Genomic DNA, 72,089 nt, shown 5'->3' with positions numbered 1-72,089 from the left:
CACTTCCTGCAGGACATACAGCAGCTGATAAGTACTGGAAGACAAGATTTTTATTAGAAGTAAATTACAAATCTCTGGCACTAGTTGATTTAAAAGAAAAAATCTTTGGTGAACATCTTTTTTTTTTTTATTGCAGTACCCCTCTAAAACTCCCCCAGATTTACATGTAGGCTGCAGCATCACATGCACAATGTAAAGCACATAATGGCAGCACTTCAGGAACAGTGGCACTAGAAATGTGGTGAGTGTAATCTCTTGGAGGGTGTTTTGCCAGTCCCGGTCTGTACATTAGTTTTGGGAAACTATTGGGAAACCCCTTTAACTATTGGGAAACCCCTTTAAATACAAGTGTGGATATAACAGGGAAGAGAAGGATCCATCTTTTCTATATGTTTCCACTACATCACAAGCCACGTGTGAATCCAAACTAAAAGCAGAGAGCCCCTTTAAGAGTACAAATGGGAAAGGAGCAGCCGAATAGCAACAGTCAATGATGGAGTAGGAGCAGCAATGAATGTGCATCTTGTGTATCCTGTGGTTTCCGAATGTTTCCAGGGGAAGCCAAGGGGAGAGAAGGCAGCAATTCAGAGAGACAAAGTATGAATTTCCATCACAGAGAACCACTGACGGGTTTACTTACTGTGACCAAAGCGGAGACAGAAGAGGAGAAGGAGGAGGATGAAAAAAGTTGTATCCAGTTCTCTTTCAAGAAATTGTAGAGACGCATCATTTAGATGCTAATGACTGAAAAATTGGTACTGATATGGCTGGCTTCACACTGCCCGAAAATCTGGGAAAACCGCCAGTGGCCAGATGTTAGCTGGAGAAAATGGAGGTTTATGATCTGCCTGAGATACATGGAGGGAGATTTATCAACCATGGTGTAAAATTAAACTGGTTTAGTTGCCCCTAGCAACCAATCAGATTCCACCTTTCATTTTCCAAAGAGTCTGTGAGGAATGAATGGTGGAATCTGGTTGGTTGCTAGGGGCAACTGAGCCAGTTTCACTTTACACCATGTTTGATAAATCTCCCACTTGATGTCCTTTCGGGGGTGTTGTCTTTCTCTCCTCCTTGGTGTTTATGAGGCTCTTTGGCAGTTTTTCCAAAATACAACATGCTGAGGGTTTGGCGGTTTTTCTCCCATAGACTTCAACGGGATTGTTCTGTTCCTCTCAAAAACGCCATTGCTGTGTGTATGGTGTTTTTTTTTCCTGGTGTTTTTGACCTTTATGGTCCAGCAAAAATGCAAAAGCATTAAATAAAAATGCCATGCTCTGCATTAGGCTCCGTTCCCACTGAGCAAAGGTAGCGGAATTCCGCGACGGAATTGTCCGCCGCGGAATGCCGTTAGCCTCCCGCTCATAATGGGACTCTATGGGAGGCGCGCGCTCCTGCCCTGTCCGCGCTGAAGAATGAACATGTTCATTCTTCAGCGCGTACAGAGCAGCAGCGCGCGCCTCCCATAGACTCCCATTATGAGCGGGAGGCTAACGGCATTCCGCGGCGGACAATTCCGTCGCGGAATTCCGCTAGCTTTGCTCAGTGGGAACGGGGCCTTAGCGTCTTTTCTGGTGTCTTTTTGGAGACCAAAAAATCACCACAAAAAAAAAAAAAAATTGTGGGGGCATCCTAAGAGTTTGTTGTCATGCAGCGGATTGGCTGCAGAAATTTCTACAATTGTAAACCAGCTTGATTAATCTTATTTGGCTTCTTTTCTAGGCACATGGATTTTTGCAAGCCTCATTTAAACAGAGAAGTCAGATAATAGTGTCAAAGTCTCCGGTGTGTGAACATAACCTTAGAGGAAAGTCATCAGTGATCTGACAGCTGCAATTTATATTCCAAACTGCTGACACTGTTAAATCAGCTGTTATACTGCTTGTATATGCATGTAATACACTAATGGGAACCCAGTGTTTATTCTTATGCTGCGTTTACACGGAACGATAATTTGCCCGATTGTACGATTAACGATTTCGAAGTAACAATCTTTTTTTTAGAACGATCAGCGTTTAGACAGAACGATATATCGTACGGAAAATTAGTTTTGCAATCGTTTTGCGATTGCTTAAGCCTATCTCGCACATAGGTAAAATCGGTGAACGACTGTTTACACGGAACGATCTGCGAATATTTTGCGAACGGCGAACGACGATTTAAGAACATGTTCAAAGATCAAAATTTTTCGCTCGTCATTTGAGTGTTCGCTGCGTTTACACGTACACTTATCGTTCGAATTCGAAAGTTATCCCGCAAATTCGAACGATAATTGTTCCGTGTAAAGGCAGCATTAGTTTATTTGATTAGATTTAAAGCAAGTGTACCATTAAGAGTACTAAAAAAATTGGTTTCACTACCTAGTCGGTGCCGGCACGGTGATCCCAGTGTCGTGGTTCTGTTTTAAAAAAAACAGGCAACACAGGCAAGATAAAGTAAAAAAAAATAATAATAATTCACTACTCTTAATAGTACATTTGCTTAAAATATGTAAAAAATTTAATAGGCAGTATATATAATGGGGGAGATTTATCAAACATGGTGTAAAGTGAAACTGGCTCAGTTGCCCCTAGAAACCAATCAGATTCCACCTTTCATTTCTCACAGGCTTTTTGGAAAATGGAAAGTGGAATCTGATTGGTTGTTAGGGGCAACTGAGCCAGTTTCACTTTACACCATGTTTGATAAATCTCCCCCTATATAGTCTTTTTTAGAATGTTGTATTTATTTATTTATTCTATATAAAATCTTTCCTGAACTTTGCCGTATGGGAGACACACACTTCCTTACTAGGCCCTATGTGGTATACTGTGTTTTTGAGTCACACACAGAAACTGTATGGGGCATATATGTATCATTCTTTTTGTGTCATCATTTTGTCGAAAAAGGTGTTTTTTAACTGGAGATTTTTGCAAAGCACGTGAAAAGGGCAAGTGCAAAAAATATTGCACAAATGGTACATATGCCCCTATATGTTCCACTCAGCTACCCTGTAAAAAAAAAAGCTAGAGGGTAATCTGGCATCCGTGAATCAGTGAGAAACATGGATGTGATGTTGACTTCATTATAACTAGCACTGGACAATTTTAACAGATCTGTGAAAAACACGGAGCAGGATGCAAGTACAGGTTTCTTTTTTTTTTTTTTTTTTTATTTAGAGCAAAGGCAGGGAAATACAACAGCACCTCGGTGCAGAAGTGCATTTAAAGGAACCTGCACCCACACAGAACGATTAGCAAAAATGTCTGAGAGGCAATGTGGAGCCTCCACAGAATGGGTCGAGCATCCCCTAGTCCGGGTCTCCTAGGAGGCCAGCGTACTCGGGCGTGTCTTTGAACTCCATCCAAGCCATCCACGTTTGAGTGAATCTCTTGTTGGAATCTGTCAAGGAGGATGTAAGGTCCTCCATCAGCATCAGATTATTCACCTTGGTAATCCAAACACCGGACACCGGAGGGGGTGTAGCTTTTTTCCAAAAGAGGGGAATGCAAGCGCGAGCGGCCATCACCAGGAAGCGGAGGAGGGATTTTTTGTATTTCTGGGTCGAGATATCACAGTGGTGCAGGAGGAACAATGCCGGTGTAAGCTCAGAGGAAAGGTTGGTGACACGTCTAATCATGTTACAAACCACGTCCCAGAAGGGCCGCATGACCAGAATATGTGTAGGTGCGTGCCATCTTCCTGGCCGCACCGCCAACACACAAGGTCCACATGCGGCCAGATGGCATGAAGATGGCAAGAAGGTAGGAACCCTATACCATCTAGTGAGGATCTTGTATCCAGCTTCCTGGAACCCAGAATTCATGGACGACTTGTGGACCAGGAGAAGGATCTTATCCCTTTGGGGAGTGGTGAGAGTCAAATTCAGATCGGATTGCCATTTTAGTAGGAACTCAGGGGGTTTCTGATCTGGAGGAGAAATCAAGAGTGAGTATGTCAGGGAGAGCGAATGGCGCAGCATATCCTTGTCCAAGCACATCACTTCGAACGGCGTCCTAGAAGAGCCAAAGGAGGACAGCATCGGAAGCGAGAGGAGGAAATGACGGATCTGCTGTACACGCCATGATCCCAGTGGCATTGGATCTCTAATGTCACCCAAAGCCTCAGAGGATATCCAGTCATCTCGGGACAAAAAGTCCTGCACTCGAGTCCTACCATGCTTAGACCAGGCTCTAAAAACAGGGTCCTCTATCTCTGAGGGGAAGGACGGGTTCCCCAAAATGGGGAAACAGGGCGAGTGAGAGAGCAGCAGGTGTTGTCTACTGGTTGGGGAGGAGCAGGCGAGTAGTGTGGGACCAATTGTCGGGTGAGTTTTTAGAGAAGGGACAATGGAGGGGTGGATCCATGGCAAACAGGCGAGGGGGGCGCCAGCGAAGGACTGTTCTAGTGAAGCCCATGGCTTAAAAGCTGCATGCCTGCACCAGTCCACCACTCGAGTGAGCAGCGCGGCCTGGTGGTACAAACGGATATCCGGCAGGCCCAGCCTGCCTCGAGATTTCGGGCGGCACAGTAGAGACCTCTTCAAACGGGGGGCTTTGTTATTCCACACAAATTTAATTTGGAGGGACACCATAGCTTTAAAGAAGGAAAGCGGGATGGACGTCGGAACACATTGGAATCTATAGAGGAGCTTGGGGAGGACATTCATTTTCAGGATGGCACAACGTCCAAACCAGGAGAAATAGCCCCTGGACCACTCGGCACAACTAGACTGAATTTTAGATAGAAGAGGGGGGAAATTTAGCTCGTAGAGTTTCCTCAAATCGGAAGGGAAAAGTATACCTAAGTATTTAAGGGCGCCCGAGGACCACCTGAAGCGGAAAGAGGACCGGAGCGTCGACACCACACATTCAGGAAGCCCCACGTTCATTGCTTCCGACTTTGCAAAATTTATCTTGAAGTTAGAGAGATGAGAGAAAGCATCCATCTCCTTAATCAGAGAGGGAAAAGAAATTGTGGGATTGGATTGAAAAGCAAATCATCGGCATACGCCGCAACTTTATGTGTGGTGTCGCGCACCGTGACCCCTCCCACATCAGCATTGGAGCATATTCTACAAAGGAACGGTTCCAAGGTCAGCACGAAAATGAGAGGCGACAGGGGGCAACCCTGCCTAGTACCGTTACGAATCCTGAAGTCCTCCGAGAGAAGGCCGTTCACCCTGACCTTAGCGGAGGGCGTATGATACAGGGCAAGAATCCAGTTCAGAAAGCCACGTCCCAAACCGATGTAGGAAAGAGTCTCCGACATGAATGACCAGTTGACGCGGTCAAACGCTTTCTCAGCGTCAGTAGAGAGGACCATGAGTGGCAAATCTTGGGACTTGGCCTTGTGGAGTAGATTGATAGCCCTGATAGTGTTGTCCCTAGCTTCTCTCTGTGGCATGAAGCCCACCAGGTCAGGGTGAATTATCCCTCCAAGGAGGCCCACCAACCTTGTGGCCAAAATCTTGGCGAATAGTTTGAGGTCAACATTCAGGAGAGAGATCGGACGGTAGCTACAGCAAAGCGTGGCATCCTTCCCCTCCTTGGGAATGACCAAAATGTGTGCTCGTGTGGTATCTAATGGCAACTCCCCCCCCCGAGGACAGGGAATTATATGCCGCCAGGAAGTGTGGGGACAATTTACCAAGGAACATTTTGTAGTATCCGAGGGTAAACCCATCTGGGCCCGGTGCCTTGCCCGTCTGGGACTCCTTTACCGCTAGAGAGAGTTCTTCACTGGTAATTGGGGATTCCAAAGTTTCGGCCACCTCCGAATCAAGCCGTGGCATTCCCGAGCTGACCAGGTATCGTTGAATACGATCCCGGAAGCCAGCGCTGAGTGTGTCCAGGTTTGAGTCGTCAATATTGTACAGTGTGGCATAAAAATCTTTAAAAGCGTTTGCAATATCAGCAGGCATGTGGAGGGAGGTCTGTGCAGGGGATTTGATCATGGGTATATAGGACCTAGCCTGTTGCACCCTCAAGGCGCGCGCCAGCGCCCGCCCCGGCCTGTTGCTATGTTCGTAATAGTAACGTTTGCATTTCGATAGAGTGGCCTTAGCTTTATGTATCAGATGAGCTCTCAGCTCCTCTCTTGTGGCCAATAGGGCAGCGGTGGTATCGGGGTCCTGGGTTCTTTTATGGGTTACCTCTAGGTCTCTTAACTGGGTCATGAGGTGTTCGGTCTTCGCCGTCCTTTCCCTTTTTAGTCTCGCTCCATGCTTCACTAGCACGCCTCGCACCACGCACTTATGCGCCTCCCACAGTGTCAAGGGGGAGACCTCAGAAGAGGAATTCTCTTGGAAGTAATTATCCATTGTTGTCTGTATGTCCGCTCAGACCTGAGGGTCCTGTAAGAGGGACGCATTCAGTTTCCATTGCCACTGTGAGGTGCGCAAAGCAGGCAGGTCCAGGGTCAGTGTGACAAGGGCGTGGTCCGTGAAAGTTATACTATCAATAGAAGAGGAACGAGTCAGGGGCAAGTCTCTATGGCGTACAAGAAAAAAGTCAAGTCTAGAGTAGTGGTTATGGGCCGGGGAGAAAAAGGTATAATCTCTGTCAGTTGGATGGTAAAGACGCCATACATCCACTAAGCGGTGGTTATGTAGCGTCTGTCTAAACCGACGGATCATCGCGTGGCTAAGATGAGAGGAGCCACAAGATGTGTCCAGTGAGAGGTCTAGGGCCACATTGAAATCCCCTCCCACCAGGAGTGTCCCTTCCACAAAGTCGTCCATGGAGTCAAGCATAGCAGAAAGTGCCTGCGCCTGGCCCGTATTCGGCAAGTAGAGGGAAGCAAATGTAAACACGTGTGTGGCAATGCGGCCTTTAAGAAGCACCATCCTACCTGCATCGTCCGTCCTGGTGTCCATGTGTTCCCAGGGTAGGTGTTCAGGATACTCGACCCGCAGGATTTGGGGTTAGATGAAAAACTATGAAAATATGCATTAGAGATGGAGACAGGTTGAGACTCTGTTAGGTGTGTCTCCTGTAGGAAGACCACATGTAATTTCTGTTTGCGCAAAAGATTAACCAAGATAGAACGCTTGCCTGGGTCGTGCAGGCCCTTTACATTCAGAGAGCCCACCCGGAGGTCCAGCTGAGGTGGAGACATGTCGCCTAGTGGGGGGGAGGGGCAGGAGGGAAGGGGCAGGAGAGAATAGGAGGGTAGAGAGACAAGGAGAGGGGGGAGGTAAGTGGGGAAAAGAGGGAGGCGGGGGGAAGCAGGAGGGGGGGGGGGTATACGAGGTTCAGGAGATTAGATGCCCTGTATCCCCAGGCAATAAAGAAAGCCAAGGAGAGGGGCCAAGAATAGGAGACAAACACAGAAGAACTCCCAAGAGGGGGAGAGGAAGGATACAAGAAAGAACAGCAGGTAAGACCCTGAAAGATCCTAGCTGGAGACTACCTAAATCGAGGGCCCCAAGAAGGGAGAGAAAGGAGAAACGAAGAAAACCATGGGGAGAGCCGTATCCAGCGACCACCATAACTGGCGAATATTTCTCCGAAGAGGCATCGCACCCCCCGACAAACAAGGGGTAGGAGCGGGGCCTCCACGGGGCACAAAGCTTAGCGGGGAAAAAAGGGGAAAGAAAAACATAAAACAGGTATGAGCAAACATCTGACTAAACGTAGGAACATGTGAGAAGGCACTCAGGCATAAACATAACATGTGGTCAAATCACAACCAGACACCGGAGACCATGAAGACGAATAACCTCCGGAGGGAAGGTCTATCCAGCGGGCAATGAGAGGTTATGCTGTAACACATGGGGACAGCAACATGGGAAGGGAGGGTCACAACAAAGGGAGTCATTGTCCCCATGTAAGTTCCCATGTAACTGATGTCCAAACTGAGGACAGCAACTGGAGACAGAGCATAGGGGCAAGTATGAGGAGCATGGAGGAGTTCAGCCTTCAAGCCTCCTCAGGCAAGGGGGACGACAGATCCGGGCCTGCATTAACATCCGGCGGAGGGAGAAACTCATCCCGAAGTATAGGGGGGCTGAAGGTCTGCAACAACGTCTGTTCGGGGGTGCTTGGGGGCGGTCCAATGACAACCAGTCTGGGACCGATACAGCTGGGATCCCAAGGAAGGTGAACAGTTCCGGCAGCTCTTCCGGGCGGTGGAGTGGGAACGTGTCATTGTTTTTCCGGATAATGATATGGAATGGGTGGCCCCATCTATAAGAGGCTCCAGCCTCACGGATCGCCGCCAGCAAAGGTTGCATACTCGCATGGACAGCGTGCGGGAGGATACATCTGGAAATAAATGGACCACGGTGTCCTCAAAGCGTACATCTCCATGCTTTCTTGCGGCGTGCAGAATAGCCTCCTTGTCTGCATAATAATGTAGCCTGCAGAGAGTGTCTCTAGGTGTCCCATCAGCGGATTGTGCTCTGGCCACCCGATGGACGCGGTCTATCACATAAGTGGCATCGGCAGGGCGGTGGGTGACCTGATTGAAGATGGTAGAGACCCGGGTTAGAAGTTCATCCTGTGCGCCCCGCTCCGGGAGGCCCTTCAGGCGTACATTATTACGTCGCCCGGTTTACTTGGTCATCTACTAACAGGAACATGACCTATAGCTGGTTTCTAGTACGGGAGGAGTCGGCTTCCAGAGAGATAACTCTGGCGGATAGGGCAGAAATGGCGTCCTCCGCGGCCGAGGCGCGGGTAGTCAGAGACGTCACATCCTCCCTCACGGCCTCCAAGGCCTGTTGTTGGGCGGCTTCAATACGTTGTACCACCAGATCTAAGTCCTGTTTAGAAGGGAGGGCTTGTATAAGGCTGCGTAGCAGCTGCAACTCACTGTGCACAATGGCGGCGGGAGAGTCCTGCTGCACGTGGTCCGGGACAGCCATGGCCGGAGCGGTCGCCAGCGGGGAGAGGCTCCGTGGAGGCGAGTGTGACCCCGAGGCCCGACCTCAAGAGGATCGGGAGGCTGGTGCTCTGTCCAGGGCTCAGAAGAGGAGGCAGGGTATTGGTCAGCCGTCTCGCGCTGTGAGGAGGTGACCAGCGCCATGTTGTTGTACGGCGCGGTCTGGGGAGTCGCCGGAGCCGGCCTGAAAAAGCGATCAATACCGGGGGTAGAGGAGGCGGGTCTTGTCATCGGGCGATTCAGGGGATCAGCCGGGGTGCTCTGATGTTTGCGCATATCAGATGAGCAGCGTAGAACCCGCTTATAGAGGCTGTGGAACGGAGCTCCTGTGAAGAACGTCCTCACGGCTCCATGGTTAAGCCATGCCCCCCGCAAGTACAGGTTTCTACCACATCTGCTGAAAGTTTGTTCCAAGCACCTACTACTCTTCCAGTAAATTAATATTTCTCACGTTGCTTCTGATCTTTCCCCCAACTAACCTCTTACTGTGTCCTCTTGTTCTAGTGTTCAGTTTTTTCTTTTTATTGAAAACCTTATTTAGCAGCATGGTGGCTCAGTGGTTAGCACTGTAGGACAGGGACCAAATGGATGAACTAGGTAAAGTGCTGCGGAGTCAGTTGGCGCTATACAAATAAAAGCATTACTAATATTATTATTTAGTCCTTTAACATACTTTAAAGTGACTCTGTAAACACCCCCCCCCCCCCCCCCCCCCCAAACCACTTGTACCTTCGGATAGCTGCTTTTAATCCAAGATCTGTCCTGGGGTCCATTCGGCAGGTGATGCAGTTATTGTCCTAAAAAACTATTTTTAAACTGTCAGCCCTGTGCCAAACTGGCGTGGCCTATATTGTGTATGCACTAGGCTGGCACAACCTCTCCGTCCCTCCTCCCCACCCTCCTTATCATTAGGAATGCTCCAGGCAGATTGTCTCCTATTCATCAGCTGTGAGAACTCGGCACATGGGCTGGTGTGGGCGGGTGTTCACTGCAGAGAAATACGAAAAATCCTGCCAGTGGCATTCCCAATGATGAACGGGAACAACCAACATCTTTTGCTGCACTCCAGGCTTAAAGAATGTAATTTCACAAGCTGCGGATTTGCTGCAGATCTGCTTCACTGTGTGAATGTACCCTAAAGCAAAAAATGTTCAGCTATTAAACCCTGTTTAGTCTCACATCTTGTATTGCGCTTTGATGCAAAGAAAAAAAAAAGAGAGACCACTGCCATGTCCCAACTCAACCCTGCCTGATCCCCTTCAAATTTAACAGTGAAAATAGCTATTGGACGCTTGACCACTGCAATCAATATAACATGATTGAAAAAAAGAAATCTTATTTCCGTCTTTAAAATTTATTTTTTTATAACATCATAAAATGTTTATTCAAAGCTGTGAAGTCCTAACTCTCGTCATGGATTATACCAAGAAAATGTCAGGTGATGAGAAGTGGCCATTTAGGATGCACATTGATACGTGCAGTGCAAACACTCCTGTAATCCGTTGTCAGGTAAACACAGATCCACATCTAGTGACTGGACGCCATTCTTATCTATGGGGATTTGGAAAGTAATAAAATCCTTTAACTATATTGATATACTGCATGATGTCATTAACAAGCGAAACGGCTTTATGGCCGCTACGAAGTTCACATTGCAAAATCTCTTTACTCCAGCGCAATAACAACTCTAGATGTGTAGTGTTTGACAAAGGCAACTGACTGTCAGTCGGAGCCACTGCGGGGATCCTGGTGGTACGACTGCCCAGGTCCCATTCGCTTCATGTGCACTGGTCAGACTCTATGCACTGGAGGCCGGCCTGCTGCCCCCTAGTGCGACAATATCCCCTCCCCTTTGGACGTTGCCCTGTTGATTCTAACGGAGCTATGTCACACTGGAGGGGCACCGGACCTGCCTCCTGTGCAGCAGCCGGTCCGCTGCATGAGAAGAGAACTGTGCCAAGGACGGGAAGTGGGTGGCGTTTCGAAAAAAAGGACTGTCACCGAGATCCCCGCTCTGGTGCCAAATGTTTTTGTTCCAATAACAGGGCTACCTCTGGCTAGGGGCCATGGACAGTACAGGAAATCATCTGTGTTCCAGTGAAGGGGACTGAAGTGCAAGGATAGAGCTTATGCTGTTAATTGGGGGAAAATTAAGACTATGTTCACACAGACTAAAATAAAAACAAAAATATGACAATAAAATTGGTATAAAACACAGTCATAATTATGTGCTACAAGTCTATGGGGGAAAATGTCAGTCTGTGCACACAGTGCAATTAAAAAAAAAAAAAAAAAAAATATATATATATATATATATATATATATGTATTTTGACTTAACATAGCCTAAACCTTTTTTTTTTATCTATTACTAGAAAATCCCTTTAAAGAGACACTGTCGCAAAAGCTTTTTTTTTTTTTTTTTACAAAATCAACACTGGTTGTGATAACTGGCAGTTTTACAATTTATTTTCTAACCCTTTACTATGTTTAAATCAATGTAATACATATGGTCAAACTGCTCCCTCCATGTTAATATTTGGTCTTTTAAAAAAAAAAAAAACACAGGAAGTCCCAGTCCTTTGCGCGCTCATAGACACGTCTTGGCATTAGAGATGAGCGAATTTACAGTAAGGGCCCTATTCCACGGGACGATTATCGTTCGCATAATCGTTAACAATAAAGATCCAAACGACCGCTATTACGAAAGACCTGAAATCGTTCACCCATTTACATGGAAAGATAATCATTACTTATGATCGTTCTTGCGGTCGTCTTGCTGTCGCTATTGCATTCGTCACTACTACGAATTACTTCTTATTCAATGCGAACGATTTGCGAATGAGCAACGATAAAAATAGGTCCAGGTCTTATTGAACGAGCAACCATTTCTCGTTCGGTCGTTAGTCGTTAACTGCTATTCAAACGAACAATTATCATTTAGATTCGAACGATTTAACGATAATCTGAACGATAATCGTCCAGTGGAATAGGGCCGGACCCCTCACAATCTCATACTTGTCCACTATCCTCTGAATAAGTTGGATACAGCCATAAGTCCTCCAGCCACCGAGAGTCCAATGCTGAGCACATGGGCTTGGAGGAACACAAACATTTGGTTGGCTCATCAGAGCCTTTTTAAAAATTAAAATTGGGCATTGGGCAACTACACCTCTTCACAAGGGTTAAGGTGACTCTGTGCCAACACTCTGCCTCCCCACCCCAAACCGCTTGTACCTTCGGATAGCTGCTTTTAATTCAAGATCTGTCCTGGGGTCTGTTCAGCACGTGATGCAGTTGTTGTCCTAAAAAACAACTTTTAAACTTGCAGCCCTGTGTCAAACTGCCGTGGCCTAGAGTGTCTGTGCATTAGGCTGGCACAACCTCTCTATCCCTCCTCCCCGCCCTCCTCATCATTAGGAATGCTCCAGGCAGGTATTCTCCTATTCATCAGCTGTGTCAGCACGTCACATGGGCTGGATCGTTAAGGCGCCTGTGCAGTGTTCACTGCAGAGGAATAGGAAAAATCCTGCCAGTGGCATTCCTAATGATGAAGAGGGTGGGGCGGAGGGACGAAGGGGGGGTGCAAAGTTAGAGCACAGATACTCTAGGCCACGCCAGTTTGACACAGGGCTGCAAGTTTAAAAGTTATTTTTTAGGACAATAACTGCATCACCTGCCGAACGGACCCCAGGACAGATCTTGGATTAAAAGCAGCTATCCAAAGGTACAAGTGGTTTTGGAGGGACAGATTGTGGGTACAGAGTCGCTTTAATATCCCCCAAACTGTTTAAATGTGGATCGAAAATTGGTGCACCCCATACTGTATATAAGTAGTTTAATTTGCTATGAAGCCACTGTCTTAGGGTAACAGTTCTTTTCTTTGTAGTATCTGCTGCAAAACTCTTTCGTTTAAATTTGTCTTATTGAATTGTGTCTTGTGTTTCTCACTTTTTTATTTAAACAGGAGATAGACTTTAAACACACAATTATTACTCAAGGAGTTTACAGGTTACAGTGACACAACTGCTTACCTATAACTATTCTCGTCGTACAGGCTACATGCCAAGAACTCTTAAGACATCTCCACATGTGGTTAGATTTGTTGCCAAAATTTCTCTGACTTGAAAATCTGTTCAAAAATGCTAAGTATTCAGCAGCATGAATTTCTGCAAGCCTCCTTCAGATTAATGGGGCAATTGCAGAAATTGATCCAGGAAATCTGCAATGTATAAATTAAGAGTCCCATGGTACACAACTATTTCTCAGGGGGCAGGGCCAGAGATGGACTGTTTGCCAGTAGTATACACACAGGTACTTTCTCCCTTACTTCTCTAGCCAATCACAGTACATTAGGCTAACAGGCCTGGCACTGTGATAGGCTGATGGTTTACACAGTACAGTACTAGATGGTATGTGGGTGGTAAAGTTGTTCTGGATGCACTGTATCTGCAAGGTGGCATGTGAGAAAAAAACAGCAAGAAAAGGATAACACTTCATAGGTGGTGAGACAAAAAAGAAATCCTACACTTACCCGAGGAACAGTGTGCATGTTCTTCAGTAGACGGACTAGCTCAGCTGGCAGGTAAACGCCCCAGGCATTCTTAGGCCTTCATAGTATATGGTAACCCCCACTTCCTGTAATTTGTCCTGATCCAGCTGTTACTAGAGACAAATGTCCCTTCACAACAGGCAGTGGACAGCAGATTGCAGGGAAGGGAGACTCCTAGTGGCCAAGACTTTAGAACTATTTTCTTAGGGTAAGAAGTCACATTTTCGTTAATGACATGATTTCAAAATGTGAGGAATCAAATTTCAAATAGAGGGACGTTATTCCCGAAGTAATAGCTGTTATTTAGGTCCTCATTTTGTACATTTCTTTTAAAAAATTCAAATTGTGACATTTTAGTGCAACTATCACTAGCTTAAAGTATTCTGTGTACCTGAACATGCTGGTTTTATGATCAATCACTAATGATAAAATACAGGCCAATACAATAGTATACTGTAGCGCAGGGGTAGGGAACCTTCGGCCAGCCAGCTGTTGCAAAACTACAATTTCCCATCAAAGATGAGCGCAGCTTTAGCCCAATCGTTCGGCATGGGAATACTGGTGGCAGAAGTTGGATGCAGCCCTATGGAGTCGGGAAAAACATGGATATAGCCTATGGCTGTATCCATGTTTTCTTGGACTCTCTATGGCTGCATCCAACTTCTTCAGCCACCAGTATTCAAATGCCGAATGATTGGGCTCAAGCATGTTCGAGTTTAGCTTATCTCTATTCCCCATACCTGTTCTAGGGGAACGGCAGACATAGTATTCAATCCCATAATAAAAGCTAATAAAAAACGGCTTGCCTTGCAGATTCTGCATGAAATTAACCATTAAACATACAATTATGTTCTTTCTGAATGAATCCAAACAAACCTTAAAATTACACATTGAAAAGTTTAAGGAAGATTTACATTTTTCTGTTCACTTTTTCACAGAGTCACTCGACACATCTGTTAAATTATAGTTTAATATTCCATAGCTGAACTGTAATAACTCAGATGAAAATTCACATTTCAAAAGTCCTGAGTAAAAAAAGGGGGAGGTGGGGGGTTGGTTTTACCATCTCGGAATACAAATTTAGCACAGGTCTTACCGTCCAAATGGAATAAATGTGCAAAGCAAATGGAACAGACACAGTACAGCAATGTACAAGTCTAAGTGTACTTGCGCACTACATGCAAAGGAGGCGGCCATGTTGTGGACAGAGCCAAATGTACAAAATCAATGTTAATGATATTTTCCTCCAACACGACTACACCCAGTGTGTGTAGGCAGCAAATGCAAGACTTGAAATACAAAAAATTCAAGCAATGGCTATATTTATATTGTTTTAAAGCTTATATTACAAGTGGAAATAAAAAATAAATAAGCATAAAAATTTGAAGGCCACTCAATAGTACATGCTGCAGACAGTCCAGCATTTTAGATCTGGAGATTTTGCCGTCTCCATGAATTTCTATACATGTATCGTCGATGTACCCTATGAATAAGTAAGCAATACCGTTACAACTACATCTACAAAAATATAATACCAAAATGACTTGTACAATACATATTGCTGCGTACCATTTAGTACCGGAGCTGCTTTCAGTCACGTGTATCAGCAAATCCTACACAATGAGAATATGTCAAGTCTAAAAAGAGTCAAGAGGGCCAGAAATACCTAAAGTTTAATTGTGTCTAGAAATGAACAGGCAGTAACATTGCTCTCATCAAGGCGACCAATAACTCCGCCGCCAAAGAATCCCAAAATATATTATACACACCGCCCTACCAACCCATGGCATCATGCACCAGGCTGTAGTAAGCTTCCCCCAACCTCAAGGCTGCCACCATAAAAGTGTAAAGGGCTTTACTGTAGCGCTGTATACCTATGGAGTTCATACAGAGATATAACCAATATTTTTCTGTTGGATTCTGGATAAATCTGAATGATTTCTAATAAAACATGCAAAAAAGAAGGGAATTTTATTAACATATAAAATTTGGTCCACCCACATATGTGCAAAAACTGGAGACTTTTTGCTTTGCTTAATGAAATTCACAAATAGGTCGGGCTTAGTGTGAAAGGGTGTGGGCTCTATGGACGCTCCATAAAGGGGTTATCCAGTGCTACAAAACACATGGCCACTTTTCCCCCTCTCTTGTCTCCAGTTCAGGTGTGATTTGCAATTAAGCTCCATTTACTTCAATGGAACGGAGTTTGAAACCCCACCCAATCTGGAGACAAGAGACGGGGAAAGTGGCCATGTTTTTGTAGCGCTGGATAACCCCTTTAATGTCAGAAACTGATGGAAACTATAGTGCAAAAACTACAGAATACAGCAGTTTTTCGGGCACGTAGGATAAAGTACACTTACTATACTTATTTAGAGACATAAGTCTCTTAAAGGGGTTATCCAGGATTGGAAAAACCACAGCTACTTTCTTTCATAAATATCTCCACCCTTGTCTTCAGGTTGTGTGTGGTTTCAGGTTGTGTGTGGTATTACAATTCAGATCCATTTTACTGCTAAAAACAAAAACTGAGGACAGGAGAGGCTATTTCTGGAACAAATCTGACTCTATTGTATGGATAGGGAACCTGCAGCCCTCCAGCTTTTGCACAAATACAATTTCCATCATGCCTGGACAGCCTATCCAGACATGATGGGAATTGTAGTTTAACAGCCGGACGGTTACAGGTTCCTGGTATAGAGGATTCTGGACACTCAGCAGTGTGCATGATGCCTTAACGCAACCCATTCAGGTAAACAACAACGATCTGTAAATCTAGCCCTTGACAAACATGGCTTTTACCCGCAACAAACCAAAACTCCAGTTGTGTCTATGGAACTCAAACTTTTAACAAAACACAACTAGTTTAAGAGCACTTTGTATGGGGGGTCTTCTGAATTGTTTGGACAGTAAAAATGGTCCTACGGTTATCAAACACTATCTACAAAACTAATAAGACTGATACAAGAAATGTATGTGAAAGAGCTACCCAAAACATTCAGAAATATGTATGTAAAAGTTCCCCACATTATATGCAGCTGACTAAATGTTTATAATGCAGTCAATCCCTTGGCAGAACAAATAGTCTACTCTCCAGGAGAGAAGCCTCTGCCTCTAAAACACAACTTTAAATAGGGAAGGTCCACCTTAACAAGTTTATATTGTCCCAGTGTATCTAAACTAAAAATGTAAGCAACTTTGCAAAAACAAAATCTATTATTTTGTTTGAAATTTATACACAGATCAATCTGTCGTCATGGTAACAGACTACAAACTAAGCGTAGTCAGCTGAACTTTCCTCCTATTTCTTGCTAATATACCAAATGTATGTTAAAAATAAGTATGGGGGAGATGGATATAACTGACAGCACTTTGTTTGTAGTCTGTTACTACGGAAACACCTAGGCATGCATTAAAGCTATATGCAAAGTTGCTTTATTTTTAGTTGAAATTCATTTAAACTATATTTAAAAAGTTGCAAAGATGGATTTTTTTTTCTCTCGACTGGCGATGTTATCCACAGATCTGTCAAGATTTCGTAGAACTCAAGCTGTATTTTAGGCGACATGATGCTGTAATAACAATACTATAAATGCAAAAAAAAAAAAAAAAAAAACAAAGATCAAAAACATACTTTTGCATTTTGCAAGTTTTCTTCATTTCATATGAAATAGCTATGTGCATTAATAAATAAATATGCCATGACATTTGTTCTTAAGAGCTGTGCAGGAAAAAGTGCATTGTATATGCCATGGCACACACAGAATGTGAAGGTCAAAAGGATGCTGCCAACATGGAGATCCTGGTGGGCATCCTTGCAAAAAGGAAAACCGCTTAAGGTTCATTTGGAAAGTTCTGGAGGAGCCCAAGTCTTTTTCCTTCAATAAAGAGAAAGTCATTGGAATCTTGGCAATAACAAAGGCTGCACGGCTTGAGTAGAGATCATACAATGTTAATCCCGCCCATAGAAAACAAGGTTCTTTTGCTGCAGAAAATGGAGCTACCACCGTTGAGTTGAGTCCCCTTCAGAGAGGTCTTTAGCTCCATTTCACAAGCCATGATAGCTGCATTGAGTTCTACTTGGGCCCGGTGGACAACATAGAACATAAGAGCTATGCTTATTATAATCTGTGGAGGAGGAGAGAAAGAATATAATATAAAAATTACTTTCGTAGTAGTGTTATATTCCTAGTGTTCATTTTATATGCAACCCCCCCAACCCAATTCACCCCCCTCACTCTCATATTCACAATCCTTGGGCTTGAGTGACGCCACTTAAAGCGAATCTACTTGATGGTACATTCGTTTTAAGTATTACCCATGTATAGAACGGCATTGGCGCAGGAAAGCCGGTTGGAGAAAAACCCCGCCCCTCTATGACGCGGCTCCTTTGATTCTAATGGAGCTGCGTCATAGAGGGTAGGGGGTTTTATCCCAACTGAGGACAGGCCCACCTCCAATGCTTGACCACCCCTTCACTAACCCCTTCTCCTTCCATTAAGTCAACCTGATCAGCACCCTTTTACCAGCTCTATGTAATGCTAAAATTATTTTATCATCACTCCGGTTTTAACCTAACAAATCCAGGCAAGTTCTTAACAAGTTCGTCACTGGCGGAAAAATTTTTTTGGCTAGGATGTGGAGGCGGGATATTAAAGTTGGGGACTTTGAGACCTGTAGGAGGACACTGGGGGAGCGCGAAGAGGTAAGCATAGCTTCCATGTTGTCTTCTATATACCTGCAACATTACACTTTTCTCTTGCCAGATAAGTTTCACACTGAGTAAATGTGACGGAATTCCACGCAAAGCCTACTTTCAGAATCCCGCCTGCCTCAGTGTGTCAATGCGATGCCTCACATGCACCTCTGCTCAAAGAATTGAAATGTCAATTCTTTGAGCAGAGAGCAGAGGCGCGGCGGGGGCTCCGCGTGAAATTCCACCATATTTACTCAGTGTGAACAGACCCGAACCCCTTTAAGCACTATATTAAACTAATTCAAGGATTATGAAAAATGAAATAAAAAAACATATCACACAGAGAAACAGTGGTCCACTCTATAAACTCACCATCACCTAAATATCATGTGGTCACTATAGTGGGGGGAACATTACCTGTAAGCTAAATATGAAGTATCCACTAACACTTTGTTCCGCAATGACATCCTCCATCGTACGTAACGTTGTTCCCAGGTAGGAGTTCAACAGTTGGGTTGGAAATAGTCCAACTGAAGATGCCGCAAGGTAGTTGGGTAGTGATAGATCTGTGATCTAGGGAGAAAGGAAAAATAATAGCATTGAAAAAAATATGAACAGTAAAATAAATAAAAAAAAATAAGAACTAGCACAGGGGCAACATACAGCAGGAGATCCATTAATACTGGGGGCCCAGCCAGTATCCATCCCTTGTGCAGCCAATGCTGCCCGGGTGATCGCTAGGTTGTCCGGGCAGCCCATAGCAGAGGTCTGCTGCCGCTGCTCCTATTCCACGGGCCATAGTCAGCAGATTGCTGCTATATGAGTCGTTTGTCTTTCAACTTGTTGAAGGGCAAACGACTGCAACGATCAGCCGCCAGCGTTCATGTTGACTGATCGTTGCCTTCTATTACATGGAACGATTATTGGCCGTAACATCGTCCGAAAACAGCCGATAATCGTTCCTTGTAATAGGGCCTTAAGGCTGGTCTGGTGTAGCGATGGCAAATGTTACTCCTTGAGTTATGTACACGTAGAAACAAACCAAAAAATAAATAATAAATAAATCAGAACATTTTGTCATATTGTGATGAGATGCTCTAGAACAGGAAACTGTGACACAAAGGGGAAGGGAGACATAAACCCACATTACAATGGCAGAACTATAGAGAGAGGTACAAGCTGCATCTGCCAGTGCCTGACCATCTAAGATTGTCAACTATGTTCCTGATAGATGTCAGGGCCCTATTACATGGAGCGATAATCGGGCCAATCAGGCAGATTATCTGTGTAATAGAGACAACAATCAGCCGATGATCGTGTGATCAGGTCCGGACCTAAAGTCATTGACTGCTGACCGTGCATTACTACGTGTAATGGGGATGCACGGCTGATGGCCAACAATTAAATAGACTGTTATACATCACCTCTTCATGCTAACGGTCTTCTCTGCTGTCCTGGCCAGTGATTGGCTGAGCTCTGAAGCTACAGTCACAGCACCGGGGAGGAAGAAGAGAACAGGTAAAGAGCAGGAGCGTGGAGAGGTGATGTATAACAGTTTAGGGCAAGGGCTGCATGGACACTGGACAACGATGTCAGTGCAGCCCTTGCTAAACGATAATTGAGCCGTGTAATAGCAGATCGGCACTCGTTTACATTATTGATCAGGCCGTCATCAGCCGGTCTAAGTGGACCCTTACTACAATGCAATTTGCTATACAAAATCTAGACTGTATGATACATCAGGTGATTCTGTAGACTGTCTCCTCTAAGTTTAGATATACTATTAGATTATTGTATACCACAAACATGCTCGAAAATAGTCTAGTCATATCAGGCAGTTCTCTACAGTCAATAGAGCTTGTTTCCAGCAATAAGGTGGAATAAATGCCAAAGCATAGAGTGAAGTATGCTGCAGTCCCCTTCTCCTCAATATATTTGAAAAGTGCTGGGGGTCTGCTACAATGAGCCAGGGCGAGAACACTCTGTATATCTAATCATCTATAGGGGTCTGAAAACTCAGTTCCTGACTGATAAAAAAAAAATCCCTCTTCATATTTCAAAAGGTTTTTTTTAATGACCGGGATACTTCAATTTTGGAGGTTTTTGTTGGTACTGTGAAATGTATGTTTCTGCCACTTTAAGCAGCGGTGTGCCTCTGTGGCCGCTCTGCCAGGTTGACATCTCAGCAGCCCCGTTGTGATGACTCTGGGATCCTGATGTAATGAGATGCTGGCACTGCTGTTTGTAGCCCCAACGCTTCCATCCAGCGGTCTGCAGCCGAAGACGCTGCAAAATGTAATTAAGGAGAAAACAAAACACACTGTGCCAGAAATCTACGAGGCGCTGCTGGTAACCGAGTCATTGAAATAATGAGAAGAAAACCACTCAGAGCAAACAGAACCTATTACAATGCATTACTATTATGTGACTTATTGTTCCATGCAGAACAAACAAACTAACCCACACTGTGAGATAGAAAATATCCCTCTATATTCTCCTGTCTAGAGACAGGGACTGGCCATACTCAGGACTTAAGTGTACCTGTCAAGGCGGCCCACTGCCGGATCAGCAGAGAGCTCCTCCTTTAAACCGGAAGTTTGGATCTCCAAGGCCGCAAACACACCATGAGAATATAATGCGCACAACCCCTATTGGATCAGAATGGGGGTAATTCGCATTGCAGTTTCATAGCGTTTTTGTCGTACAGCGGCCTCTTTCATACAGCTATAAGGGGGGAATCCACCGTTCGCCCCCGCTTAAATCTCTGCCTGACCCATAGACTCCATTCAATGCTTAGATGGATTCTGCCGTCCACCCAAGTCAATTCTTTGGGCAGACGGCGGAATCTGTCTGAGCATAGAATGGAGTCTATGGAATGGGCGGAGATTCAAGCGGGAGCGCACAGGGGCAAGTGGCGGAAGGAAAGTTCTCTGCGCGGATTCTGTAGTGTAAATACACCCTGGGGCTATCTATGTTCATACAGTGTACGAGACCGTCCGTTCCGTGACCCGGCAAGGACACGCAACGGTCGGTCTCTGAAAAAATCCTCCCGGTCGGATGATCTTTTGGCACGCCTGCATCAGAACTTTACACTGCACGCTATGGAGCGAGCGAGTGGCTGGATCCGCTCGCTCCACAGTGTGCACTGACATGGTTTTCTATCATGTCAGAAAACTGACATGCCAGTTGTTTGCAGCGTCGTTAGGGATCCCGGCCGGAGCGTATACTACGCGTATACGCTCCAGCAGGGATTCCATAGGCAGTAATGTAACATATGTTTTTGTATAAATCACGGCCGTGGTTTTACGAAAATATACGTTGTGTGAACATAGCCTAACAAAGGATTGGAACACTAAATAAGGGATCAGAATGGCAGGTGTAAGCTGGGGTTACACCTCTAGGGCTCACACCTATCAGACATTATGGTAAATACTGTGGCGATTCGCCTCCTACTGGCTTTAGTAGAAAATAAAAAAAATGTTAAATTTTTTTTAAACTTACACTGTAGAAAAAAGGTGTCATTAAAAAGTACAACTATCTCCACAAAAAAATTTTTTTAGAACCAAAAGGATGATAAATACAATAGGGCAAAAATTATAAGTTGCGTCCTTAAGGGTGAGTTCACACTTACAGGATCTGCAGCAGATTTGATGGCGCAGATTTAAAGCAAATCTGCAGCTTCAAATCTGCGCCATCAAATCTGCTGCAGCTCCTGTACATGTGAACGCACCCTAAAGGGTTAAAGCTTCTATGATAAACTTCTTTACAGAACAGCACCTGGAGTCAATGAGCTGATATGGATTATACTCGAGCACCATGAAATTGTGGGCACGAGATTATGTAACCCACTGATCAGTCCGTGACTGATCATATTATCCTCCATGTGAACACGTACGTTTACCATCTCCATGATGGTCGGAGTGTACCATCAACCCATTCATCATATGTTACTATTCATAACTACCCGCGCCTGGCGCCAATCAGGACCTGAAAGAAGCTGCCAAGGACAGTGGCTCACTGACTGGCATCTGCTGTGTTACACCGCCCGCAGAGAGCACGCTATACATGCCCAGATTCACTCTTCAGCTTTATTTTGTGAGCCGATCAATCAGGCATCATGGCAGTGACTTTTCTCAATTATATACTGAATTATTAAAGTATAATAGCATCATCCAAATCATGGCCGTTCCTGGATTATCAGAGAAACCTAACCACCATCTTGGATGATGAAAGAGTAGTAGATACTTGGAACAGGATATCAGCGCATGTTGATGGTAAACCCAAAGTGACTATAAACCTGCCTGGCATGAATTTACATCTATCCAAAGGGAGTTATTACACAAAAAGATTATCGTGTGAAAAATCCAATTATTTGAATTTAAGCCATAATCTTACTGTGGGTATGTAGGCAAAGATCAAACGACTAACGAAAATTCATTCGTGTGTCTTTAATCGCATCTTTTGTGCTGACCCTAAAATCATCGATAAGTTCACACAACCTTTTTTTAGCTCCATTTAAAATTACGTGCGTTGTTTTGAGGCTAAAATAATGGACGTTATTTAGCTGTCTGGCCTCCCCTTAGTGCAATGGTACATTATTCTAGTTTGGGGTTACTAATTGGCATTTGGATGTGTCTTAATTGAGAAGTCCATTGCATTTAATAGTAAAAACAGAGACAAAAGAAAGACTGTGTGAACTAATAAAAAACGTCCGCTGTTTGCAAAAGACATCCGAAAATAATGATCATGTTCATTATTTTGACGTCCACGGTAAAAACGTCCGTTATTCAATACATTATGTGCATTGCTCATTCATCTTTCCATTGACTTCAATGCATTGCAGTCAGTTAAATTGCGGCAAAAATGGACGTTATTTTAAATTGCAAAAGCGTCCGCCTTTTCTCTATTTTTGACGTTGTGTGAACATAGCCCTAATCGTGTACAAATCTTTCTGTGTGTGTACACATCGCTGTAGACGAATTGCGATCATAATTACGATGGTAACTAACATTGTTTCATGCATTATGGTGAATGATTTCAGGTCGTTCGCAGTCATTTATCGCTCACTGGAGAAAACGAAAAATTGCCTTGTCCAATAGGACCTTAAAATAAAGCTAATATTATGGTGCGTTTACACAGAGATTTATCTGACAGATTTATTAAGCCAAAGCCAGGAATGAATTTGAAAAGTCTTTTCTTTATGACCTGTTGTCTGTTTATAGTCTGTTCCTGGCTTTGGCTTCAAAGATCTGTCAGATAAATCTCTCTGTGTAAATGCACCGTAATGCTAAGTTTACATGGAGCGATTATCGGGCAAATTTTCGCGATAACAATCGAATTCAAACAATAATCGTACGTGTAAACGCGGCGAACGATCGATAAATCGTTCATTTTGATCTTTTAACATGTTCTTAAATCGTCGTTCGCAAAAAAATTGCCGATCGTTCCGTGTAAACAGTCGTTCACTGATTTTACCTATGTGTGAGATAGGCTTAAGCGATCACAAAACGATCCTAAAACTATTTTCTGTACGATATATCGTTCCATCTAAACACTGATCGTTATAAAAAAAAACGTTACTTCAAGATCGTTAATCGTACGATCGGGCCAATAATCGCCTCGTGTAAACTTAGCATTAGGGTAGACCCACTGGACAATGTGGTCTATGTCTGCCAAAAACTTAGTTTTCTGCACCAAAATACACATTACACCCCATTCCTCCTTGTTGTATCCATACAGCTCCTATGCATACCTATATACTTTCATGGTAACGTAAGACAAAAGCCTGCCCCTGCGGTCATACTGTCATTCACCTGTTTCTTACTTCTAGCTAATTTATCAAAGTCATGTCAGGAGGAGGTCTAGGACAGATGAAAGAGCACAGCTGCTGCCGGATCACACTACCTAGGGATCAGTCATCTTTTCTATGGGGACAGCTGCACAGGAGCTACAGACGCTGAACTATTTACAAAGTTAGGCTGTGTTCACACTGTGTGATTTTCTTGTGTTTTTAATTCTGATTGGCGGATGCCCTTCTCAAAAATTACACAGTGTGAACATAGGGTTTGTTTTAAGGGTACAAACACACACCGTATACGCAGCAGATCTGCAGCAGATTTGATGGTGTGTTCAGTTATTTAGATCTAATCTGCTGCGTATTTGTTGCGTATTTGCTGCGTATCGCAGCAGTAAATACGCTGCGTATACGGTGTGTGTGTTTATACCCTAAAAATGCATTGATAAAATATCGGTAACATAGACATACCCTTTAAGAACATAAGAACAGTGCTCATATTAATTGACTGATAATTTTTCCCTTGAAGGTGACAATAATGCGCAAAAACTTAAACTCCCAGCCGCTGCGGGAATACCAAGGAATATTATGAGTCGTAGTTGTACGTTAAAGGCTGCTATACATTATGTAGGGAATCATGGCTTACATCATAATGGCTGCTATACATTATGTAGGGAATCATGGCTTACATCATAAGGGCTGCTATACATTATGTAGGGAATCATCTATGATCCCTCCAGTGTTCACCGCTTACATCACCTTGAGGGAAGATTTTCCATTTTCACACACAGTCCATTACTAGTCAATAATTCACAATGCCATTACTAGAAGATACCGCCACGTGGCAGCTGTGCCGGGGACGCTGCAGTCAGGAGACAGCTGAATCCCAAAAAAGAAAAGAACAGAGGAGGATGGGGCAGCAGGTGAATCTACATCTACAGGAAACAATATGATGAGCTCCTCGTGTGTGCAGCAAGTTCAGACAAAAAGTGGCTTTGTCGACAATGACAACCGATAAAGACTGCAATAGTCCTCACTAACAGGAATGGAAAAAGCAAAAAGGTCCTTGTCTCCTTGTTTTATTTTAGCAAAGTTTAGAGAATGAGATGTACTATATTGGACGATAGGCAAACTATTACATCGAAATACTTTCTAGAGTACCCCTTTAAAAATTAGTATTTATCCACAGGATACTTGAACAATATGGATTTGACCACCGCAACCTTTACAGATCACAAAAACAGAGGTCAATGCCCCCCAAGTGATTGTAGGAGAAGCAGCATGCTTATCCGCTGTTCCATTCACTGTCTTTGTGCATCCAATCATAGCCAAGCGTTTTGCTGTGTTCTCTATAACGTAAGGGTAGGTTCACACTACGGAAACCAAGCAGAGAATTTCCAAAGGATTCCGTAACTCGTACCAGTTCACGGCCGCACGCCTCTCCGCCCGTGCCGTAGACACCATTCTATGCACGGGTGGATTCAGCATTCCGCCCAAAGAGTTGACATGCCAATCCTTTCAGCGGATAGCAGAATCGGGAGCCCATAGAATGGGGTCTATGGAGCCAGCGGAAAGGCGCATGGCCACGAATGGGTACCCGCTATGGAATCAGTTGGAAATTCTCCGCTCGGGTTCCGTAGTGTGAACCTACCCTAAGGGTACATTCACACTACGGAATTTCTGCAGAGACTTCAAGCGGACTCCGCCGGGCGGCCTCCGCTTGAAGTCAAGCCTGTTCCAAGTTCAAGCGTGTGCGCGTACCCTTTAAAAGCACAAAAAAAAAAAAAAAAAAACACAAACTGACTGGTGACCAGAGCCACTGTGATAAATCCAGAAACAGACAGTCCACATGCTGCACGTTTCCAGAATAGAGCCTGTCCTCTGTCTTATTATAATACCAGTAGTCATTACAGTTAGTGGTTATGGCATTTAACCATTTAGGTTATTTCGAAGCGCAAAAAATAAATAATTCAAGAAGCAAACACTGCTAGGCTACAGCTCCATCTGGTTTGTCCAGCCATAACAGTCCTTGGATCTATATACCGAGCACACGGCTACTACGGCCGGTCTCGTTTTACACAGCAATAACTGGATACACCTTGTTCTAATCTGAGCTTCAGTTCCGTCCTATCGCATAAAATTACATTTCAAACAGAGAAGAGGCGAGGAGACGGACACTGAGGAGATTGGCCTGGATCTTTTACTTGCTGCTAGACACCGGCTCATAAAATATACAATTTTATCAGTCTTGTCTGCTGAAGACGTCTTATCAGGCACCAGCTTCTATTCTGGGTCTTGAAGGAGGTTTTTTATATTGGGAAGTAAAATAAGAGTGTATTCCTTATAAGTAGAAATAATCTCGGCTTCCTTTCATGGCTGGGGCGCTCTTACATTCAGCACTCCCGGCGGCAAGAGGCAAAGCCAACCTGCAATTATTGTGTATAGAAAGTACTGATGGTTATGGCTAGCTCTGGCTATCCACTGATAGTCGTGGGTTGCAATTGGACTTGCCATTGTAATAGGGAATTCACACATGATTCCATGCTACGGAACGGAGTTCGGAGTTTCCAACATCATCATTCATGGTGCCGGGAGCTCCAAAACTTTAATTTTTGCAGTACTGTACAGACATGTGGTCATTATGAATGATGATGCCGGGAACTCTAAAGTCTGTTCAGTTACACATCATCCGTAATTACAGGCCGCGCACGGAATATGTGAATGCCCCTTAAAACTGCTGGTCCAGGTCCTACCTGCAACTATTAACAACACAAGCACTAGCCATGTCCGGTAGCACCTCAAGTATGAGCACACTTAAAGGGATTGTCTTATGAAAACCATGACTCCCTATATGTCCTATTAGGGCACAAGGATATGAAAAACAGGGGGTTCCCACACCCAACACCTCGCTCCATGAGCCAGAACAGAGTTGCTCTGTGGGGCTCCAGACATCTATTCACTGTATAGTCATTTATCTAAATCAAGGATGGGGAACCTTCAGCCCTCCAACTGTTGCAAAACTACAATTCCCATCATGCCTGGACAGCCAAAGCTTTAGCTTTGGCTGTCCAGGCATGATGGGAATTGTAGTTTTGCAACAGTTGGAGGCAGGGCTGTGGAGTCGGAGAGTCGGAGTGGGAGTTGGAGCTAGCTTTGGCTGAAGTCGGAGTCGGATTCGGAGTCTGAGCTAGCTTTGGCTGGAGTCGGAGTCTGAGCTTTAAAAAAAATGTAGAATTGAATTTTGATATGAATTTTATGAAGTTTTGCTCATGAATATATATTATGAGCAACATTCTAATAGGACACTGGTCCTATTCGATAAGGGTGGTGGGTCACTATTTGGCAGTTTGTTTCTGAGCTGGAAGAGTCCATTGTGTGGGGGGAGATCTGTGCTGTTCTCTTCCTGGACGCTGGATGTCTGTATATGAGCAGCAGTGTAATATGAAGATATCCTGTGTAATATAGAGGAGGAGGAGAAGACATAAGTAGTGTAGCTGTAACCTCTGTCCTCAGTGTGGTGTTTTTTCTCTGGGAGAAGATTGTGTGTTTTTCTTCAGTGTGCTATGGCTGCAGCAGGCTGTGTGTGTGCTATGACTACAGCAGGCTGTGTGTGTGTGCTATGGCTGCAGTAAGCTGTGTGTGTGTGTGTGTTCTATGGCTGCAGCAGGCTGTGTGGGTGTCATAGCTGCAGCAGGCTGTGTGGGTGTGAATATGCTTTGACTGCAGCAGGCTGTGTGTGTGCATGCTATTGCGCGCCCCCACAGTGACCTTTTATATCATTGTGTGACCTCTATATCACTATGTGTGACCCCCCTCTATATCACTATGGCTGACCTCTATATTACAGGTATCTGGCATTGTTAGTAGTGTTTTTTTAAGTATGGTGAATATTTAGTTAGAAACATAGAAGATTGTCAGCAGGAAAAGACCACCTGCTCCATCTAGTCTAGTTCTGAGTTGTTCAGGACATGGAGGCTGGAGACTGGCTGCATCCACTGCACACACAGGAGAAGCTGCTTTATATCTTTCCTTATTCCCTCAGAAGTCGCCCCAGGATCATGTAGGACATTAGGGAGAAGCTGCTGAGCCAGTGTGATAAATAACTCCCCTGGTATATGACTGGCCATTTATGAAGGAGCAGGAGTCGGAGTCAGAGTCGGTCCTGATAAAATTCAGGAGTCGGAGTTGGAGCTGCGGCTTACCGACTCCACGGCCCTGGTTGGAGGGCCGAAGGTTCCTCTTATCTAAATGGTAATACTAGAGCGGAGATGTCTGACTACCGCGCCCCCATTGTAAGAGAGGTGGTGGATGATAAGATGGCTTGTTTATAGTAACCGACCTTGTATTATTAATAGTAGAATGTGTACCAACCATTTTGTTGCTTTCACATGGTAGGCTAGACTGACCTCACATTGAGAAGATTATAACCCATATACAGGGTATGGTGGGACTAATCTCCTGCCAGTTGCACGCTTGGATATTATTCACGATGGCAAGGCTACCACAACACTGCCCGCTCAGGAGAGCTCACAATGCTTCAAGACATCCCCAGTGAGCTCTGTAACTTCTCACGTAACCAGAAAATTACTCCCACGACTCTTCAAAAGACTAGTGGAGAATGGGATTATGCACTTGGCTGTATGAAAGTGAATTTCTGGAAAAATTATGCAGTTTGAGTTAACCCCAATAGCTTCATGGATCGGATGTATACTCAAGTGCCATGGACAACCAGTTGATATTCTAAAAGCCAAAGCTCATAGCAACCAATAAGAATTATTGTACACAGTACCTTACGGGTGCCTTTTGTACAATATGTTGTCCTGGAATCTCAATCATAGGCACATGAGCTTTTTAAGACACCCCATGATTCGATTCAGGACTGGCTGAATTGTATTAGCGTCACCATATATTTTCAAGTCTTTTGCTCCCCATACATTACCCCCTGAGGCCGCTTGTTGGTTGGGGGAAACACGTAGGGGCTAATTATTGTCTTATGCACAAGTTATGTTGTTCCTGTATATACAGTGTTTGGAGAAACTGCTTACAGATAGGGGTAATATATACATTTCACAACCTTCGGATACCATTTTTTATTGTTAACTAATATAAATAGACAAAAGTTGCCACTAAGTCAATTTTTTTCTATTGTGTGTGATCAAATGTTATCTAGACAATTCTGTGGTCCTGCTAATATGAGTATAGGTTACTTTACTCATGTACTATTGGTTCTAAAGGGAAATTATTTAAAGTGTCACTGTCATATTTTTTATTTAAATTTTTTTTGCAGAAATCAATAGTTTATTAGGCAAATATGCTATTTTCTGCATTCAAAAAGACTTTCCACAGGTTCCCCCCCACCCCGCCTCCTCCTCAAAGGATTACACAGTGGGACCTGTGTGAAGCTGGTATTCAGAGGTCAGAGAGGTCAGTGGTGACATCAGAGGAGATAGCCCATGATGTAGCTGTAAATTAACTCTTTGTTGTCCTGTTTTGGTTCCTCATCTCCCTCCACCCCTCCCCTCTCCATAGAAAACAATGAAGACAGGAGGGAGAGCTTTAAAATGCTTTCTCTTAATAAAAATGCATTTTCCGGCTAATAAACCCAATTACAAAGTTTCTTAAAATCACCTGTACTACTGATGTTTGCAAAAAAATATTAAACGACAGTGACACCTAAAGAAAAATTTAACGTGCTGATATGTCCCTATAGCACATGTCCTATAGCACTCTGCACCGTTTCCACGCTATTAGAAGTCTAATCCCTATGCTAGTTGGGCGTTTTGGTGCACTGGAGACTGGACTATTCCCGTACAGAATATTTATTAGGAGGGGAGAGCTGACGAAGGACCAGTCAGTGCACTGGGGGTGGTAGCCCCGCCCCCAGTGCACCAAAAAACACCTAATTAGCATAGGGGTTAAACTCTTAATAGCACGGAAATGGCGCAGAGGATGGAGGTAAGAATAGGGACATAGCAGCAGCTTAGATTCTTCTATCCTGTTTATAGTTTTCCTTTAAGTGATTACAGTAAAAGGTTTAAACAACGTGATTCTCCCTTAGAATCCTGTACATACTGTATATATACACACAATAGGACATACCCCATATTATAATTCTTTACAAATTTGACAAAAAGAGACAACCCAATTCCTCTGTAAGAACTCGCTGCATACAGAGGTATAATAAGGGGCCTATACACCTCTGCCAAAGCCCTGTTACAGATCTGTACAAACCAGCAATACTACGGCCACGAGCAGGAACCCTAAGAGCGAGACACTTGTGCATAATGCTTCAATGAATGGCTCTCAGGAGGAGAAATTCATTAATCCACAGTACAGCGGCTGAAACTTAGAGCATCGGGAGAGCCGGGATATCACTGCAAGGAATCACAAACCTCCCTTTTATACGGCAGCATAACCTGGAGGCCGAGCACAATGCTAGCGTAACTGGAAAGATAAAAGTTCAGAAGAAAAAGTAATTACACAGCTATCCTGAAAACTGATATCTAGTAAAGCCCGGATTGTCGGGATTACAGAGCTAATGGAACTCGACTTCAGTGTAAGTCACCTCATAGTGGTAAGAAGATTACAGCTTACACTTTCAAAGATAAAAAGAAAGTCTTAATGCGGAGTGCTACCTTAAATGAAGCTATTTTATAGGGCAGGCTCGCTGCACTGAAGAATTATTGTATATATAGTAGAATCCCCCTTTACATTTCACCACTCCGCTGCATCTTTTATTCCTATATTCTAGCAGTACTACAGAAGCTGATGACTTCACTGAACCGCAGGCGGCGAACAGTGATTGAGGCGGTGATCGGTGTCAGTCTCTTGCCGATCAAATATTGATGGAGGACAATAAAAAGGTCCTAGAAATCTCTTTACGGGTACAAACCCACACACCGTATACACAGCAGATAAGCAACAAATACGCAGCAAATACGCAGCAGATTTGTTGGTACAGATTTCATGCTGTGTTCAGTTATTTAGATATAATCTGCTGCGTTTTTGCTGCGTATTTGCTGCGTGTTTGCTGCATGTTTGCTGCGTATCGCAGCAGTAAATACGCTGCTTATACGGTGTGTGGGTTTATACCCTAAAAGAGTTTTATTAGATTAACAGAGGTGCTTTCTTTCAGAAATAGCACCACTCTTGTCCACAGGCTGTGTTTGATATAGCATCTTATGTGGTTGTAATCATAGCTCATCACTAAATGGTAACACATAGTTTATTGTTTCACAATGGATCCTAAGATTAAGAGAAACAATAGGTGAATAACTAAGTGAATAGATATAGTTTACTTAAAGGGGTACTCCAGCGGGGGGGGGGGGGGGGGGGGGGATTTTTTCCTGGGACCGGGGAGGAGGTGGCTGAGGGAAACAACGTCCACTCACCTCCCCGGTTCTAGCGGCGGGTCCCGCATCTTGGCGCTCCGGTCCCCGGTTCCCAGCCGCTTCCTGGTGTCTGACGCAGGCCCGAGACGTGACGTCTCAGGTCCGCTCAGCCAGTCAGTGACGGAGGCGGGATCCATTTCAAGTCCGCTCAGAACCCGCCTCCGTCACTGACTGGCTGAGCGGACCTGAGACGTATCGTCTCGAGCCCGCGTCAAACACCAGAAACCGGGGACCAGAGCGCCGCTATGCGGGACCCGCCGCTGGAACAGGGGAGGTGAGTGGACGTCGTTTCCCTCAGCCACCTCCTCCCCGGTCCCAGGAAAAAATGCCCCCCCACTGGAGTACCCCTTTAAACAGGCATTGTTGTTTTAAAAGATCAACAGTACAAGCTGATATAAGAAACGTAATATATCATACCAGACAAAAATACTTCCTTCTCCTGTAATCAAGCATTTGCCCTCTCCTTCAAAGATAGGGGGTCAGGTATGATGGAAAAATCACTGCCTGACCCCTTTGTTCTGGGAGAGGTAAGCCCTAGCCAGAGCAGCCTGGCTGTGGCTTAACCCTTCCCATAGAGAGCAAAGGAACGCTTGGCCTTGCTGAAGATTCTTGGGTGTGGGGAGGACAGACTGGAGAGATAGACAGCCGAACAATTGTTTTACCATTACTTTGTGAAGGTGTATGGTCACTTCAAGATGATATGACTCTCTAACAGGTAAAGTCAATGGAGAGAAGGGTCGATTGTGGTGGACTATTGCCCCCTGGCGAGATTAGCCAGCACCAAAGCTGTCTGGCTGTGGCTTAGGGTACTATTACACCAAGCCTTTTTTTGACGACTAATGATAAATGACACAGGTCAACAAAAAAAAAAAAAAAATTTACTGGTGTCCAAAATATTATAATGATTTTGGGGTATTTTTGGGGTGCTGATTCTGAATATGCTATCAGTTTTGCCAGATTGGCTCAAGTTTTTTTTCATGTCTTGTTCATTTTTGAAGATTACTTTCTAAAACTAGTTAAAATAAACTAAAATCAACATTTACTTTGTAAAATTTATTGTATTCATGACAATAGCAATAAAGTTAATGCGCGTGTAGCAAATTACGTCTTTTTTTTTTTTTTTTTTTTACACATTTCACGAAAATTCTCAGAAAACTTGAGCCAATCTGGCAAAACTGATGACATATTCAGAATCAGCACCCCAAAGTTACCCTAAATTCGTTGAAATATCTTTGGCCCCAAAAATGCTGTTGACCTGTGTGATCTTAAACGACCCAAAATCTTTCACCCAATTACGCGTTATTCATGATCATTCTTGCGCTCATTTAGTCAGCGCTATTGTGTACGTTTTAGCTATGACTGAATGATGTGAGAAAGAGCAAACGATAAAAATAGGTCCAGATCCTATTAAACGATCAACGATTTCTCGTTTGCAGTTTAATCGTTGCCTCTTGTTACACGAAACGATCATTCAAATCCGTACGGTCTAACGATTTTTTTGAACGATAACCGTCCCGTGGAATAGGGCCCTTACTCCTTTCTCTCTCCCTAGGGCGAAGAGGAACGTGTGGGGAGGTGAAGAGAGATAACCATCGGCTGACAGTTGTTAAAAAATATATAGCTATCTATAAAATCCGCCATCAAACAGACCATGGACAAACAGACATCTATTTCTGGGAGTTCTGGGTGTGTTCCGAATCCCGATGTTTCATGCGATTCGCAGCTGCTCCTGACCAGAATAAAAATGAAAAATTATATATATGCTTTCATGTTCCAGAAAGTGCTTGTCATCTAATATCAGAGAAAGCACATATCACGCCGGGCTGTATATAGCTGCACAGATAGCGGAAAGGTCAGCAAGCACGCTTCTCATTAGAGGAGAGAGAAAGAGAAAAAAAAAAGTTGTACAACAGCGAACAAAGGCTAATAGACAGCGCTAAATCACATTAACAATACTAATGTACAAAGCTCAGAGTTAAGTCAATACATCTGCACTGCATCCTTTACTAGGAGCGCTGCGGAATACAAAGGAGGCCGAAAAATAACAGGAAAGCAAACAAGTGATAGGTCATAATGGTCACGTAATGCAAAGCAGGCTCCAGCTCTACCTCGGGAATATGTGGCAGCGAATGTCACAGCAGATGTCCTGCTCTTAATGCAAATGACTGCCGACGGGAAATTAAAGCGACGCGTGGATTTTGGATGCACCCGGGTATATGACAGCTGGGGATGGATGCCCTTTATAACAAACCGGTGCTTTAAAAACCCATCTACACAATAAAAGTAATAAAAGTGTCTGCATAGATTCTTACTTCTTAGATTCTGCCCAAAACTTATGCTAAGGTTAAAGGGGAACTCCGAGCATCCAGGTAAAAAAAAACAAAAACAAAAAACAACTTCCAAATAATGCAAGGTTTTTACCTATGTTCCCCCCTGACACTCTTCATGTGGTTGTACAGTACAGCTGCTCTAATGCAGTTTTCTCCCTGCTCCATCTTCCCCCCTGCGCTGCTATCAAGCTACATTTATCACTAGTCTTTGCAATGCATGCTCAGAACTTCCTGTTTCTCCCACCCCCCCCCCTAACCTCCCTCCCTAACGCAAATGCCCCACCCCCTTTGCCAAGTCTCCTGTAAGCACCCCAACGCCTCTAATATCTGCATCCTCAATCTGTGCTCAGAAAGAAAACTGAATGTGAGACAGTGGTCACATGATCTCTGTCTCCTGCAGGGGGGGCAGCAGAGAGCAGGAGACAGAGTGGATTGTAGGGAAGCCAGTTTTCTTCCTTCCTGGATGTCATGTACCAGTGCAGCAGAACTGCGTATACATGGTAAAACATTGAAAGTTATATAGATGTCTCTGTACAATGTATTTGTTAAAAGAATTTTCCCTATCCGGACAACCCCTTAAATGGTAGTATGATGTTGCTGGTAATATGGCTTTTTGTTTTTTTACGGGCATACTTGTAGGGTTTGATTTGCATGGTTGGACTCTTCCGAACAACCTGTTGCAAAACAACACCTCCCAGCATGAGTGACATCCAAAGGACTGTCAGGGCATGCTGGGAGTTGTAGTTTTGCAACAGCTGGGAGGCACACTAATCTAAACAGGGAAGCAATGCCTCCACATATAGTGAGCGGGTGTAAAATCTACTGCCATTCTACATTCATCTTCTTATTTGCCATGTATTACTATCTCTCTGCAGTGTAGAATCTATAGCTTGTGAGCCATCAACTGTTTTTATTACCATATGGATATACTATACCAGAACCTAGAATATGTTAAGGAGCTGGGAGTTAGAATATTCATACACATCCATCTAGGTCATGAGCGGCTTGTTGACGGTTTCCATAAAGCAAGTAGAAAATCTACACTGCACAAAGGAACACAATGATGTATAAAGGGAATCTGTGGCTAGGTTTATACCGCCTTAAACGAGTGCAGTATAAACTAGTGACAGAAATACTGACTTTATCGGTTTATTACATCATGTTGTTCAGCCGTTCTCCTAATATGCAGGAGAATAGGACTCTTGCCACACCCCTCCCCCGCCCTCCAGCTGCTGATTGACAATTGGCTGCCTATACACAGCATTGCTTTTTCATAACTCACTGGCCTCAATTTATAGATCTTTTTTTTTATGGGTATAGGGAGATCTATCAGCCAAGGCTGGTGGGGTAGGGAGAAGCTGTTGGGAACCCACCCACTGACTTAGTGGCCTACTACTAGAAATTTCCATTTACTTTAATGGGTCCTGGTACTAATTACTACATCCTATAGTTACTGCAGAGGTGTAACCTGAAGCAATCACTAAAAAGAGAGAAGTGCAGCTGACTGCTGCTTCTCCCCGCTCTATGGATGCGACAAGAGAAGGTCCCATAAACTTTATGTAAGGACAGAGCTAGACGAGAACAAGCTGCTCCTTCTCCCAGCTGGTGGTAGCAGCACCGAAGCCCCAAAACAATTAAAAGGTGTATTGATGTGTTTCTAAGACGTGTGAGAAGTTTTCTGAAGTGACTGCCAGTCCAGAATGTCATCCATATTACTGATATCTGCCATTACACCTACCTATGACAGCACTATGCAAGCTTGTAAACGCTTAACTATGGAGGAGGAATAGAAGCAGGATATGACGGTATGTTTGCTCTACATGGCGGTAGTAAGTAACCCCATCCTCCTCACAAAGCACACACAAGTTCTGAGAAATAAAACCACACAATATATTATATCACCAGACACCGGCCATAGAAATGCATCATGACAGTCGGTAACCACGGTAACCTCTGTGGTTCACTACAAAGTCCTAATCACGTAATAAACATCTCCTGACCTTTGAACTGCACTAACGTTAAGTGGACTCCGAGGATGAAAGCAAAGTACACTAGGAAAGAGGAGACGCCTCTCAGAAATACAAGACTATGGACAGTGGCGGTCCTACAGGGAAACCGTATGGAACCCAATGCTGATGTATAGTGATACCTCATTTAAAGCCCACATGTAGGGCAACATTTACATATAGGATTGGTACTACGTCATTCATATATGTCACAATGACATCAGAAGTATTCCATCATACATCGCAATTTTGGTTGATTGTCCCAAAATGGTTTCATTGTACTGAGCTCACAGAGCATTGCCCAGAGTGAATGCACTTGTACAGCAGGACTAGCTATGTTCAGGTGAACAACAAGTGTCATATCCCACCTCTGTGACCGAGATGGTCTCTTAATTCAAGTCTATGGGACACCAAGAGACGCCCATGACCTCTCAACAAAAGTTTTTTTTGTTGTTTTTTTTTTTTAACAAGCCTTACAAGGTTGTTAGCGGAAATGGTAACATCCCTTGAAATTGTAAAGGTAATTTCCAGTTTTATTTGAACAACTATTAGAACTGTATTAACTTTGACAGGTAAACTGGGATGTGTTATTCACATAAAACTGGAAAACACCTTTACAATATCTAGGGGAATTCCCAATATAATCCTGTAGGGCTCTTCAAGTTACATGTTTTTGCCAATACATTTAGTAAACTTGCCTCCCTCATATCAGAAGATATGACATGATGCCCTTTGTCTCCCATTGTTGACAGCCTGTCGTCATTAGTAAGCTAGCCAGACCTTCCTCCGGGAAGGAACAACCAAGCCAAGGAATGTCTGCAAATCAAGGAAACCACCCAAGCAAGGTATCCATCCACAGACAGCTGTTTCGGGGGATTTGCCCCTCATCAGTGTGGAGTAGGAATCTGGCTAGTGGAAGCAATGCCTAGTAAGTGCATGCAAAAAGACACTGGTTGACCTCAGGGAGATCAACCAAATTATCACAGAGACACCATCACATGTCTCGACGTCAGTGTATTCTAGTCGAGACACGTGATGTCTCTGCAGCGTTTTGGTTGATCTCCCAACCAGTGTCCTTTTGCACACACAGACAGACACATAATATATACCGCTAGAACTGGCTTTTAGACTCAACCTGGATCAGCCATGGCTACAAAAAGTAGGCAGCCTGTCCATCCATAGATCAGTCGCCTCAAGTACTACAGCTCAGCTGTCCTGCTGTATATGGGGCCAAGCTGCAATACCCCACGCAACCTGCATGAAGATGCGGCACTGTCATTTGGAATAAAGCAGCAGTGACGTTTTTCTAATCCTTGAAAACCCCCTTTGTTGAAAACGTTGCTACTTAATAAACACTAAGGGTTCAAACCCACTTGCCGGATCTGCAGCGAGTCTCCTTGCTGCGTTTTTGCAGCGAGACTCGCTGCAGATCCCAGCCCTATACTTTCATTAGCAGAGAAACTCGCAGCAGGGATGTACATCCCTGCTGCAATTTTGTCTGCAGCCCTCCCCATTAACCCCCTAGCCCCCGGACATTATACATTACCGGGTCCCCGTTCCTGCTTGCTTCGGGGCTCCCGGTGTCTTCACGGCCCGCCCGGCCAATCAGTGCGCTGCGGCGGGGCAGCGCACTGATTGGCCAGGCAGAACATGTCGGGAGCCGCCGCAGCAAGCAGGAGCGGGGACCTGGTAATGTATATCCTGCCCACCCCCCCTGCAGCCCCGATCGCCCCCCGGCCGCACGATCGCCCCCCGCACCCCCCGGCCGCATGATCGCCCCCGCACCCCCCGTCCGCAGGATCGCCCCCCGCCGCACGATCGGATATACATTACCAGGTCCCCGTTCCTGCTTGCTTCCACGGCTCCCGGCACGTTCCGCCCGGCCAATCAGTGTGCTGCCTGGCCGAAGCAAGCAGGAATGGGGACCCGGTAATGTATAATGTCCGGCGGCTGGGGGTTAATGGGGAGGGCTGCAGACAAAATCGCAGCAGGGATGTACATCCCTGCTGCGAGTTTCTCTGCTAATGAAAGTATAGGGCTGGGATCTGCAGCGAGTCTCGCTGCAAAAAAGCAGCAAGGAGACTCGCTGCAGATCCGGCAAGTGGGTTTAAACCCTAAGAAGCCAGGGGGAATATGGAAAAAGCGCGAGACCTCTGTAGTGCTATACAAGGGGTTTATGTGTAAGGGGGTCTGGTCGTGGTTCGACATCCATCTGGAGAAAGTGGGGGTCTGACGATCAAGGACCCACTGGGTGTGGATGAAACTGAATGAGGGAGGCTGCGCAGACTTGATCTGCTGAAGAGGGTCGTGGATGTAAACGATAATGAATTTTGGTCGGAAGGGTTTTTTTTTTATTATTTATTGTTTTGTTTCAATGTAAAAATTAATAATATTATTTATTTTTTATTTATTATTATATGCTTTATGGAAGTAGGTTTTGTAGTGTAGTTTGGTGTCCGGCTTCACCTGGGTGGGGGCGGAAACTCTGCGTGAGTATAGGTAAATGTAGATTGTGCAGCTAATGGGAGGAGGAAGTAGGGGAGAGATAAGCATTATCATAGGAATTGTGAATTAAGTTCGGAGCCTCGCGTTGTAACTCCACGGGAGAAATAAGTTTTCTACTGGTTCAAGGGTATATATGAGTAACTGCTCTTTGTGAGGGTGGGAAGGCGTATTTATGATATATCATGATTGTTAGTGATTTTATAGGATATGTTGATTGTTTATTTGTAATAAAGATTAAGATAAAAAAATAAATAAAAAAAACCCTAAGAAGCCATGTAGACTATTTATGTGCGTCCCTCTGTATCTTGTGACATACCCACATTCCCATGTATACAGCCTCACCCCAGACAGCGATCCCTGGTCTCTAGGGAGAGGATCAGCTAGTGAATTTAGAAGGATATTGTTGTCTGTATCACAACCCATTCAATGTCATAAACTCTTCCCTTACAACCTCCAATGTGTGAAAACTGAGATTCACATGACCACCACATGGTTAACCTCCATACAATGTTCTGCTATTACATTCATCCTTTTACTGTGGAAAGTACAGTACAGGCTCTTTGTTCTCACACGCGACACATTACGCTTCGTGGTGATAGTGGTCTTCTGCCTCTGGCTACGCCGCAATGCAACTTCAACTATTCTCTCTTAAGAGCAAAGTTGCCTGTGGCCATGCTACTACCGCATAGCCTCCATTCGCATGCAACTGCTATTCCTTGAAGAATAAAAACTTCTGATTTTGCTGCATGTTTAAAGGGGTATTCCAGAGAAATAAAATTATACTTTTTTACATTTATTTTATAAAGTTATATAACTATGTAGTACAACTTTATTGTGAAAAAGTAGTTTTTTACCTTTAATGTTTCTACTGACTGGCAGCCATAAGGCCTCATTCCCTTATTCTGTATATACAGAGACATGCTATGGGATGGAGTTTACGGCATCATGTATCATAATGCTGGGGAGTCTGAATCAGTCTTGGTGAAGATTTCAAACGGATTTGGAGCTCCGGCATCATAGTTTGTACGACTTTGAGGACTCATGCTGCATTTATACCAGGCATCTGGATGAGCCTCGGAGCAATAAAGACGAATGTTTGCCACCTCTGTCCAAAGCAGGAGAGGTTATCCAGGGGGATTTGCTAAAGCTTCGGACAGTTCTTGTCACGGACACAGGTGGCAGCAGAGAGCACTGTGCCAGAATGGAAAGAATACAGCACTTCCTGCAGGGCATACAGCAGCTGAGAAGTACTAGAAGGCTTGAGATTTTTAAATAGAAGTAACTTACAAATCTGCTGTATATAACTTTTTTTTAATTAACTGGTGTCAGAAAAAAAAAAAAAATTTCTATGGAGTACCCCTTTAAGCCTGTTTTTGTACTGGCAAGTATGGCGTCTTCCTTTTTGTGATATCTGTCATTATGGGACATGCATTAGAAGCTGTTTACAGTCTGTACACCTGACACACAAAGGGGTATTCTGACAAACAACTTAACCACAGGGTGGGGGTCCGACCTCGGGAACTCTGAAGTCCAGGCTGCTGTTAATCCAAACCTCTGACACGTCACCATGACACATCCAATATAATAAAAACTTGCTATTGTAATAAAGTCTAATGTATAAAGTATAATGTATACAGCTAGCTAGGTGCCTGAATATAAAGGGTAGCCAGAGTCTTTTATGAAGAACAAAACATTTTTTTCCCAGCTGCTAAAATAATCTGCAAACATTTGTCTTCATGGCTGTGCTGCCCTGAGGCTCATCCAGACGCCTTGGAACGAACACAGCGCCATTCCTCCAAGCTGTTCCCATCAGACACAGACAACACGGGCCGCGTGACGGGAGACACCTGAGGAGAGCTCCAGGCACCGCCGCTATCAGAAGATAGATGGTGGAAGGCAACAAAAGAAAGAGAACAAATCCAGTGATTGTTACTTATGTCACCAGTCACATGACGCAGATTGGCGGCAAATATTGCCGAGACTGTGTCATACACGTGAACGGGGCTTGGAAAATTCCAGGTACATTCTGCAGAACAACCCTATTCAGATTTTTTTTTTTTGCAACATATCTTCTACATGTAAACATACCCTAAAGGTAAACTCCATATAACATATCTGGTAAAGCCACATTCACACTTGTTACTATACTTATATTGCTGTATACATCAGAACAGTATGCTGACCTACACTGCCACATACCGGTGTCATGCAAAAGGGGTAGCTTACTAGTGGCAAAACATTGAAAATGCTTTTAAATCAACTGGCGTCACAAAATTAATACAGATTTGTTAAATTACTTTTATTTAAAAAAAAAAGTCTTCCAGTACTTATTAGCTGCTGTATGTCCTGCAGGAAGTGACAGTGGGACGCAGTGCTCTCTGCTGCCCCCTTTGTCCAGAGCAGTAACAAATCCCCATAGAAAATTTCTTCTGCTTTGGACAGTTCCTGACATGGACAGAGGTGGCAGCAGAGAGAACCGTGTCAGGCTGGAAAGAATACGCCAGCATGGACACAGATTGACCCAAACCCATGCAGATGTATAGAACTTACAGAAACAACGGCCATAAATCTGCTGCATGCGGTGACGGAAGCCGATCTCACCAGACTGATAACGGGACTGATATATAGGGCGGCTATCTCTGCACTAATAAGTTTCATCCTTCAGTCCGTGTTGTTCATCTCGCACGGTATTTTCGGCCATTAACAGCTGAATAAACTGTGTGGTAACATAGCCTGACAGCCGTGACGTGTATAGCTTGGAGGAGATTTTAAGGGAGAGACGGACAGGGGCATGTTAAATTTAAAGGGATTATCCAGGCTTAGAAAAAAAATGTCTTCTTTTTTCCAGAAACAGCACCTCTGCTCTCCTCAGTTTATGTGTGGTATTGCAGCTCAAGTAAATGGAAATAAACTATAATACCACACACAACCTGAGGAAGGGAGTGGCGCTGTTTTCTTATTTTTGTTTTATTTTAAAGGGGTTACAGAAACTTTATCCCTGGGAAGATGACACTAACAGGATGTCTGGTAGCTGCCCACACACCTGCAATACCTGTCCGCCGACACATTTCCTCTATGGGAAACCTTTGGCCCTCCAGCTGTTGTAAAACTACAATTCCCCTCATCAGGCATGATGGGAGTTGTAGTTTTGCAACCTTTGGAGGGCCAAAGGTTTCCCATGCCTGCTCTATGGGGAGGGAGATGCAAGTCGCAGCTAAACAGATCTGGCACTGGATTATCACTTCAAGAACAAAAGGGTTGGGTAGTTAAAATCCATCTTGCCTGACCCTAAAGTATAAAGTGTATGGGGGGCCTCCAGATTAGAGTCAGGGTACTATTACATAAAGCAATTTTTTGACGATCAAGGATAAACTAACTTAAACGACCTGAAATCGTTCACCCAATTACACGGAACGATAATCGTTACTTACGATCTTTACAGCGTTCGTCCTGTCGTCGCTACTGCGAACAGTGTCGTATTACATAGGAACAATTTGCAAACGATCAACGATAAAACTAGGTCCAAATTCTATTAAATGACCAACGATTTCTCATTGGTGGTTTAATTGTTATCTGCTATTACACTAAACGATTATCATCCAAATCTGAACAATTCAACGATTTTTCGAACTATAATCGTTCCGTGTAATACCACCTTCAGACATAATTTTTCACTGCCCACCCCCTTCTCTCCACCAACATCATCTGTCAGTGGAGAGAGCCGGGAGACCCCCATACACCTTATATTTTAAAGTGTATAACTCTCTCATATATATATATATATATATATATATATCTCTATACACACACACACACACATACACAGTATACGTATCAGCCAAATCACTGCAACTATATATATATATGGCCTTGGCAAGCTCAATGGATGGAGACTATGGATGCAACACTACAACTCCCATCATGCTCCAGCAGCTTCAGACACATCCTGAGCATGGATCACTATCATAGATGTTCAGCATGAAGACAAGTTACGCTGCTGAGACCAGCGGGTTGTACTTTCTTGTAAGGCTGGGTTCACACTACATTTTCGCAAAAAACGGATGAAAAACTGATGAAAAAAGACAGATACAACCATGCGCATCCGTTTTGATCCGTTTTTCCATTGACTTCCATTATAAAAAAAAAAACGGATCAAAATGGATGCACACAGTTGTATCTGTTTTTTTTTTCGTCAGTTTTTCATCCATTTTTTTGCAAAGAAAAGGATTGCAAAAACGTAGTGTGAACCCAGCCTAATCCCAAGATGGAAGAAGGAATAGCTAGCTGATGTGCGGAGGTCTGATCATGGAGGTCAGCTATCCCTCCCAGTAATAGAGCGTCAGCCTGCAGGATCACACACCCCTCTCCAAACACAGCAGAGCTCAGCGCTCAGAGAGGATGAATAGAACAGCGGCCGCACGCTGATACTCCATTCACTCCCGGGACAAGAGACCTCCATTGTCCTAACCAGTGGGGGTCCCAGAGGTCAGACCCCCCCCCCCCCCCCCCTGCTCAGCTACTCATCCTGATACACAGGCGCTCAGGGCTTCTCTCATCTCCTATAGTAGAGACCTCCAGCTGCTGCAGAACTACAACTCCCAGCACACACAGCCCCATGCTCACATCTCCTACTCTAATCACAACAGCTGTCAGGGCATGCTGGGAGTTGTAGTTGTAGTCATAGGTTGAAGACCACTGATAAGGGAATAATAAGCATCCTTAAAATGATCTGGGCATGCTGGGGGTTGTAGTTCTGCAACAGCTAGAGGGGTGATCACTGCTTTAAGGCATAGTGTGGTAAAACTACAATTCCCAGCATGTTCATAGTCAGGGGTAGGGAACCTTGGCTCTCCAGCTGTTGCAAAACTACAACTCCCATCATGCTGACATCTCCTATACTAATCACAACAGCTATCAGGGCATGCTGGGAGTTGTAGTCATAGACTGAAGACCACTGATATAAGGAAATGATATGGGGGTTGTAGTTCTGCAACAGCTGGAGAGGTGATCACTGCTTTAAGGCATAGTGTGGTAAAACTACAATTCCCAGCATGCTGATAGTCAGGGACAGGGACTACAATTCCCAGCATGCTGATAGTCAGGGATAGGGACTACAATTCCCAGCATGCTGATAGTCAGGGATAGGGACTACAATTCCCAGCATGCTGATAGTCAGGGATAGGGACTACAATTCCCAGCATGCTGATAGTCAGGGATAGGGACTACAATTCCCAGCATGCTGATAGTCAGGGATAGGGACTACAATTCCCAGCATGCTGATAGTCAGGGATAGGGACTACAATTCCCAGCATGCTGATAGTCAGGGATAGGGATCCTGGGCTTTCCAGCTGTTGCAAAACTACAACTCCCCTCATGATGGTAGTAGGGAACCTGGGCTCTCCAGCTGTTGCCTTCGGCTGTCCAGGCAACAGCTGGAGAGCCCAGGATCCCTGTCCCTGCTGTGAGTGACCCGACAACAGCTGCCTAGCAACCAGCTGGAGGTGTCACCGCGAGGGCTGCTGGGAGTTGTAGTCCCACAGCACAGTAGTTGCACTTACCGAGAAGACGGCGTTCTGGAGGCCGAAGGGGATGGGGGTGAGCCGGGCCAGGGCCACCACCTTGAGCCCGCTGCCCCCCTCCACCACCCGGATGACGGCGCCCAGTCTCTGGCTGCTCTCGATCTTGGCCAGCACCCAGTGTGTGAGCAGCTTCTTGCAGAGCAGGTGGGCGATGAAGGTGCCGATCAGCACCCCGACTATGACCAGCCCGATCCCCAGCACCAGGCCGTACAGGTAGCCGGCCGCCACGTTGAGCACGATGTATCCCCAGACACAGGGCAGGGAGACGAGGATGAAGCCGACGATGAACAGCAGCACCCCGACCAGGCTGTCCAGGCTCTCCACCCACACCAGCAGGTCCTTCAGGTAGTGGCGGGCCAGTGCCAGGGAGGCGCAGCACACAGCGCTGACGGCGCACAGCAGCACCAGGCTCCGGCACCAGCACCACCACGGCTCCACAGCGCCCTCATGCGGCGGGGGAGGGCTGTGCACCAGCGGCCGCTCATCTTCTCCCAACTCGGAAAGCAGCGAGTCCTCCCGGCCGTGCACCCAGCGGCCCAGGGTCTGGCGGCCGTGCGAGGCGAGCAACTGCAGCGCCGAGCCCGACATCCTGCCGCCGCTCAATCCCGTCCGGTGGTCAGCAGCGGCTGCGCCCAGCTCCCCGGTGCCCGGCTCCGGTACATCGCGCGGCGCCGTGCACACACACAGACAACAACACAGGCGCAGATGTCGCGTCCTACAAGCGGCTTCCCACCGCTCTGCGACTGTAGCAACGTCACGCAAAGCCCCGCCCCCGCACGGGCCGATTGGTTAGTGGGCGGGGCCTGAATTGTCAAATCTGTGTTGTGGGTGGACTACAGATCTGAGGGGGCGCGGTCTAGAGGCACGCCCATCCATATGCCCCGCCCACCATTATACAGCTGTGCACTGGCAGCAGATGTGTCAGTGATGGACGTGACGTCACTTTATAGACAAGAGCACGAGTACTCGGCGCATGCGCACAAGTCGCCTTGTTCATTTTTAAGTGGCTGTATGCTCCTGTACATGTCTACAAAATGTATTTGTCATTAAAGGGGTAGTGCGGGGGTAAAGAATTATTGACAGAATAACACACATTACAAAGTTATACAACTTTGTAATGTATGTTATGTCTGTGAATGGCCCCCTTCCCCGTGTCCCACCACCCACGCTAGAACCGGAAGTGTGGTGCGCTATACATACCTGTCACGTGCCGACTCGTCTCCGATCTTCAGTCTGCGATGTCGTCTTCGGACGGCCGGGCCGAATCCCTCTGAGCGTCCTGAGTGCCGGACGCCCTCTGCCGCGTCATCGGCTGCTCAGCCGTGATTGGCTGAGCATAACTATGCTCAGCCAATCGCGGCTAAGCATCTGATGACGCTGAAGAGGGCGGCCGGCACTCAGGACGCTCGGAGGGATTAAAAATCAATGCTGCCATATGATTTTCTTTGTGAAAGCACCCAGATAATTGCCAGCTACAACACAATATTCATCAGCAGCCACAGTGTCCTGTAATGCCCAGGTCCCTATAACTTTACCCATCATGGTGCCTTATGTGTTGGCAGCCTATAACATGACATATATACTGTAAGGGCCCTATTACACGGGACGATTATCGTGCGAAAAATCGTTAAATCATTCGAATTTAAACGATAATCGTTCTGTGTAATTGCAGGCAACGATCGAATTGCTTGTATGTTGTTGATCGTTGATCTAGATCTGAACCTAAAATTATCGTTAATTGTTCACTAATCGTTCACTGTAATTCCACATTCGTTTGCTCAAGTTCCGCATTTGTTCACAAATCGTTCAGTGTAATTGCACATGGTTCATTGTTTTGCTGGGATCAGAAGGAACAAACAATTATAGTAACAATCGTAACTAACGATTATCGTTCTGTGTAATATGGTGAACAATTTCAGGTTAACGAGAAACATTCTCATTTGCAAAGAGCATATACAATATGTTTTACTGTGTATAGGAAAAGTCCCATAGTATGCCCCTACCAGAAAACTATATATATATATATATATATATATATATATATATATATATATATATACAGTATTATGGAGCTAAACACCTAACAGGATGGATTGTCCCTCTATGCGCTGCCACCAGCCCCAATGGAACGCCCCATAAAGCTCCTCGTCACAGCACCACAATGCGCTCAGTATCTGACCTATAGACATGTCGCTTTCCATTGTTCTATATGATTGATTGGTACTTATCCATTGTTTTGTTGCCTGCATTCTTCTTCAGACAAAAAAAGGAGGCTGACAAACCTTCCACAGTGTCCTATTCATTGGAAACCGCAGTGTTATCTACAGCATCTTGCGTTAGACAAGGTAAAAGACCTGTTATCTTCAATGTTCTCTATGCCAGGACAACCTATAGCTATTAAGGCATGATGGGAATTGTAGTTCTGCATCAACTGTAGTGCCGCAGGTTGCCTACCCCTGATTTATTGCTTTTGGTCACTTCCTGGACCAGTGTCGAAATGGGGTATCTGGGGCCCACCAATGAAGAACCAGTAAGAAACAACAAGTCAGTCAGTGTTAGTGCAGATTGTAAAGCTGGGGGTCCATTGGAGGATTCTCTGGTCCGACACTGTTCTGGACTGTCTCACTAAATCCAGGACACTCAGGAGATATTGTTCTAAAGACAATGAAATGTCTATTTATAGGGGAAGTCCGTGATGTGATGTGACTCAGCATAGCCAGTATAGAGTCAATGCTGAGCGTCCATTCTCGGTGGGAGCGGCACCCCACTGGATGTTGTGGAAAAGCTGAGGGTGGATGGCCAGCAGCTGCAGTGGAGTAGGACTAGGGGTGGATTAACTTCACTATAGGCCCCGGGCTGTTGATCAAGCCTGGGCCCCCCACCCCATTGTAACTATAGCAACACTAGCGTGGTGTTCATAGTACAGGATAGATAATGTCATGATGCCCTGATTTGTGCAAAATTGTGATAAAAAAGCAGCGATTTTTGGAAATCATGGCAGAACTGTAGCCAGGAGACAATTTACCAATGAAAGTATAAGTCTTTTTGGGTGGCCATGGGCCCCCCAGGAGCTCGGGGCCCTGGGCTACCACCCGAAAAGGACTTATTATAATTTGCTACTGAGCAGGACAGGTAAGTATGCATCACTGTCATGTCCCCCACAGGCCTGGCAGCATCCCCAATTATGCGTTTAAAGGAGGAAAATAAAATAACTTAAAGGAATTGTCCAGGATAAAGTGATATTGTCACCTACAGCTGCTGCTCTTTTTGGTGATACCTCTGTTAGGGAGGTCTAGGGCTTCTTTTGGTTGAAAACAGGTTTTAACCTTTGTGCCACCTTGTTTTCAACCAAAAGAAGCCCCAGGACCTCCCTAACAGAGGTATCGCCTCTGTTGTGCCTGCAGCGGTGAACGTCCTTTGTGTAATCACGGGTGATGGTATCACTATAAGCAGTGTGTTTCTTCACATCTTGGAAACTCACTTTATGCTGATATTTTATTTTATTTGTATAGCGCACACAGATTCCACAGCACTTTACCTATCTGTATGTTTTTGGGCGATAGGAGTGGCGCTGTGATTACGACTGCCAAATCAAACAATTTTACAGAATGTCCAGACATTTATAGCTTGACATTTTTCTTATTTCTGAGCGTATTCCTCTATAACAGATATGAGGAACCTTCAGCCCTCTAGCTGTTGCAAAACTACAACTCCCATCATGCTTGGAGAGGGCAAAAGGTTCCCCATCCCCGCTCTATAATCAGTAGCAGAGATGGAGACGGCACCTGGAAACCTTGTATAATAAAGAAATTGTAACATGTACCATGTGACCAGAGCAAAATGTAAGAGGCCCTTGTACTAATAATGAGCAGCACTACAGATAATTACCACTTCTACCGACAAAGCCATCGTTTATAGGGAATCTCTGCCTCCAGGCCTTGTTATGTTGGAGTTCAGCTCCTCATCCTTCCATATAAAACACCTGTAAAGCAGCTCCACATCTCATGACTGGATTTTCCCAGAGGAAAGATAAAAAGTGCCTCTGAATAGATCACAACTAAGGGTGGGTTCATACTGAGGAATTCTCGCGGATAATGTCAGCGGAATTCCGCTGTCTGTCCGCGCGCACGGCCGCGCGCTTTTCCGCTGGCTCCATAGACACCATTATATGGGCCGGCGTATTCCGCTATCCGCCGAAAGAAGTGACATGTCACTTCTTTCAGCGGAATCAGCCGGCCCATAGAATGGTGTCTATGGAGCCGGCGGAAAAGCGTGTGGCCGTGCGCGCGGACAGACAGCGGAATTCCGCGGAGTATGAACCCACTCCTAATAGTCAAAGAACCGAACCTGCGAATGGAGAAAACTGACAAAAGAATGGACTAAACGTTGCTTAGGGTTCAATTACACAGAAAGATTGATAGATTATCTGCCAAAGATTTGAAGTCAAAGCCAGGAATGGTTTTGAAGAGAGGAGAAATCTCAGGCTTTCCTTTATGACCTGTTCCCTGTTTATAGTCTGTTCCTGGCCTTGGCTTCAAATCTTTGGCAGATAATCTGTCAGATAATCTTTCTGTGTAAATAGACCCTTATTCTGTGTAATATGGTGAACGATGTCAGGTTAACGATAAACAATCTCGTTTGCAATCATTTATTGTTAGTCGTTAATCGTACGTTTAACCCTTAAACGTATAAACAGATGCGGGAACCCCTTAGAATTTTCTCCGCCGCTGTCAAGAATAACAACTATTTGTTGATTTATGAGTCTAGAGGGGAAACGCCCTTACTTATATATAATTGTGATGCAATGCCAGCCATACCTTTTGGCAAACTGTGTGACTATTGCAAAACCATTGAAAGTGTGGTGTATGTGAAAACGGCGAGGTCTTACTCATCAGAAACCATAGATGTTGCAACTGTATTCCCCCATGCTTTAGGGTGCCTTCACACGTACCGTATCGCTGCGTTTTTATCGCTGCGTTTTTGGTGCGTTTTTTTCATGCGCGTTTTGATTTTCACATGATTTTCATGTGAAAATCAAAACTCGCATGTAAAAATCGCACCAAAAACGCAGCGATAAAAATGCAGCGTTAAAAACTCAGCAATACGGTACGTGTGGAGGTACCCTTAAGCTAATGCTCCCTGGCCTAAGTGTATATCGAAGGGTCCATTTACACAGAAAGATTATCTGACAGATTATCTGCCAAAGATTTGAAGCCAAAGCCAGGAATGGATTTGAAAAGAGGAGAAATCTCAGGCTCTCCTTTATGACCTGATCTCTGTTTATAGTCTGTTTCTGGCTTTGGCTTCTAATCTTTGGCAGATAATTTGTTAGATAATCTTTCTGTGTAAATGGACCCTAACTATCATTACTACGATCGTTTAGGGTTTTATTACACGGGCCAACTGCGCCTCAATCGTTTTACTAAACGAGCTAGTAGACAGCACAACAACTGGGCAGCAATGGTGCGTTTACACAGAGAGATTTATCTGGCAGATCTTTGAAGCCAAAGCCAGGAACAGACTATAAACAGGGAACAGGTCATAAAGGAAAGACTGGGATCTATCCTTTTTGCAAATCTATTCCTGGCTTTGGCTTCAAAAATCAGTCAGATAAATCTCTCTGTGTAAACGCACCATAAGGGCTGCATGGACATCATTAGCGATTATTAGCCCAAACACCTGCCACCTTACCTCTCCCCACTCCCGGTCTTTTCTCCTGTTCTCCGCAGCTCTGCGGTCCCGGCGGCAGCATCGTCTGAGTCAGCTCACAGGCTGCTCAGCCAATCATAGGCCGGGATCGCCGTAGCCTGTGATTGGCTGAACGGCCTTTCAACTGAAAGGATGCTTAGATACTGCCGCCGCCGGGACCTGGAAGCCGCTGGGCACAAGGGAGAAGACCAGGAGATGGGAAAGGTAGGGTGTCAGGTGTTTGGGGAATCGTCAGCCGGTGGCTGCGCATCGCTATTACACGTAGTGATGCGCGGTCGAGGCAGGGCTGTTTCTAAGGCATTTTGGCAACAGGGCGAATCTTGATAAAAGCACCCTTCCCCCACCACCACCTCACTCAGTTAAGCCCTGGGGAAGGAAGGGGGCTATTATCAAGATTCGGGTTACTAGGAAGAAGCAGTGTGTGTATTACGGCATAGAACAGTGTAGCACCTCTGATAAATAATGTTTTCCTAAATACAAAAACATCATTCAGTGACTCACAGGTGAAGTCTTCTTTGATCTGAGGCTTCGCTTTCCTTTTCCTCTCCATCTGACCAAGGCCACCAGGAAGATTTCTTGCAGCTACAATTCGTCTCTTCAGAAACTGCCAGACAAACATCTTAAGCTCCGCACATTTCCAGCAACTTTTCCTCTCCTATAGGCTCCCAAACTGTAATAATTCTGCTGTTTGGTGCACTAAAGTCAGTAGGTATGTGGGTTGCTGTCCCTCCCATATAAGAATAATGTCCCCCTGCTGTCCCTCCCATATAAGAATAATGTCCCCCTGCATTGCCCCACATTTACTAATAATGTTCCCCTGCATTTCCCCCATATAGTAATAATAATGTCCCCTGCATTGTCCCCCATAAACGTTTAATAATGTCCCCTTGCATTGCCCCATATATGTATAATGATGTCCCCATACATTGTCCCATATACTTATAATAATGTGCCCTGCAGTGTCCCCCATATACCTATTATTATGTCCCCTGCATTGTCCCATATACAGTATGTATAATAATGTCCCCTGCATTGACCCCCATATACTCATAATAATGTCCCCCTGCATTGTTCCATATACTTATAATAATGTCCCCTGCATTGTCCCATATACTTATTATAATGTTCCCCTGCATTGTCCCCCATATACTTCTTCTCCCCCTTATAGATGCCCCCTCTCCCCCCTCCCTTATAGATGTCCCCTTTTCTTCCCCCTTATAGATGGCCCCCTCCCCCTTATAGATAGCCCCCTCTCCCCCCCTCTTATAAAATGGCCCTCTCCCCCCCACCTTATAGATGGCCCTCTCCCTCCTTTATAGATGGCCCCCTCTTCTTCCCACCCCCCGTTTAGATGGCCCCCTCTCCCCCCCTTATAGATGGTCCCCTCTCCCACCCTTATAGATGGCCCCCTCTCCCCCCTTATAGATGGCCCCCTCTCCCTCCCTTATAGATGGCCCCCTCTCCCCCCCTTATAGATAGCCCCTTCCCCCCTCTTATTGATGGCCCCCTCTTCCTCCCCCCTTATATAATGCCCCCTCTTCTCCCGCCCTTACAGATGGCCCCCTCTTCCCCCCCCCCTTGTAGATGGCCCCCACTTCTACCCCCCCCCCCCCTCTCCCTTATAGGTGGCCCCCTCTCCCCTCTGTGCACAGCAGGTAATGAAAAAAAACAACTCACCTGACAACCTGCTCCCCCGTCGAGCCTATCTCCTCCTGGTCTGGCCCCAATTGATTCACGGCTGCCAGAGGTGTCCCCATCCTATTCCCGGCAGCGTGCGCAGTAGAGAACTCCCTGTGCACCAGGGCTGGGACTTCCAGCACAGGGAGTGTCTTTAACAAGCTCTCCCTGTGCCAGAAGTCACAGCCACAGGTCCACAGGGAGCGTGACCACAAGCAAAACAATGCTTGCGGTCACAAGAGAATGCAGTGAGGTCGTCTGGCCCGCCCGGTCCTAGAAACGGCCCTGGGTGGAGGCCGACGATTTTAGGTACCTAAACCTAAAACAGCAATCAGCCGATGGTCATTGTCATCGGCTGAACGTTGTCTCTATTACACAGAGCGATAATCGTCTGATTATCGCTCTGTGTAATAGGGCCCTTACTCCATCTGATCCCAGCAAAACAAGGAACAATGTGCGATTACACTGAACGATTAGTGAACGAATGTTGAATTACAGCGAACGATTAGCGAAAGATTAACAATAAAATTAGGGTCAGCTCTACGTCAACGATCAATGACATACTAACGATTTTCAATTGTTGCCTGCAATTACACAGGACGATTATCGTTTAAATTTGAATTATATGATTTTCTGCACGATAATTGTCGACTGTAATAGGGCCCTAAGGTTACACAGGAATCAGATTGCGGCAAAGTGACTGCACCCTAATGCCAGTTCAACTGTGAGCCTCCAGCCTCACCTGTCAGCAGGTTTATAGACACTTAAGCTAAGTTTACACGGAGCGATAATTGGCCCGATCGCACGATTAACGATTTCGAAGTAACGATTTTTTTTTTATAACGATCAGCATTTAGACGGTACGATATATCGTACGAAAAAATCGTTTTGCGATCGCACGCCCTCAGACCGCCCCCCCCGCCGCCCTGATCGCCACCCCCGCCGCTCCGATCGCCACCCCCGCCCCTCCGATCGCCACCCCCGCCGCCGCCCCTCCGATCGCCACCCCCGCCGCTCCGATCGCCACCCCCGGCGCTCCGATCGCCCCCCCGGCCGGCGCTCCGATCGCCCCTCGGCCGCCGCTATGATCGCCACCCCGCCGCAGCTCCGATCGCCCCCCCGCTGCCGCTCCGATCGCCGCCGCTCCGATCGCCCCCACCGCCGCGGCCAAGAGCATACGTTACCTGCTCCGTGCAGCAGGTCTTCCGACATCCCCGGCTCCCCTCTTCAGCGCATTGATTGGCTGAAGAGATGAGCCGGGAATTTCAAACGGCTCCTCATCAGCCAATCAGTGCTCCTCTTCAGCACTGATTGGCTGAAGGGGAGCCGATTGAAATTCCCGACTCCCCTCTACAGCCAATCAATGCAAGGCAGCACTGATTGGCTGAAGGGGAGCTGATTGAAATTCCCGGCTCCCCTCTACAGCCAATCAATGCAAGGCAGCACTGATTGGCTGAAGGGGAGCCGTTTGAAATTCCCGGCTCCCCTCTTCAGCCAATCAGTGCTGCCTTGCATTGATTGGCTGAAGAGGGGAGTCGGGAATTTCAAACGGCTCCCCTTCAGCCAATCAGTGCTGAAGAGGAGCAATGATTGGCTGAAGAGGAGCCGTTTGAAATTCCCGACTCATCTCTTAAGCCAATCAATGCGCTGAAGAGGGGAGTCGGGGATCTCGAAGACCTGCTACGCGGAGCAGGTAACATATGTTCTTGGCCGGGGCGATTGGAGCGGCGGCGATCGGAGTGGGGGGGGGGGGCGATCGGAGCGGCAGTGGTGGCGGGTGGGGGTGTCGATCGGAGCGGCGGTGGGGGTGTCGATCGGAGTGGCGGGGGTGTCGATCGGAGCGGCGGGGGTGGCGACTGGGGCGGCGGGGGTGGCGATCACAGCGGCGGCGATCGAGCCGGCGCAGGGGGCTGCGGACGAGCGGGGGGCCGGGCGGCGGGCGGCCGGACTATCGCGCGACGACTGTTTACACGGAACGATAGGCAAATTTTGGGCGAACTACGAACGACGATTTATGAACATGTTAAAAGATCAAAATGAACGATTTTTCGATCGTTCGCCGCGTTTACACGTACGATTATCGTTCGAATTCGATCGTTATTGCGAAAATTCGCCCGATAATCGCTCCGTATAAACTTAGCTTTACACACATGGTTACTTGCAGCCAACACCAAACTCTGTCCTTATGTAACCTCCTCTGCTAACGCCCAGTGTCATGGCTGAGAGTCGCTATGCTGACCAACACTTAAACATCCAGCTCTGTGTGGTTTGGTGCCTTGGCACTGGCTCCTGTAAGCTGGCAGAGAGAAAACACACAACTTTATGTAAGTAAATGCTTATGGGCATTGTAAGCACGTGCCCTAAGGCTCATTTTACAGGGCACATTTAAAGAAGGTTTGTCCACCCAAAACTAATTTGTCTGCTATTCACCATATAGGAGACAAATAAGAGATTGCAGGGGGTCCGACCTCCATACCCCCCACCTATCTAATGATCGGCCCCCAGCTCCTTTGTTATGAATACAGCAGCGAGTGATACGTGGCTCTATTCCTATAGAGCTGTATGGAGTGCTGTACTCAGCTCTCTCTGGCGGCCCTTTAGGGAAGCCGTTCTATGTGTGGACTTGACTTGAGACTAATTTTGTACAGTTAAAGGGGAACTTGGGAGATTTAAAAAAAAAAATGTAATCTTTTAAAAAATGTAAAGCCTTCCAGTATGTTTCCCTGCTGTATGTCCTGCAGGAAGTGGTGTATTCTTTCCAGTCTGACGCAGTGCTCTCCGTTGACATCTCTGTTTATGTCAGGAACTGTTCAAAGCAGAACAGAATTTGTATGGGGAGTTACTTCTGTTCTGGACAGTTCCTGTCATGGACAGAGGTGGCAGTAGAGAACACTGCGTTAGGGCATGGGCACACTACGGAAATCACGGAGATAACTTGCCGCTGATTCTGCCGCTTATCCTCGCATGCTCCCGCTTCAATCTCTGCCCATCTGATAGACTCCAATATATGGTCAGGCAGGTTCTGCCGTCTGCCTAAAGAATTGACATGACAATTCTTTGGGCGGACGGCGGAATCTGTCTGACCATAGAATGGAGCCTATGGGACCAGCGAAACTTTAAGCGGGAGCACGGAGGGGGCGAGCCATGGAATCTGTGGCAAGTTATCCATGTGATTCCCGTAGTATGCAAGGGTTCTTAGGGTGGATTCACACTACGGAATCCGCGCAGATAAGTTCCGGTGAATTCCGTCGCTCATACCCACTCGCAGCAGCGCACATCTCTGCCCGTCCCATAGACTCAATTGATATGTCAGTTCTTTCCACAGAAGGCGAAATCTGCCCGGCCATAGAATGGTGTCTATGAAGCCACCGCGAATGGGAATGACCGACGGAATTCGCAGGAACTTATCCACGTGGATTCAGTAGTGTGAACCCACCCTTAGACTGGAAAGAGTACACCACTGCCTTCAGGACATGCAGCAGCTGATAAGTACTATAAGACTTTAGATTTTTTAAAAGAAGTATTTTATAAACCTGTATAACTTTCTAACACAAGTTGATTGGAAAAAAAATTCTCTGGAATATCCCTTTAAATATTGTAATTCTATTTACAGAAGCATTCAAGTCATGGGCCCACCTAGGATAAATGCAACCTCTAAGCGTTTATGCCTCAAATGAGAATCATAACCATCAAGATGGCTGAGCCACTGTAAAGTGTTAAGTAAAGCAGGTCTGCGTGAATCATATTGGTCCACAATATTTGTTATCATAAAAAGCTTATGAGTACATGTCGAGAATTGTGATCAGTTAGATTTTCACTGGTAAGACCCCCACCGATCAGAAGAAGGAGCCAGAAGTGCAGTATCGCATGTCACTCCCCAGCTCCATTATACGTCTATGGGGCTTCTTGAACAGACATGATTGAAATGGGATGTGAATGGGGCCTCAGTCTATATCAGATTGGGCTGTTATAAGAAGCTGTTCACCTTGCTGACAGGTAGTATACAGACAGTGTATCAGCTATCCTCTTGCTATAAAGTAAGATGGTTTAAGTTTCAGAGAGACTGAATAGTAAATTTTTTGCAACATTCGTCTCTATGTAACAAACATAACATCACTGGCCGCCATAGAGATATAGATGCGGTGAGTGTAGTTGTCAACTGACTATTATACTGTCTACAATAATTTATGTGGTTACTTTGTATACGCTGCCATGCATGCTCACACAAGTCCTTTCTGTTATGCTGCAAAATGCAAACCAGGGTTCGGTGTGCCAGACGCTACTTCAGCAGTCCTTCCCTAAAGCCGGCCTGGATCTAGGCATTATTACTTTTTAATAGTTGAACATTTACACACCAAACTATTTTTAAAGTGATACTTTGTCATGACCCTCACAAGCCTCCGAATCGAGGAAGAAGATTGCTAGTTAAATGCTGTCGCTCTATATGTAATTTTGCACAGTTCCTGGCTATTTGCCACTACTATACAATACAGAATACAGCAATACGGTATACAGAAATACAGTATACTGCAATACAGAATACAGCAATACAGAATACAGCAATATAGTACACAGCAAAACAGAATACAGAAATACAGCACACAGCAATACAGCATACAGCAATAAAGTATACAGCAATACAGAATACACCAATACAGCATACAGCAATACAGCATACAGCAATACAGCATACAAAATACAGTACACAGAAATACAGAATACAGCAATACAGAATACAGCAATACAGTATACAGCAATACAGCATACAGCAATACAGTACACAGCAATACAGCATACAGCAATACAGTATACAGCAATACAGCATACAGCAATACAGTACACAGCAATACAGTATACAGCAATACAGAATACAGCAATACAGTACACAGCAATACAGCTTACAGCAATACAGTATACAGCAATACAGAATACAGAAATATAGAATACAGTAATACAGCACACAGCAATACAGAATACAGCAATACAGTATACAGCAATACAGCATACAAAATACAGTACACAGCAATACAGCTTACAGCAATACAGAATACAGAAATATAGAATACAGTAATACAGCACACAGCAATACAGCATGCAGCAATAAAGTATACTGCAATGTGGTCGCTTGCACAGTGATTGGCCAAGAGCAATCTTGTGCATTAAAACTTGGTGACCGATTTAAAGGCTAAAGCAAGGGGCCTCATCCAGCCATAACTCTATGGAGAACGACACACTCCGATTGAACAGATGAATATCAATAGATTGCTCTAATGTTTTCACTTTGAGCATTGGTATCTTGAACCAGCATCACAGTCATCGTTCTGGCATAGGGGGATGTACAATTTGAGAATAAAGTGTCTCTTTCGTTTAAGAAAGAACTTTAGACATGCCAAAAGTTTTGATTAGTCAGGAGTGCTAAGATCCCCACTGATCGCTTTGACAAATGGGAGAAGCGCTCAGTGAAGGGCTTCTCTCTAACTCTCTCCTGACTGCAGGACATCTGTAAATTAAAGGGGTACTCCCCCAAGAGCTAAAAAAATGAAATGCTCCCAAACCTAGCTGGCCTTACTCACCAAGTCCCCCTGAGTATTTTGAGCCATCTCCTGTCTTTCTAGCTGCTGCCGTTCCTGAGTTACAAGTTTTTCTAAAAGCCGATCTATATCCAAGATAGGAAACTACATTTCCCATCATGCAATGCTTCTGCCTGATGATGGTGAAGTAGCAGAGCTGAGACAATGAAGGAGATGATGACGGTGTAGTAGAGCTGAGATGGCGGTGTCGGTGTAGCAAAGCTGAGTTGTAAGAGACGTTGTAGCAGAGCTGAGTTGGGGGTGACGGCGTAGCAGAGCTGAGATGGGGATGACTGTGTAGCAGAGATGAGTTGGGGGTGACGGCGTAGCAGAGCTGAGTTGGCGGTGACGGCGTAGCAGAGCTGAGTTGGCGGTGACGGCGTAGCAGAGCTGAGTTGGGGGGGGCGGCGTAGCAGAGCTGAGTTGGGGGGACGGCGTAGCAGAGCTGAGTTGGGGGGGACGGCGTAGCAGAGCTGAGTTGGGGGGGACGGCGTAGCAGAGCTGAGTTGGGGGGGACGGCGTAGCAGAGCTGAGTTGGGGGGGACGGCGTAGCAGAGCTGAGTTGGGGGGGACGGCGTAGCAGAGCTGAGTTGGGGGGGACAGTGTAGCAGAGCTGCGGACGATTGGGGGGGCGTAGCTTGCTGCGGGCGATGGGGGGGCGGAGCTTGCCGCGGCCGATGGGGGGCGGAGCTTGCCGTGGGCGATCGCGGGGGCGGAGCTTGCCGTGGGCGATCGCGGGGGGGCGGCGCTTACCGCGGGCGATCGCGGGGGGCGGAGCTTGCCGCGGGGGGTGCCACGGGTGAGTGCAGCGGCTATGCCTCGGGTGAGTGAGGGATGCCACGGGTGATGGGGGGGCGGTTGGTTGTGGGGCGGGGGGCTGTGTGCTGCGGGTGAGTGCTGCCAGGAGGCTCTGGACACAGGGGGTGAGCTCTGGGCTGGGGGTGACCCGGTGGCTGCTGTTAGAGAGGGATGTAGTCACACTGTAACAGCAGCCACCCCATTAGTGTTCTCAGTCACTTCACTGTGCTGGGACTGAGGACACGTGATGCCGTCTCGGAGGGTCGGGGCCAGGAGCAGGGAGCGTGTCGGTGTGGACTGAGGTCTGATGATTCTATGCAATCTGTGGGGGTGAATGCAGCTGGATAACAGCAAAACTGTGCAGAATCCATTATAACTTTATATTGGAAAGATGGAAAACTACGGGTGGGCAGCGTATTAATGCAAAAATAATTTTGGGGGGAATACCCCTTTAAGTCCTGTGGTAGTGGATCACCATTACCGATAGGCTGGAGACCGAAGATGCCCCAAGGAATTGTAGTAGTTAGTGAGGGATAATTTTATTACCTCATAGGCAATGCGTTTTGAGGTGCGTGGGACCTCTTTTTCAAGCCACAAGAAGATATACATGCATATGCATATCTTCTTGTGTCTCATCCACTCCAAGTAGCTATCGGTGGGGTCTTAGCAGCCAGGCGCCAACCAATCAAAATTTTTGATGTAATGTTTGTTATCCAAACCTCGTAACTCCTCAATGTGAAAAAAGAGTTTGCCAAGGTCAATTCCAGGTATATGACACACCAGTTACATACTTTCAGAGTAACTGGTGTCAGAAAGTTATATAGATTTATAATTTACTTCTATTTAAAAAGTTCAAACCTTTCAGTACTTATCAGCTGCTGTATGTCCTGTAGGAAGTGGTGTATTATTTCCAGTCTGACACAGTGCTCCCTGCTGCCTTCTCTGTCCATGAAAGGAACTTGCCAAACCAGGAGAAGTTTTATATGGGAATTTACTACCGCTCTGGACAGTTCCTGTCTCGGACAGAGGTGGCAGCAGAGAGCACTGTGTCAGACTGGAAAGAATCACTTTCCACACCACTTCCTGCAGGACATACATCAGTTGATAATTATAGGAAGACTGGAGATTTTAAAATAGAAGTAAATTACAAATCTATATGACTTTCTGACGCCAGTTCATTTGAAATAATCCTTTAAAGATCTATATACAGATCTCCATGGGCCTTTTCTGGTGCTTGTCACTGGTAGTAACTTAGGGGGTGATTTATTAAACTTTGTACAAAAAAAAAAAAGTGGAGCAGTTGCCATTAGTAACCAGTTAGATTCCAACTTTGAAAAGTGAAAGCTGGAATCTAATGGGTTGCTATGGGTAACGGCACCTCCATTCCTCTGCACAAAGTATGTTCAATCTGCCACTTTGGGGGAGATTTGTCAAACATGGTGTAAAGTGAAACTGGCTCAGTTGCCCCTAGCAACCAATCAGATTCCACCTTTTATTTTCCAAAGAGTCTGTGAGGAATGAAAGGTGGAATCTGATTGGTTGCTAGGGGCAACTGAGCCAGTTTAACTTTACACCATGTTTGATAAATCTCCCCCTTTGTGTTTATAGAGAAAACGTCCCAAACTCTGTAGTTCAATAATGGTCTCCAGGTCTATGGGCATCACTTTATAGTCCCGATTTTAGCCCCCACAGAAAGAACGGGATGTCACAAAATTAAAATTTTAACTTTTTCCAGGAAGATTAGAAAGCACTTAAATAAGTCGCACCAACATTGAAATCTGCAGGCAAAGGTGGGTGTGAAAACAACTCACCTGTCCCCCATGCCTCATAGCACCTCCATCTTCTGCATAGGACCTCATCTTCTGCAGGAAACCAGGTACGTCACATACCCGACTCCTAGCAGCTAGCAGAGATGCACAACCCCTGGCTGCGGCAAATGGGACCCGGCGGCTGTGCTATGAGGCACGAGGGACGGGTGAGTTAACTTGTCAGGGTACTATTACACAGGCCGATGGGGGCCCAATAATAGCTGTAAACGAGCGCCTATTCCACGGCCCAATTATCATTTAACAAGGGCTGCAGGGACATCGTTACCGATGTCCTTGCAGCCCTTGCTTAAATTTTATACATTACCTATCCATGCTGCAGGGCTCCTCTTGCGGTCTTCTTCTCTGGCCGTGGCGGTCCCAGCCAGTGATTGGCTGAGTGGCAACTCAGACAGGCCACTCTGAAGCTGGAGCGCGCAGGACCCCGGGAGAAGAAGACCGCAAGAGGAGCCCTGCAGCCTGGATAGGTAATATTAATCATCAGCCGCTGGCCGCGCACCGCTATTACACGTAGCTATGCACGATCGCCGCCCGACAATTATATGTTTAAACCTATATCAATGATCAACCGATGAACGTTGTCATCCGCTGATCGTTGTATTTATTCTACGGAGCGATAATGGGACGAATCGCCCCGATTCGGCCGATTATCGCTCCGTGAAATAGGCCCCTTAGTTATTTTCACACTCACCCCCACCTGCCTGCAGATTTCTTAGTTAGTGGGACTTCTCCTTTAAAAGGGGTTATCCAGGATTTAAAAAAAAAAAAAAAAAAGTTGTTTTTTTCCGCAAAAAACAGCACCACACCTATCTCCAGGTTGTGTGTGGTACTACAACATGACTCCATTCACCTCAAAAGAACTGAGCTGCAATACTACACACAAACTAAGGAAAAGAGTGGCGCTGTTTCTAGAAAAAAGCAGCTATGTATTTATTTAATACTATCTATCCACCTTTAAGTGATTTGGTTTCTGTATGTCTCTAATGCTTTATTAATATACTTGTGTGATACTGTAATAATACATTTCACATTAAAATCCCCTTCTAGAAGCTGCGGTATTGGAGTTGTATTGATCCTGAAGGCCATAGGTGTTACATTCCTACCTAGGTTCATGTCAGCTGGACATGTTGGCTAATCTCTAATTTATTCATGGTAACATAGATCATATAACAGGTTAAATATTTACACGCTTCCATCATTCCCTTGTTAATATGACCTTTCCTGTTGACCACACTTATGTTGCACCTGAAGGTGTCCGTTCACCTTAGATGGCTATTCCGCTGAACTTATCTGACCACATTGCCTGCACACAGTGCCACCTGTCATCTTCCATTACAGGTACTGTGTTAGGACTGCTCAAGCTGAGTACCAATGAGAACATGGAAGTGGTCTATACACATGAGAAAGCGTCAGCTTATCGTAAGGCCTATAGTGGCCAAAAAGAAGTCAACAAGGTTTTAGGATTATTTTATCATATAGATAGTTGAATGGAGAGTGATAAAAAAAAAAAAAACATAAAAAAGTACTATAAAAAGTTTGTTTAGCATAAAAACTTTATCTAAGCAATAGGTCACTCACCTCGCCTGCTCTGGACAGTTCCTGTCACGGACAGAGGTGACAGTAGACAGCTTTGAGTGAAACTGGAAAGAAAACACCACTTCTTGCAGGACATACAGCAGATGATAAGTGCTGGAAGACTTAAGATTTTTTAATAGAAGTAATTTTCGTCTGATTTGAAAAAAAAAAATTCTTCAGGAGAGCTCCGCCGCAGAATTTCGCCGGTCTGCCGTCTGTTTCAATTGGTCGGCTTGAACGCCTCCGCTTCCACGGCTCTCCGCTCAAAGAATTGACATGTCGATTTTACTCAGTGTGAACAGCACCTTAGTATTAAAATAAGCTGATACTTCCCATTTTGCAAAAAAAACTTTTCAGCAGTCACCTCTGTATGATTAAAGGCAGGATTACAATGACAGATGACACTTATATAGAGATACCAACTTTCATCTTCCTTCATCACGATGAATTCTGCTTAGGTCACAGAGCATGTCCACAAAACTGTCTCTTAGAAGTCAATGAGCCATCTCCAGAGTACAGGTTCCTATAAAACAGATAACTAGAACATACTATGTATCGGTAGCTGACTAGTTAGTCAATTAAACCATTAGGTGAGAAATTCCCTGTAAAGGCCGGGTATCTCACAGCTGCATTATTAGATACTTAAAGTGAATCTGTCAGCTACTATTCACCTTCCAAACTGAAGACGCTGTTAGTCAAGGAGACACATGGTACCTTTTATGCAGAGGGATTTAACACCTCCCTGCTTCTTTACCCCATGTCTTGCTCTTCTCCCAGCCTTGCCACAATACAGGGAGAACAATAAGCTGGGGAGTGAAGTGCTCAGCCAAGCTTGTCTTCCAGATCAATCTTGTGATTGATGGGGCCTGAACATCCTGCCCCCTATAGATCAAAACTTTTGTCAAACATTTTTAAAGTGACTTTTACTCTTTAAGGGACCTAACTCTGGTACCTGTATCTATCTCCAAAATAGGGTTCCCCTCAGCCCCATCCAGCCTGATCAGGCGATCACCCCTGAGATGAAATAATGGATGGAATAGCAAAGGATATTCCATAATTGCATTTTTACTGTGATGTATATTAGGTATAAAAGATTATTATTTTTTACACTTTATTATTTTACAGATGTCAGATATGTTCGATGTCAGTGCCGTATCTCAAAGTTTATTCAGGTACATTATGTGGCAAAAGTCACTGCTGACTCAATAGTACATGTGTGCAGCCTATGTAGAATACATGTACAGAGAAGGTTAAGCACCTTTGTAATTTCAAGCAATATTTATCTTGTACAGATACTAAGGTACATCAGGTGATGCAGTCCAGAGTGGTGTGGACTATGTGTCCTTGACCAAATCCAGTATTACATTGCCATCCATAACATACAAAAAGTCATTAAAGGGTAATAAAAAGCCTTTCTGTCCCAGTCCACCTGTTCTGTGGTTTGTAGTAATGGATGAAGGTTATGCTGCATTTACACGGAACGATTATCCCTTAAATTTGCACGATAACGATCGAATTCGAATGATAATCGTACGTGCAATTCGCAGATCGTTCCGTGTAAACAGTCGTTCACCAATTTTACCTATGTGCGAGATAGGCTCAAGCGGTCACAAAACGAATTTTCTGTACAATATATCGTTCCATCTAAACGCTGATCGTTCTAAAAAAAATCGTTACTTCAAAATAGTTATTCGTACGATCGACCGAATTATCGTTCCGTGTAAACGCAGCATTATTGATGAGTGAGCACTAAAATGCTCGAGTGTTCGTTACTGGAGTTGAGCATCTTTCAATGTTTAAAGCGACTCTGTACCCACAATCTGTCCCCCCCCCCCCCCAAACCGCTTGTACTGTACCTTAGGATTGCTGCTTTTAATCCAAAATCTGTCCTGGGGTCCGTTCGGCAGGTGAACAACTTTTAAAATTGCAGCCCTGTGCCAAACTGCCGTGGCCTAGAGTGTCTATGCCCTAGGCTTGCACCACCCCTCCGTCCCTCCTCTCCACCCTCTTCATCATTAGGAATGCTCAAGGCAGATTTTCTCCTATTCATCACCTGTGAGAACACTGCACATGTGTTGGATCATTAAGGCTCCTATGCAGTGCTCAGACAAGTGAGGAATAGGAGAAGTTCTGCCTGGGGCATTCCTAATGGTGAAGAGGGTGGGGAGGAGGGACGGAGAGGCAAGACTAGGGCATAGACACTCTAGGCCACACTAATTTGACACAGGGCTGCAAGATTAAAAGTTGTTTTTTTGGACAATAACTGCATCACCTACCGAACGGACCCGAGGACAGATCTTGGATTAAAAGCAGCTATCCGAAGGTACAAGTGGTTTGGGGAAGCAGATTGTGAGTACAGAGTCGCTTTAAGTGCTCAGCTCAAGTAACAAACCCCATTGAAATCAATGGGAGAGTTTAGCATTTAACCAGGTGCCCCCTGCTCAGCAGAGAGGAGGGAGCCTGGTTCACCTTCAAGTAATCTATTGAATATCTTCATTCTAATCTTTGTTTATTTCGTTTACAAATCTCTTTAAGGAAAGAAATATAAAAAAAAAAAAAAACGAAAAAATGCATTATGTTATGTTATGTTACTACAGCGGGCAGGAGATATAACTAACGGCTGAACATTAGTTAGTGAAGATATATGGCCACCTTTACCTGAGCACCACAAGGGGCTCATTCCACATCTGACAGCACATAAAGAATCTCTGTCCCTGTACTCAGTGTTTGCTATAAGTCCATTTTGGATTTGCCTGCTTGGTTTTTATGACGATTTCTGTATGACCAGAGTTTGTCTTCTCTTGTCTCAGTGTTCACTTAGGCGTAGGAAGGGACCGTCGACCAGTTGTCACCAACCACCTAGGGTCGAATGGGCAAGAAGTTAGGGATAATTAGGGCCTAACGCTAGGGCTCACTGTCATGTCTTCTCTACCTATTTACCTATATACCGGCTCTATGCACTGGAGGCTTACCCGCTGCCCCTACTGTGACCATATCCCCCCTTCCCTCAGTGACGTGGCCTTGTTGATTCTAATGGAGGTGTGTCACACAGGAGAGGGAATATTGTCACAATGGGTGGTGCCAGGCCGCCTCCAGTGCATAGAGCCGGGCTAGTGTATGAGAAGAGAATGGCGCTAAACGAGGGAATCAGGCAGCGTTTTGAAAAAGGAACGGCGCTGGCTTATAGAATTCTATGGCAGTAACAACACAAACAAGAAAATATTTCAGGAAAAAAAGCTAAGTGTTGTCCATGGTGGTATTTCCAACATTTTTTTTATAAAACCCCGTGTGGAAATCCATTCTTATAGGGATCTACAATGCTTCCACATCGGGTCCTTACACAGAACCTGCGGCCATAATATAGAATCATAATTTCCATGAAATGTATAAGATTGTTTACCCCTTCCTTTTCAGGTCACAGTCAGTAAAAGAACAGCTGACGCATTGGGACAATGTACTCTTACAATAAATAAAGATTAACCAGGAATATATACTTATCATCACAGTTTATGGTCAGAATGATCCCGTGTAATCCAGCAAATAACAGGTGAAGCAACTGAAAACACAGATTCCCAATCTCTTCCCTCAAAAAACAAACACCATCCAAGGCTGAGGTACTTTTAGGTCCCTGCAGTAATGTTGTTAACCATAGCAATTCAGGATCACAATGACCCAACGTAAGAGGCAACGCTGGTAATGACAGGTTACTATGACTCGATTTGGCAATTTAGAATTTCTTGTTGTTAAACGAAAAAGAACATTTGTCCACCATTTATGGTTGCTTATCAATGTTTGATTATAATGGTTGATTATCATGTTCACATGGCGTAAGACACCGGCCGGGTCACAGAAGGGCCGGTGTCAGAGAAGATCATCCTGGCCGGTATTGCAGTACCTTCATTTCTGATGAATTCCCCGATGCTCACAATGGAGTGTGCGGCCGGAGCTGCACACTACATTGTGTGGACTGACAGGTTCTCTGTGGTTGCCATTCAATGAATACAAATCAGTTTTCTGTGGGGCTGGATGGAATCACGACCGCAGAGTATACTATGTGTATATGCTCCAGCCGGGATTCCATTTATTCACAACATAACGTATGTTTTGTGTAAATCATGGCCGTTGTTGCAAATGGCAACAACTGACGTGATTTACACAAAACATACAATGTGTGAACATGGCCTTATTTTGTACTGTCTCTGTGAATTGCTTCTCCTGTCTAACCCGGGATATGGTGTATGGTGGTCCTGTGAGCTGATCACCCCTGGAAGATATAACAATATAATTACATATAAAAACAACCTCAGTATACATACAGTAGATTTGTATACATTGGATATTACAGCAAATGACCATAGTATGGTATGTTCTGGTGCGGGTAAGATACAGTGGTACCTTGGTTTAAGAGTAACTTGGTTTAAGAGCTCACAGTTTTTCAAAATTTTTACTTGGTTTAAGAGCATTGCTTTGGTTTAAGAACTCCCTGTACTGGGTGGGAAGGGGAGTGGGGGAGGGGCATGGTCTACACAGCGGGGTCTACAGCTCTGTACTCTGACCCAGGAAGTCTCCCTCACCTTCCAAATCATGGCAGATCCACTTCAGGCTGGGGCTTACATCAGGGGACAGGACTGTGGAGGTAATCTCTCCATAGCTGTAACCCCTCTCTCCCCGGACAGAGAGTGCTGCATGTATGTGCCCACATCTGCCCTGCTTATTCCTTCATGCTCCCTGCAGTCTCTGTCAGCCCTTGTGTTTACCATCCTCTCCATTACTGTACAGTAACTTATATTAACACAGATTCTGCTGTTTCTGAATGATTGTTTCATTTGTTTTACATGTTATTCAGAATAATAAATCATTATTTTTGGGGCGTGGAACCAATTGTCTGCATTTCTATGATTTCTTATGGGAAAAATTGCTTTGCTTTAAGAGTGGCTTTGGATTACAAGCACAGTCCTAGAATGAATTATGCTCGTAATCCAAGGCACCACTGTGTAAGGCACGGCTCTATGCACTAGAGACGATATCCCCTCCCCTCTGTGCAGGGCTGTATTAACAGCTGCTGCTGCCCTGGGCACTAAACCTGCAGACGCTCCATCTTCACTGATCAATTAGCATCATGATTTTCTAGTTTCTGAACATTATATAGATATCTGATCAGTCTTACTACCATACCCCCCTCCTCGAAAAGACACCAAATTTACTGGCAAGTCTGGACGGGAGGTAGGAGGCCAAAAAAATAAAAACTGAAAAAGAAATGTTGTTTCCTTCCCCCTGCTCCCTGGTGCTGCCCCCCTGCAAGGTGCTGCCCTAGGCACCGGACCACGGGAGCCTAGTGGTAAATATGGCCCTGACTATACTGTGATGCGGCCCTGTTGAATCTATTGGAGGCACGTCACTGAGGGGAAAGGATATTGTCACACTGGGAGGGTGCCAGGCCTACCTCCAGTGCATAGAACCGTGTCTGTCCACAAGAACAAAACAGCGCAAAGCGCAGGAATCAGGCTCCGTTTTAATAAAAAAGAACCTCCGGGATCCCGTGCCAGCAACAAGCAGATACTGCAAACATTTGTTTAACTTAGATCTGATGGAATATTGGCTTTAAGTTCTTCACACATAGTACTTTTTTTCAGTCCTTTGTATTAAAATCAATGGACCTTGTAATAAAACACACATCCAAATGGGCCATCTTTGACTTTGAACTAAAATAATGTTCCAACAGCCATTATTGCAATGACGGCCATTGGAACATGCTAAACCACGGACGTTGTTTGGTACTCAAAACAACAACCGATATTTTGAATATCAAATAACGGCTTTAGAAAATTGTTGTGTGAACCTAACCTTAGAGTAGCTAAATCTCTGGTAAATGGGGCAGTTAGAAAGTGAGTGCACTGTACCTTTAAAAGAGGATGTATGTTTTGTTGTATGCCCTTGCCATTGACTTCTGTTACAAAATGGAGTTGTCTACAAATACTTTCCCGTGCAGTAGACTGTACAGGATCTAGCTTACAATACAGTCTCCATTATAGTGGACGCACACTTGTCCATTGCCGTGTATCAGTTGGCATTAGCTCGTTCTCTGCTGTCACTGTGACTTTGAACTCACATTTTGCTTTGCTATACAAATTCTGTTTGTTATCCTAGCCTAACCTGTGATACTGCGAATATGTTCTATCCTGGATCTGCATACTGATCTACAGATGTCCTTGACTTTGGCCTAGCTCTGCTTGCAGATATTTATCTGCTGACTCAACCCACACCCGCAGCATCATCCCATAGTACAAAATATCACAACCTCTGCCCCTCCATCTGGAGCATCATTTTTAGTCATTGATAAATTAACTGGAACCCTTCGCTGAAGGGAGGAACTGAGCTGTTATATTAAAAGGGCACTCTAGAGAAAAATGTCAGGAACTGTCCAAAGCAGTAGCAAATCCCCATAGAAAACCACTCCTGCTCTGGACAGTTCCTGACACAGACAGAGGTGGCAGCAGAGAGCACTGTGTTAGATTGGGAAGAATACACCACTTCCTGCAGGACATACAGTAGCTGATAAGTACTGGAAGGCTCCAGTCCAACTCCAGGACCTCAGGACCTCAAAGCTGGGAGAAAATGACATCTTTTATATGTCGCCTGAGGACACAGTTCTATATGGGCAGTTTATGCTGAGTATATTATATTAACCATTTGTGGTTGTATATAGCATTAGAAAAACATGGCCACTTTCTTCCAGAGACAGCACCACTCTTGTCTCCAGTTTTGGTGCAGGTTTTACAACTCAGTTCCATTGAAGTGAATGGAGCTTAATTGCAAACCGCACCTGAACTGGAGACAAGAGTGGTGCTGTCTCTGAAAGAAAGTGGCCATGTTTTTCTAATGCTGGATAAACCCCTTTAAGAACAACACTGCTGGGTAAGTGTGCCATATATTAGAGCTATGGGGAAGATTTATCAAACATGGTGTAAAGTGAAACTGGCTCAGTTGCCCCTAGCAACCAATCAGATTCCACCTTTCATTTTCCAAAGAGCCTGTGAGGAATGAAAAGTGGTATCTGATTGGTTGCTAGGGGCAACTGAGCCAGTTTCACTTTACACCATGTTTGATAAATCTCCCCCATTCTCTGCACTTCTCTGATTTTAACATGTGGCTTTTTAAGGATATTTATTTCTAAACTAATAATATTCATTATACTATACAAATAAAATTATTATGATTATTATTATTATTATTACTACTACTAAGAAGTGTCTGCCCATTTGTTTTGTTGTATACTATGTGGTTGTGTATATATTATGATACAAGAAAGAAGGTGAGCTAAACAGGTCAGGTCAAATAAAAGTAGTAATTCACAGGAAGAAACACTTAGGCCTAATTCACACATCTGTTCTGTCCGCAATTGCAGACAAAACATGAAACCAATGTTATGCGTACGTGTATATGGGGCCGCGTTCCGTGCCGCAAAACGGGTGAATCAAGTGTAATGTAGCGGAGCACTATGGACACACATTCGCAGTGCGGGCCGCAGCCGCAGGCTGCACTACAGGTGTGTGAATGTGGCCTTAAAGGGCACTGAGGCCGGGACATTGGTGCCTGGTACACCGCCTGGCATCCCTGCATAAGACTCACTGCGGCAGTGGCTGACAAGAAGAGACAGTGCTGCTGTGGAATGAGTATTGTACATGACGCGTTCTAGGGATTATGTAAATGCAATTATCACAATTAGGCAATTATGGAAATTTTAGTCTTTTGATTATGGTTTTCCATGTATCCCCTAATGTACGACATGAATATATTACCACGTTCCACCTTCTAATAGTTGTTATGAATAAAGATACTAGTCGCACCTTGCTCACTAGTTACTTCCTATTATATGCAGGCTCACAATACACTTATTGCCTGCAGCTACACAATGCTGAATACATGTTACTTGTTGTTTCACATAAGAAAAAAAATGTGTCAGAATGTGTCAGAATGTGTTCTAGAATCAGCCAGAGCTTTGGCATGTCTCTGCTGGGATATTATATAGTTATATTGTTATTACACAGCAGAAAACATGGGAATATTGTAGACGTTGCTAGGTGTCTCACACCGCGCACTCTATCACATAGTACAATGATGCGTCATGTGGATGGTTTAATCATTATGCGTAAGAGGATAGTTGTAAAATGGTCACAGACCGCATTGGTCAAAAGGACAGACAGTAGCACAGTACACTTCACCCAGATTTATCAATGTGTGTAAAATAGAAACTGGTGTAATCTTGTCATAGTTTCTTAAAGGAGAACTATCATAGTCTCTATGCAGAGGCAACAAGTCTAACTTGCTGATAGCTCACTAGTGAGCAGGAGGTGCCGAGGATAATGGTATGTCTCTTACCTTCATCCTCAGCACTGTTCCCATGCACTTAGTCGTTTACTTCTCGGTCGGGTATGACTGTTAGGAGCACTGCCCGCCCCCTAGCTACAGTGCAGCCCACCCCAAGCCATCCTTATCATTAGAAGTGGTAGGCTGGTGGATCATTTCTATGAGCGTGGGGCAGTGCTTCTAATAGTGCCCCAGTGTTCATAATGGTCATACCAGACAGTGGAGTAAAAGACTAAACACATGGGAATGGAAGAAGGTAAGAGACATACGTTCATCCTCTGTGCCTCCTGCCCAATAGGGAGCTATGAGCAGGTTAGATTCGTCTGACCTACTGATAGTTCCCCTTTAATATTTGTACCATACTGTTACTGAGCAAATCCCAGTATAACAACACCATTAATACCAGTATGCAAGGAACAAATACTATCATCATATATCTTATCATAGTGTTACCCAACAACCTACTAAACCAAGACAATCTTCACCAATAACACCATTATACAAGGAACTACTTAAAGCAAGTGTACCATTAGGGAAGTCTTGTTTTTTTTTTTTTACATTACTCGGTCAACGTCGGTGCAGGGATCCCAGTGCCGTGGTCCTTTTTTGAAAACGCCAGCCAGTTCCCATGCACTGCTCCATTTTTGTGCACAGGCCTGGCCCTATGCACTGGAGGCGGGCACAGCACCCCGCAGTGTGACTATATCCCCTGGGTGATAGATAAATAGAGCCGCCTCAATAAGGGGATATCGTCACACTGGGTGTGCATAGAGCCAGACCTGTGTACAAGAACAAAATGGTGCTGAGCGTAGAACTCGGCGGCGTTTTGAAAAATCCTGTGCCACTGGGCAATCTAAAAAATGTGACCTCCCTTATGGTACGTTCGCTTTAAAGAAGCACACCTAGCTGAAAGCTGTGCTGGCTCGGGGATACATGGCATGTGTGCAGATTCTCGGGTGGACCCCTCAGATTCTGGGGAGCCTCACTGAAGCCCCCGATGCAGGGAGTACCGACACTTGCCCAGGTGTGCTGAGTGCTGACACCAGCCCCACCATAGCACAAGCTGTTACAGCTGCCATAAATCCTGACATCCTGCACACCTTATCCAGACTGAGTACAAAATGTTCCCATCTGGATCCTGACAAGCTCTGGTTTAGATCAGGAGGCAGACAACGCTTGATATAAAGTGTGTCTTCTATGTACCTGCCTCCAGTCAGACAGCTCGGTATCATTACCACTGACACAACCTATCTGGGCTTTCTTACAATTCACATTACCCGTCAGGATTAAAAGCATATTCTACCGCTGTCATCTGGATCATATCGTCTACTTTCCGTCAGTAAACTTATGCTTTAAAGCAAATGTGAAGTACATCCAAGGCTGATATATCAAATGCGGATATATGCTGTAAAGTTGTCAGAGAATGTATACATCTAACAAGTCTATGGAGTTCGATCAGCCAGTACTAAGGGGGTTCTCACACATAAAAGATGGTTCCCTTGGGAAATAACTTGCAGGCCTGATATTTTCAACATTTGAGTCGGAGGACACAGGAACAGACCTGAAGCTCCATAACCCCCGGGATCAGAGACACTAGCTATCATCACTATGTATGTCATGCCAGCAAACAAACTGGGACCAGGCACCTGCTGGGACTGCAGCAATACATCACAGAGGTTCATATGACCCCTGACAGATTCTGCATATGGCTACCTCCTTGCATATACCTGCATAGGCACAGCACCCAATGAGATCCCCATACTATACTGTGACAGTTAATTTACACAAACATCCCTGATGAACCCCTGCTGAATTATATCCAAAACAAGGAAGAGGCGAAACACGTCGGATGACAAGTGGATGTGTTATAATGAATATTAAGAAATCTATCCTTTTGGGTCTCCAAAAAAGTGCAGTTACTATGTGTTTATGAAACTATCTTTACCTAGCAGTCTTTCTTTTTCTATCTTTACCTATGTGAATGACCTGACAATCTGACTTCTTGACTGATTACCACATAGTGTAGGGAAAGCTCTGCTTGGTATAGGGGACGCCCAAGCCTTGTGGCTGCTAGTATATAGGCAGGGCATAACATGTACACATACCTGAGCACTAGCCCATTCCTGTGTTTCAGTTTGCAGTGTATAATATTCTTCATCCCTGGATAATGTACCAAATACTGTCAGTCTATGGCTGGGTGCACACTATGTCTTTTTCATCCATTTTTCTCATCCGTTTCTCCAAAAAAAAAAGATCATTGCTTTGGTTTAAGAACTCCCAGGGCTGGGTGGGAGGGGGAGTGGAGGAGGGGCATGGTCTGCATAGTGTGGTCTACAGCACTGTACTGTGACCCAGGAAGTCTCCCTCACCTTCCAAATCATAGCAGATCCACTTCAGGCTGGGGCTTGCATCAGGGGACAGGACTGTGGAGGTAATCTCTCTATAGCTGTAATTCCTCTCTCCCCGGACAGAGAGAGCTGCATGTATGTGCCCACATCTGTCCTGCTCATTCCTTCATGTTCCCTGCAGTCTCTGTCAGCCCTTGTGTCCCATCCTCTCCATTACTGTACAGTAACTTATAATATCACAGATTCTGCTGTTTCTGAATGTTTGTTTCATCTGTTTTACATGTTGTTCAGAATAATAAATCATGATTTTGGGGTGTGGAACCAATTGTCTGCATTTCTATGATCTCTTATGGGAAAATTAGCTTTGGTTTAAGAGTGGATTTGGATTACAAGCATGGTCCTGGAACGAATTATGCTCGTAATCCAAGGCACCACATATATATATATATATATATATATATATATATATATATATATTCTCTGGAGTACCCCTTAAAAAAAA

The 72,089-nt window shown here is 45.0% G+C and overlaps 1 protein-coding gene across 1 annotated transcript; it reads right to left on the bottom strand.

The window, feature by feature from the left end:
- Positions 1–14,348: 14,348 nt before the first annotated feature.
- Positions 14,349–44,484, bottom strand: TMEM64 (transmembrane protein 64). Its single transcript, XM_069957390.1, has 3 exons — positions 43,697–44,484; positions 18,530–18,685; positions 14,349–17,544 (listed from the first exon to the last, which is right to left on the bottom strand). Exons 1-3 carry the CDS (start codon positions 44,303–44,305, stop codon positions 17,359–17,361), a joined length of 951 nt encoding a protein of 316 aa, XP_069813491.1. The 5' UTR covers positions 44,306–44,484; the 3' UTR covers positions 14,349–17,358.
- Between the last annotated feature and the right edge of the window lie 27,605 nt (positions 44,485–72,089).

This window comes from Dendropsophus ebraccatus, chromosome 2, assembly GCF_027789765.1.
Source record: "Dendropsophus ebraccatus isolate aDenEbr1 chromosome 2, aDenEbr1.pat, whole genome shotgun sequence".
Taxonomy (NCBI): domain Eukaryota; kingdom Metazoa; phylum Chordata; class Amphibia; order Anura; family Hylidae; genus Dendropsophus; species Dendropsophus ebraccatus.
This window is presented reverse-complemented; position numbering and strand designations above follow the sequence as displayed.

Coding starts and splice junctions, on each gene's coding strand:
- TMEM64 (XM_069957390.1), bottom strand. CDS start 44,305: ATGTCGGGCTCGGCGCTGCAGTTGCTCGCCTCGCACGGCCGCCAGACC. Junction 18,686..43,696: donor TCCAGAACGCCGTCTTCTCG/GTAAGTGCAACT, acceptor CTTTCTCCCTAG/ATCACAGATCTATCACTACC. Junction 17,545..18,529: donor ACTTCATATTTAGCTTACAG/GTAATGTTCCCC, acceptor CCTCCTCCACAG/ATTATAATAAGCATAGCTCT.